The sequence below is a fragment of the Acinonyx jubatus genome, chromosome E4, assembly GCF_027475565.1.
Source record: "Acinonyx jubatus isolate Ajub_Pintada_27869175 chromosome E4, VMU_Ajub_asm_v1.0, whole genome shotgun sequence".
Taxonomy (NCBI): domain Eukaryota; kingdom Metazoa; phylum Chordata; class Mammalia; order Carnivora; family Felidae; genus Acinonyx; species Acinonyx jubatus.
This window is the reverse complement of record NC_069395.1, coordinates 51,339,557-51,404,978: the sequence shown is the minus strand read 5'-3', so window position 1 is coordinate 51,404,978 and position 65,422 is coordinate 51,339,557. Positions and strand designations below refer to the sequence as shown.

At 45.2% G+C, this 65,422-nt stretch overlaps 1 protein-coding gene across 3 annotated transcripts; it reads right to left on the bottom strand.

Moving 5' to 3' along the window:
- Positions 1 to 4,718: 4,718 nt before the first annotated feature.
- Positions 4,719 to 45,261, bottom strand: KIAA0040 (KIAA0040 ortholog). 3 transcript variants are annotated; one of them, XM_053209830.1, is made up of 4 exons: positions 45,144 to 45,261; positions 44,701 to 44,966; positions 15,468 to 15,625; positions 4,719 to 5,678 (listed from the first exon to the last, which is right to left on the bottom strand). In XM_053209830.1, exon 4 carries the CDS (start codon positions 5,543 to 5,545, stop codon positions 5,246 to 5,248), a length of 300 nt encoding a protein of 99 aa, XP_053065805.1. In that variant the 5' UTR covers positions 5,546 to 5,678; positions 15,468 to 15,625; positions 44,701 to 44,966; positions 45,144 to 45,261; the 3' UTR covers positions 4,719 to 5,245. The 3 variants fall into 3 exon arrangements, with proteins under 3 accessions (XP_053065805.1, XP_014920144.1, XP_053065806.1); XM_015064658.3 differs by lacking the exon at positions 45,144 to 45,261 and having other exon boundaries at positions 44,701 to 45,100; XM_053209831.1 differs by lacking the exons at positions 15,468 to 15,625; positions 45,144 to 45,261 and having other exon boundaries at positions 44,701 to 45,100.
- Between the last annotated feature and the right edge of the window lie 20,161 nt (positions 45,262 to 65,422).

The window sequence follows — 65,422 nt, the reverse complement described above, 5'->3', positions numbered from 1 at the left end:
AAAAAATTTTTTTAAATAAAAAAATAGAAAATGCACAGTATTTTCAATCCCTATCTCATTTGATCTGTCTGTATCATTTGACTCTATTGACTCTTCTTGAAAGTTTCTTCTCCTTTGGCTTCAAGGACACAACACTCTCATTATCTTCCTTCTACCCTTAATGACAACAACTAACATTTACTGAGCATGTACTATAAGCCAGGCCCGATGCTGAATGCTTTTTATGCTTTATCTCGTTACTGCTGTGTCCCTGTGAGACCAGGATGGTCATTAACTCTACCATACTGGTAAGTCTTTACGGAGATTAAGTCGTCGGCCTGAATTCTCTAACCAGTGGGTACTGGAGTTAGCATCGGAATCGGGAAGCCCTTAGCCCTGAGTCCTGACCTGTCACACTCATGGTGGCCTTCACCAGGCTGTCCTCTACATCACTGCTGCAGGCTGCACCCTCTGGGTGGAGGCAATACAAACGGGGTCCTCCTGTCCTTATTTATTCCCTTGTAAGTCTCTAGCTGGCTCCTGGGTGATCCCCCACAGGCTGACTGGATGCCAGCTTTGCAGCCCCTCTGGGACAACTCTGTGTTGCTGGCACCTAGTGTGCTTGGCAAATGGTAAAGAGTCAAAAATATTAATGGAATAAGTAGCCTCAAAGAGGGAGTTAGATGCATGCATGCAGGGCCATTCCTGAAGGAACGACCACAGGTATTTGAAAACATCCTTTTGAACCCATGACAGGGACAGACAGCCATGTCAAAGGGACTCTTTTTTCCCCCCCAGTTCTGTAATCCTGTGACTTTGAATTTGGGAAAGATACTAAAATCAAAGGGCAAGGAGCCAGCACAGAGTGTTGTGGTGACTTGAGAATGCGCATAGCACTGTCCAGGTCCACAGGCACACCGCCACGGGCAGGGCTGAGCCTGAGCAGGTGCAGCTGGTGGCTTTGGCTCTGGCACCCACCCCCCAACCAAGATGGGCAGCGGCTGCCCCTGCCTTTGGTTGCTAGACAACGGTCCCTGGTCGACACTGGAGAGTTTTGGAAGTCCTGGAAAGAACAGAGACCTGAATGAAGAGTCTCTTCTTGGGCTGTCATGGAGTGTGTGGCAATGGGGAAGGGAGCCCAGGAACCAACTAAGACTATAGAAATGTCAGCCTACCTTGGGGGAAACAAGACGAAGGGGGAGCGTGTGCCATAGGCCTGTCTTCCTAAGCCCTAGCTGAAATGGAGTCAACACGGTATTTTAGCAGCCTGTTTGACCACTTCCCCCATGAGCCTCTAGATCTGTGCTCTGCAGGATGGTAGCTGCTAGCCACGTGTAGCTACTGAGCACTTGAACTATGGCTGGTGTGACTCAGCTACTGCACCTTTAATTTTATTTAATTTTAATTAATTTAAATAGCTACATGTGGCTAATGGTACCATGTTAGATAGAGACATTTCCATCTTATCTACTCTATCGGAGAGCCCTGTTCTACAGGGCTTCTGCTTAACGGCCAGCTGAGCATCAAGGGAGGACTCTGGAGCATCTGAATCATTCCATTTCACAACAAATGCAAAGCTGTGGTCCACTTGAAAAGAAGATATGCGTTTTATACATACGTACTATACAGACATACGTGTGTGTGTGTGTGTGTGTCTTCCTATCTGGCTATCCATCTATGTATCTAATAATGTAAATACATATCTATGTATCCATGTATGTATCTAACAATGTGTGTATATACATGTATGTATGTATCTATGTGTGTGTGTGTGTGTGTGTGTGTATGTAAGTACCTACGTATTTAACAATGAATGTACCTAACTATGTATGTATCTATCCCCCCAGCAGCTACTATAGAGACTTCTGATCTCTCCCCTTCCCAATACTAGATTTAACTTAGAGGTCTATTTCTACTTAGTTTTTGCTATTTTTCCCTTTTTCTTTAAGAAGACATTGACTGACCTCATCGAAGGGAACGCTCTCTAAGAGTTGCCAAGGAGCGTCAGTGTTTTTCCTGCAGCCAGCACCTCTGAGGATGTCTAGTCTCTGAGGTGTCCTCTCTGGAGGCAGTGATGTGAGAGCCTGGTCCTGGTCCTTTGACCTATGACTCTGTCAGGGGGAAGACAGTGTCCAGGGACAGCTGGGCCTTTTGTGTCCTAGTGGGAGTCCATGCCTCTGTCATTTCTGAGTGATGTCTGGGAGAGGGAAATATTTACTGTCAAGAAAGTAACTGATGCCAGCAGGTAAGGAGGCCAGGCGCTGCTGTCTTCCAAATATTTTATTTAAATAAATTCTTCTTTTGCATGTGTTTGAATTTTCTAGAAAAAAAGTTCTGACAAACACTATACCGCTTGGACCATTTATACTCTTCTTGAGAAGGTGACTCCCCTTTCTCTACATTCCCCACTCCCCCCCCCCCCCAAGAAATAAAAAAGCCACCAGAATACATTGAGCAGCGGGGAGGAGGCCTTCTCTGGTGACGGTGGATGAGTTTGGCTGGAGTTGTTCAGATCTCGGCCCGGGGACTCCTCCCCAAGCCTGTGCTGGTTGGGGAGAAGGAGTAAAAGTGAAGAGGAATAAGGGGTGGACCCGGGGTGGGGGTGCTGGGAGAAGCAGAAATGAGAGGAGAAGGAAACATGGGAGAGGAAGATAAGGATGATGGGAGGAACAGGGAGTGACTCCAGTGACTTCACGGGGCTCCTTTCACGGACCCACTTACTCAACAGAAGTTTGGGGGCCTATGGCACCCTGGATGGTGTTGGGGGTACCCTGGTGAAGGCTATCAGGGAGGCGGCGGGGGTGGGGAAAACATAAGCCTCGTTCAGCATCTGGGTCTCCTAAGTCCTGGGCTATGGAAACAAGTGAGAAGAGAGCTTCTGGGTGTTTCGCGCCTGGAGGTAGTTCAAATCCATTTGATTAGGGGACAGTGGGGTGCTGCACCTGGAGACAGAGGCCTCGTCCCGGCAATGACAACTGACTGACTGCCGTCTTAATTCAAGCTAGCAGCCAGTTGCCATGGCAACCATGTTACTTGTGTGGTCCCGGATCCCAGCGATCCTTTCTCGTAAATCGCATCTGACACCCAGCCTCAGCCGTCAGCTCTGTGTCTCCCCAAGGTCATCCGTCTTAGGGGGGCAGGAAGGGTGTGGGGAGGCATGTGCATTTGGTGTGGGGCGATGAGCAATCGTCCTGTGATGGGAAGGGGACAGCCAGCTGCTCCATGATGAGCCGTCCGTGTACAAGGGGACAGCCAGCCAGAGAGTGCTTCTTTCTCTGCTAGAAGGGGCTTATGACTAGGGGGTCTGAGCAGCCAGGGCATTTGGGGCCACCTGGTGTGAGAAGGTGGATGCGACTGTTTTTAAAACACGGGAAGGCCTGAATTCTGCCTCACATGGTCGCCAGTTAGAAGACGGGTGCAGCAGTCACCGTGAGATGCCTGCCCCCACAGGCCCGGAGAATACCTGGAGGGCAGGTGAGTACCAGGCAGCGCAAGAGAGCAAACGGAGGACATTTTGCCATGAACACAATCCTGCAGAATTTAGCTTCTTGCTACTATAGATATCATAGTTTAGCTACATTGTTAATTAAATTGCAATTTTACTGCCTCCTAGAACAGCTTCTGTGGGAAAATATTTCAAGAGAGCTACCCAGCAGATTTGCAAGTGACCTTTCAGAGCACAACCCGCTTCCAATTTGGGAATTATCCATCTTTGTCATATAGTCACAATACAATCAAAATACCAACCATCTCCTCACGTATGTGGATTAACTCGGCCTCCCAACCTCAGCCTGGTGGGGAGACACTCGCCTCAACTCAGTCGTGGATCTCAGGGCGCACAGGCCAATCTGACTGTCGGTTCTGCGCATGCCTGTGAGGCACTCCAATACCCAACTTCCATCCGTTGGAGCAATTAGTGGGCTCAGAACAGAAGGTCACTCGGGGGGATTGGCGAGGTATTACACGTTGACCCTCAACATCATCACGTATCCAACAGCATCCACAGACAGTTCTGAGTACCTACTGTGTGCAAGGCACTTGCCTGAGCTTCAAGATAAATATTAATAAACCTCTATATAGCTTCGCTCTACTTTCATTTAAACTCTGTAACTTCTGTATCCCATCTGCAACATGCCACACATCCATTACAACCTTATGAAATTGTTTCCAGTGTGCCTTCCACGAGACTGTACCGGATATTGCCTCAATTCCTTCCCTGCTGAGAAGCTTTGGTCACATAGAAAATCCCTAGGTCAGGTGTCTGTCAGATGTAGCATCTCCTTCCCGTCTGTAAAACATTGCACAGGCTCACAACTGCAGTTCACAGAAGTGAATGGAGTATCCTTGGTTTCCAGAACATTCTAGAAGTCACCACCAAGAGCTGTTAGTTTGTGCTTGGAGAAGGGCACCTTGCTGAGTGGTTCTGGGGGTAGCGTCTCAAAAAGAGGTCTTAGACAGCATTCGGTACTGATCCGTGGTGATGGGGACCTTGTCATGAGTTGCAAGATACAGCTTTCAATGGATTTTGATCCACCTCACTTGAAACTTTTTCTCCCATGTGAGAAACACAGGAACTTGGTGTGTCTGTGTCGATGCACAACCTGATACAGTTGTATATTGCTGGAGTGCCCAAATATGAGGATTTCCAGTAAAAGGTTGTGTGGGGATAGGAATAGGAAAACACATATCTCTAACCTGAGTGGCGTATGGAGTAGACAGTGGACAGGTACCTTATCTGGGTATGTAATTGTGCACGTGTGCCCGAATCCGGCCAGGCCTTCCTATGAGAAATTTTTGGGAGAGAAGATGATGTACAAAGTAGGTCGTCAATGACCATTTGATGAACAGAATATATTTGCCCAGGTACCTGTTGCCTGAATTCACACGCGTGTGTACATGTGTGTGCGTGTGGGCACTATTGTGTGCATGGTGGGCATGTGTGTGCATTTGGGAGACGTGTCAAGATGTATGGACAAATGTTCCTTGTACTTTTACGGATGGAGCTTGCGGGATGCAGGTGGAAAAGATGCCTGAGTCTGTGGTAAAGAGCATTGTTATTGGACACATAGCTGCCAAGACAGTGCCCAAGAACTGTCCATATTCTTTCTGGGGTGTCCTCCATGGGGACGCTCAGCCTGAGGTTCGTCCCTTGGTTAGGGACTCTGTGGACACGAGTGCATCACTTTGGGCATTGCTGCTCTCTAGCCCGTGTGTGTTTGGAAGGTGGCTTAGTCCCCGAGGAAGGACGCCTCTGCTCCCTGCCTAACTAGACAGGCAGTGATGGCCTCTTTTCCATCTGGAGAAGCTTGGGCTGAGCAGAGATCCAGAGGTCTTCCTCGGCCTTCCTCTTCTTCTTTTTCTTCTTCCCTTTGTTTCGCTCCGGCTGTGGGCCACTCTTGCCTGGCCGGCTCCAGCAGCAGTGGCAACAGATGAAGATGAATGTCATGACCACTAGTAGTGGCAGCCCCAGCAGGATGCCCAGGCAGATGGTGTTAAAGAGGCCCTGTTGGTGTTTGGTCAAGATGGTGTCCCAAATGATGCTGAAGAAAGAGCTGATCTTCTCCATGGCGCCGGGCTAGGCTGGGGCCACAGGAAACTCGTAGCTCACTAGAAAGTCCTGGGCTCAAGCTGAGACAGCCTTGTCCACTTGCAATTTCTTCCTCTTCGAGCCCTGGGCTTGGGCATGCACCTGTTACCAGCTGAAGAGAGCAAAACAGACAATTCAAGAGAAACGCAATGGTAATGGTCTACAATTTTTAACAACGACGTATTTTTGAGGCTTAGGAAAAGGGACGGAATTGAAGATTTCCAGAGTTCGCTGAAATTGTATTGAAACCCAGTAAACAAAATAAAAGCACACATTTAAGTAAGTACTCACTATTCTTGTACACGCTCTATTGGGGATAAGAATTGATAGTGTATCAGACCTGGCTCATCGCGGGTGCTCAGCATTTGGTGGATACGTGAATCAACACGTGGATTCAGCGTTCTGGGTAGGGGTTGGTGCCTCTGTAAGAGTGGTTCTCCATCTTTTCTCCCTGCAGCTCATCTGATGGGCGTTGAACCCATACTCCTCACAGGACAGCTGTGTCTCAGTTTCTGTGAACACACGTGCCATTTTCCACACATACTGAAGCTTAAGCACAGGACGGAATATCTGAGTCTTGCCGCCTGTCACAGGGGCCTGGACCTTCCCCAGGCTATGAGGTCAGCAGTGCTTGTCCTGCCTCAGCCCTGACTTCTTTACTGCCCCTTCACGCTCTCTTCCCAGCTCCGTCTCCTCCCTCTTCACATCCCGCTCCTGTGCCCAAAGAGGACTCACCGAGCTTTGCGGTGGGGGACCATGTGCTGGTTCCCTCTGTTTCTCTCCTCGTCTCCCTCATCACTCTCATCTCTGCTTCCTGTCCCCCAGCTGAATATTCCCAAGACTCCTGCCCTGCCTGTGCCTGTTCTTGGCATTGGAAAAGGAGTCCCGCAGGCTGCTCAGCAATGGTGTTTAGAAACTGGGATGGGGGTCCATACTTCCACCCTCAGCTCAACTATAGCCGGGACTGTTCTGGTTGCTTATACAGAGTGGCCCTTCTTCCACCGGTACCCTCTCCACCTTTCCACGTATATCTTAGGCCTCAGCTCTCAAGTGTAAGGTCTTACAGGCTCCTTCAGTTCTGGAATCTACAGGTTCCTATGTCTAAACAAGACTTGGAGGGTAACATGGTTCAAGGAAATTCAAGAGGCCTTCTGGTACAAGACATTGTCTGGGACCCAAAGATCAAAGACCCGTTGATTTTCAGCTGGAGAACTTAGAGATCGCAACCAATGCTCTCACTGAAAGGTTAAGACTCTGAGGCCCAGAGTGGGGAAGGGACATGCCTAAGGCCACACAGAGGTGCCACAAACACCCAGAGTTGGGGATAATGGGTCAGTTTCTCTTCCAAGGCTCCTGGGAAATCAGAAAAACCAGGATGATGTTACTTTATATTTGTGTTTTACTTGATACTTTTCTAACCACTTTCACATGAGTTATGTTTTTAAAGAGAGAACAGGATGTTTATGGAGAAAACCGCTGGGGACCCAGGTTCACAATCATTATGAAGTCCAGGTTTCATTCTGTTGTATTTCACTGGGGCATAAATGTGTGGCCCTTCCTGGGGAGTGTGTTATACTCAGGGGTTGTCCACAGAAGTCTAATTCCTTGGATAGCACTCTGTAAGTTCCGCACATACCTGTGTGTTCACTCAAACTCCACCCGAACTCAGTCCTAGCCTGCTGGCATTTGGGCTCATGCCCTGAGTGTGTAATCTACACACTTTATGCAGTTGTATAAATGGGTGCCTACTGCTGAAATGCTTGGTCCTTGAAAGTGAAGTAATGCTATATAATGGCCCTGATATGCCGGTCACCATCCTGGGCACTCTACACCTATTGACCCATTTTGTTTCATTACAACCTTAGGAAGTAGGTACAGGTATTTTCCTCATCTTTACAGCTGGAGAGACAGAGGCAGAGGTCACACAGTGAGTGAGTGGCAGAGCTGACCTAACTGATTCTGGGGCGTTTGACTCCAGATCCCCAGGTTGCGAGCCCTTCATAGGTGTCGCTCTGAGCCTCCTATTCCTTTGTGTAGAATTAACCCATTTTGGCAAGTAGCCCAGGATTTATAGAATCTTACAATACTTGGCTATTCCCCAGATTGACTTAAAAACGTTTATCCCAATCTGTTGTGGAAGAAGACTGCACAGTGATTTATTACCCACTGTTAGATACTTCACAAATGCATGAAGATACATACAATAAAAATCCAGTCCTGCTCAAGGGGAGGTTTATAGAAAGCATATGACTGCCTGAATATAAACTCAACTCGCAACAAAGAAAAACATTATGAGAAGTCACACCCCTTTGCCAGAGGCTCCTCAGAAGCCCTGGAACATCATGTGCCATGGATATGCTCACACGCCATCAAGCCCACAGGCTCTTTGTCGAGAAAAAGCACCCTTGGGTATCCTCCCCGCCCCCTGCCATCAAGGCCAATCCACTGACTTGCTCCTTCTCACACACTTGGGTCTCTGGATTTCCCTTCTTACTTTGCCGTCACCTTTGCTTTTACTTCAGCCCTTGTTTGGCCCCATTTTTTTTTTTTTTTTTGGCCTATCTGGAGGGATTTCCATGCTCTCTTGAAGGAAGACTTTGGGGGCTTTTCACTAATTTGATCCACACATATATTTTCCTGGGACCAAATGCTCCTCATACCGTATTTCTAGGACTCAAATTAGATACCACCACCACATTTGTTGACAAACTACTCTGTGTCAGATGTCATGCTGGTCCCTGCAGGGAACATAAATGCATTAGGAGCCCACTTTTGGGTTCATCTAGAGAAAGAGAGGAAGGGCTTTGAGCCCTTGGAGAATATTAGGGCAGTTTTCATGAAGGTAGAGCCACCTGAGGAGGACCTTGAAAGATGAGCAGGACCTTGACAGGGAAACATGGGTAAAAGGATGTTCAAAGATTCTAGGCAGAGAAACTTCTAGAATATGGCAGGAGAACAGGCTGTCTTCTGGTGAGCCTGGGGTTCAGGGTGGGAGAGGGGAGGACTGTAGATTGTGGCCAAGGTAGAGAGGGCCTCCATAGGGTGTGTATTTATTTGTGCTCTTTATTTATTTTTATTAAAAAAAATTTTTTTTAATTTACATCCAGATTAGTTAGCATATAGTGCAACAATGATTTCAGGAGTAGATTCCTTAGTGCCCCTTACCCATTTAGCCCATACCCCCCTCCCACAACCCCTTCAGTAACCCTCTGTTTGTTCTCCATATTTAAGAGTCTCTTATGTTTTGTCCCTCTCCCTGTTTTTATATCATTTTTGCTTCCCTTCCCTTATGTTCATCTGTTCTGTGTCTTAAAGTCCTCATAGGAGTGAAGTCATGTGATATTTGTCTTTCTCTGACTAATTTCTCTTAGCATAATACCTTCTAGTTCCGTCCACATAGTTGCAAATGGCAAAATTTCATTCTTTTTGATTGTCGAGGAATACTCCATTGTATATATACACCACATCTTCTTTATCCATTCATCCATCAATGGACATTTGGGCTCTTTCCATACTTTGGCTATTGTTGATAGTGCCGCTATAAACATTGGGGTGCACGTGTCCCTTCAAAACAGCACACCTGTATCCCTTGGGTAAATGCCTAGTAGTGCAATTGCTGGGTCGTAGGGTAGTTCTATTTTTAATTTTTTGAGGAAACTCCAAACTGTTTTCCAGGGTGGCTGCACCAGCTTGCATTCCCACCAACAATGCAAAAGAGATCCTCTTCCTCTGCATCCTTGCCAACATCTGTTGTTTCCTGAGTTGTTAATTTTAACCATTCTGACAGGGGTGAGGTGGTATCTCATTGTGGTTTTGATTTGTATTTCCCTGATGATGAGTGATGTGGAGCATTTTTTCATGTGTCAGTTGGCCATCTGGATGTCTTCTTTGGAGAAGTGTCTATTCATGTCTTTTGCCCATTTCTTCACTGGATTATTTGTTTTTTGGGGTATTGAGTTTGATAAGTTCTTTATAGATTTTGGATACTAACCCTTTATCTGATATGTCGTTTGCAAATAGCTTCTCCCATTCTGTTGGTTGCCTTTTAGTTTTGTTGATTGTTTCCTTCACTGTGCAGGAACCTTTTGATGAGGTCCCAGTAGTTCATTTTTGCTTTTGTTTCCTTTGCCTCTGGAGACACGTTGAGTAAGAAGTTGCTGCGGCCAAGATCAAGGAGGTTTTGCCTGCTTTCTCCTCGAGGATTTTGATGGCTTCCTGTCTTACATTTAGGTCTTTCATCCACTTTGAGTTTATTTTTGTGTATGATGTAAGAAAGTGGTCAAGGTTAGTTTTTCTGCATGTGGCTGTCCAGTTTTCCCAGCAACACCTGCTGAAGAGATTGTCTTTATTCCATTGGATATTCTTTCCTACTTTGTGAAAGATTAGTTGGCCATACATCTGTGGGTCCATTTCTGGGTTCTCTATTCTGTTTCATTGATCTGAGTGTCTGTTTTGTGACAGTACCATACTGTCTTGATGATTACTGCTTTGTAGTGTAGCTTGAAGTCTGGGATTGTGATGCCTCCTCCTTTGGTTTTCTTTTTCAAGATCACTTTGGCTATTCGAGGTCTTTTCTGGTTCCATACAAATTTTAGGATTATTTGTTCTAGCTCTGTGAAGAATGCTGGTGTTGTTTTGATAGGGATTACACTGAATATGTAGATTGCTTTGGGTAGTATTGACATTTTAACAATATTTGTTCTTCCTATCCAGGAGCATAGAATCTTTTTTTCCATTTTTTTTTTTGTGTCTTCTTCAATTTCTTTCATTAGCTTTATATAGTTTTCAGTGTATATATTTTTCACCTCTTTGGTTAGATTGATTCCTAGGTATTTTATGGTTTTTGGTGCAATTGTAAATGGAATTGATTCCTTGATTTCTCTTTCTGTTGCTTCATTGTTGGTGTATAGGAATGCAACTGATTTCTATGTGTTGATTTTATATCCTGCGACTTTGCTGAATTAATGAATCCGTTCTAGCAGTTTTTTGGTGGAATATTTTAGGTTTTTATATAGAGTATCATGTCATCTGTGAAGAGTGAACGTTTGACCTCCTCCTAGCTGATTTGGATGCCTTTTATTTCTTTGTGTTGTCTGATTGAAGAGGCTAAGACTTCCAATATTATATTGAATAACAGTGGTGAGAGTGGACTTCCCTGTCTTGTTCCTGACCTTAGGGGGAAAGCTCTGTTTTTCTCCATTGAGGATGATATTAGCATTGAGTCTTTCCTATATGGCTTTTATGATCTTGAGGTATGATCTTTCTATCCCTACTTTCTTGAAGGTTTTTATCAAGAAAGGATGCTGTATTTTGTCAAATGCTTTCTCTGCATCTATCAAGAGATCATATGGTTCTTGTCCTTTCTTTTATTGATGTGATGAATCACATTGATTATTTTGCAGATATTGAACCAGCCCTGCATCCCAGGTATAAATCCCACTTGATCATGGTGAATAATTTTTTTAATGTATTGTTGGATCCAGTTCACTAATATCTTGTTGAGGATTTTTGCATCCGTGTTCATCAGGGAAATTGATCTGTAGTTCTTCTTTTTAGTAGGGTCTCTATCTGGTTTTGGAATCAAGGTAATAGTGGCTTCATAGAAAGAGTTTGGAAGTTTTCCTTCCACTTCTATTTTTTGGAACAGCTTCAAGAGAATAGGTGTTAACTCTTCCTTAAATGTTTGGAAGAATTCCCCTGGAAAGCCATCTGGCCCTGGACTCTGTTTTTTGGGAGATTTTTGATTACTAATTCAATTTCTTTACTGGTTATGGGTATGTTCAAATTTTCTATTTTTTCCTGTTTCAGTTTTGGTAGTATATATGTTTCTAGGAATTTGTCCATTTCTTCCAGATTGCCCATTTTATTGGCATATAATTGCTCATAATATTCTGTTATTATTGTTTTTATTTCTGCTGTGTTGGTTGTGATCTCTCCTCTTTCTTTCTTGATTTTATTTATTTGTGTCCTTTCCTTTTTCTTTTTGATCAAACTGGCTAGTGGTTTATCAATTTTGTTAATTCTTTCAAAGAACCAGCTTCTGGTTTCATTGATCTGTTCTACTGGTTTTTGTTTGTTTGTTTGTTTGTTTTGGTTTTGATAGCATTAATTTCTGCTCTAATCTTTGTTATTTCCTGTCTTCTGCTGGTTTTTGGTTTTATTTGCTGTTCTTTTTCCAGCTCTTTAAGGCATAAGGTTGGGTTGTATATCTGAGATCTTTCTTCCTTCTTTAGGAAGGCCTGGATTGCTATATACCTTCCTCTTATGACAGCCTTTGCTGCATCCCAGAGGTTTTGGGTTGTGGTGTTATCATTTTCATTGGCTTCCATGAACTTTTTAATTTCCTCTTTAACTCCTTGGTTAGCCTATTCATTCTTTAGTGGGATGTTCTTTAGTCTCTATTTGTTACCTTTCCAAATTTTTTCTTGTGGTTGATTTTGAGTTTCATAGCGTTGTGCTCTGAAAATATACACGGTATGATCTCAATCTTTTTGTACTTTCTGAAGGCTGATTTGTGTCCCGGTATGTGATCTATTCTGGAGAATGTTCCATGTACACTGGAGAAGAATGTATATTCCGCTGCTTTAGGATGAAATGTTCTGAAGATATCTGTTAAGTCCATCTGGTCCAGTGTGTCATTCAAAGCCATTCTTTCCTTGTTGATCTTTTGATTAGATGATCTGTCCATTGCTGTGAGTGGGGTGTTGAAGTCCCCTACTATTATGGTATTACTGTCAATGAGTTTCTTTATGTTTGTGATTAATTGATTTGTATATTTGGGTGCTTTCACATTTGGCACATAAATGTTTACCATTGCTATGTATTCTTGGTGGACAGACCCCTTAATTATGATATAGTGCCCTTCTTCATTTCTTGATACAGTCTTTAAAGTCTAGATGGTCTGATATAAGTATGGCTACTCTGGCTTTCTTTTGTAGACCATTAGCCTGATAGATGGTTCTCTATCCCCTTACTTTCAATCTGAAGGTGTCTTTAGGTCTAAAGTGGGTCTCTTGTAAACAGCATATAGATGGATCTTATTTTCTTATCCTTTCTGTTACCCTATGCCTTTTGATTGGAGCATTTAGTCCATTGACGTTTAGAGTGAGTACTGAAAGATATGAATTTATTGCCATTATGTTGTTTGTAGAGTTGGAATTTTGGGTGGTGTTCTCTCGTCCTTTCTAATCTTTGTTGCTTTTGTTGTTATAATTATTTATTTATTTATTTAATCTTTTCTCCCCTCAAAGAGTCCCCTTAAAATTTGTTGTAGGGCTGGTTTAGTGGTCACAGACTCCTTTAATTTTTGTTTGGCTGGGAAACTTTTAATCTCTCCTTCTATTTTGAATGACAGCCTTACTGGATAAAGAATTCTTGGCTGCATATTTTTCTGATTCAGCACATTGAATAAATATATCCTGCCACTCCTTTCTGGCCGGCCAAGTTTCTGTGGATAGGTCTGTTGCAAACCTGGTCTGTCTTCTCTTGTAGGTTAAGGGCTTTTTTCCCCTTGCTGCTTTCATCATTCTCTCCTTGCCTGAGTATTTTTGAATTTGACTATGAGATGCCTTGTTGATGGTCAGTTTTTGTTGACTCTAATGGGAGTCCTCTGTGCTTCTTGGATTTTGATGTCTTTGTCTTTCCCCAGGTTAGGAAAGTTTTCTGTTATGATTTGCTCACATAACCGTTCTACCCCTATTTCTCTCTCTTCCTCTTCTGGGACCCCTATGATTCTGATGTTGTTCCTTTTTAGTGAGTCACTGATTTCTCTAATTCTTTAATTTTTTTTTAAACATTTATTTATTTTTGAGACAGAGAGAGACAGAGCATGAACGGGGGAGGGTCAGAGAGAGAGGGAGACACAGAATCTGAAACAGGCTCCAGGCTCTGAGCGGTCAGCACAGAGCCCGACGCGGGGCTCGAACTCACGGACCGCGAGATCATGACCTGAGCCAAAGTCAGACGCTTAACCAACTGAGCCACCCAGGTGCCCCTCATTTCTCTAATTTTTAAATCGTGCTCTTTTGCCTTAATCTCCCCTTTTTTTCTGTTTCATTATTCTCCATAAGTTTGTCTTCTATATTGCTGATTCTCTTCTGCATCATCCATCCTTGCCACTGTGGCATCTATTCGAGATTGCAGCTCAGTTATAGCCTTTTTTGTTTCATCCTGACTAGTTTTTACTTCTTTTATCTCCACAGAAAGGGATTCCAATCTATTTTCGACTCCAGCTAGTATTCTTATTATCGTGATTCTAAATTCTGGTTCAGACATCTTGCTTGTATTTGTGTTGGTTAAGTCCCTGGCTGTCATTTCTTCCTGCTCTTTCTTTTGTGGTGAATTCCTTCACTTCGTCATTTTGAAGGGAGAAAAGGAATTAATGAGGTAAAAAAATTAAAATAAAAAATATTAAAACTAAAAAGGAAAAAAAAAAACTCAAACGCAAAAATAAAATCGAATAAATGATGCTAGATCCTAGGTGTGTTTTGGTCTCAGTGTTGAAAGTGGCTTGATGGATTAGAAAAAAAAGGGGAAAGAAAAGAAAAAAAAAGGAAATCATTAGAAAATTTGAAAAAATGAATACACTGAAGTAGACTAAAATGAAATGATAGAAGTAAAATAGAAATGAAAAATTTACACAAGAGTAAACAATAAGTAGAAAAAAATTAAAGAAAAATATTTTTAATAAAAATTGAAAATAAAAATGAATTTTTTCTTTTTCTGTATTAAAGAAAAAGAAGAGAAAAAAGAAAAAAGAAAAAGAAAGAAAACTGAATAGATGGACCAGCGAACAGACTGAAATAAGACTCAAATTACTTTGTTTTCCCCTAAAAGTCGAACTATGAAGCACCCTATAGTCCATAAAATAAGTAGGTGGAGAGCCGTGTTCCTGAAGAGCGAGATTGGCCCGGATGGGCGGGCCTTAGGGTAACGGCTCCGTTCTCCACTAGATGGAGCTGCTTAGCTTCCTGGGGTGGGTTGTTGTGGCGCTTGTAGGTGCGTATGCGCATGTGCGGGAATGGTGAAAATGGAGTCACCCAGCTACCCGGTCTCGTGTCGGAATCCTGCTCTCCCCGGTCGGCAATCACACACCCGTCCTTTGTCTTCGGCTTCTGTCTACTCCCCGCTTTTACACTGTCCGTGACCAAACGGCACCTCCCTCCTGAGTTTTGTCTCAGATGCGGCCATTTTTCCCAACCCGTTATTTCTGAGGGACTGTGGCTTTGATCCGTTCTGCCCGTCTGCGGGAGGGTCTCACTGAGCCACGTCTGGGTGCTGGCTGCACCCAGGAACGTTCGCGGGACCGTGCTGCTGCCGACGCCCAGAGACTGAGGCCGGGTGCCAGCCCACCCCAGAGAAAGTTCGCGAGCTAGTGTAGCAGCAGTGTTTCGGGGATTATGGAAAATCACAACATGCGTCTGGCACCAGGCTTCACCCTTAATGACATTGTTCCAGCACCAGCGAATGTGGTTGTTCTCCCGGGTCCACTAGGCGCCTTGCCTTTGGGGACCCACACAGCTTCTACCAGGTGTCCTCCCAGCAGGGGAACCGCCTCTCCCGTGTGGCCCGAAGACCCCCGGACTCCACTCTGCTCCTGGGGATTCGCCCTTCTCGCCTGAGCACCGCCAGGTATGGAGCTGTGGCATTTCAGCCTCTGCGCTCCCTCTGTTTACAGTCTTGATGGAATTTAAACCCTCTCCTCTCTCCTTTCTCCTTTTTGCCTTTTTAGTTCAGTCCCTGTGGCTGTTTCCACTTTTCCACTTTCTCTCCAGCTGCTTTTGGGGGGGGTGCTTTGCCTGTATCCCCCCGCCCCCGTCTCCGTCCTCTCTATGCACACAACAGCGGCCCCCTGCCCTCCGCAGGTTCTGTCTCCCCCAGTTCACCTTTCTGCACCACATACCTGCTGAGTTCTGTGGTTCAGGTTGTGCAGATTGTTGTGTTAATCCTCAGATCCGTTTTCTAGGTGTGCAGGACGGTTTAGTGTTGGTCTGGCTGTATTTCATGGACGTGAGACACACGAAAAACTTCCATGCTGTTCTGCCATCTTGGCTCCTCCTCCTTTTTAAAAAAGTATTTAAATGTTTATTTCTGAGAGAGAGAAAGAGCACAAGCGGGGGAGCAGCAGAGACAGAAAGAGGGAGATACAAAACCCAGAGCAGGCTCCAGACTCTGTGCTGTCAGAACAGAGCCTGATGTGGGGCTCAAACTCATGAACCATGAGATCATGACCTGAGAGGTCAGAAGCTTAACCGACTGAGCCACCCAGGCACCCTTGGTGTCTTTATAATAGTAGGATGCCCTTCAAGAAAAGATAAGGTCCTGAGAAGCGCTGGAAAATGTTTTAAGAGAGCTCTTCATCCATTTAACAAACATTTATTGAGCACCTAATACATGCCCCACACTGTGTTAGGTATTAGGATTCAGTGAGGAAAGCTAAAGACATGGTTTCTGGTAACATGGGGCCTTGTATATTCCAAGGAAGTTGTTATTATTGAGGGATCATGTCATAAAGGACAAATAAGCAAATTTCAACTTAGGTTGCTTAGTTGGCTGAAATAGAAGCATGCATTTGAATTATGTTTATCTCAATGTCTCAGGCCCTCCTACCCCTCCCAACCTTTGTCTCAAGCTCGTCCATCCTATGACACCTAAAATAGCCTTTGAATAAATAGATTTCTTTTCCAGTGAAAGCTAATTCGATAATTCACTTTTGGATTCCTGAAGGTACTTATTTGAGTCTACTCTCCATATAGCCAAAAAGAGTATTCATTAACATTTGGGAGCCAGTCTGGGGAAAATTCAATTAAAAAGGTATTCTTTATATTTTTTAATCTAAGAATTCTCTTCTAGGCCCCCCAGGTTACTTGCTGAGCTCTGCTAATCTATACTGTTTCATTAGTATTTATGAGCCTGTCATTGTTAGCATTTCCAGGAAACAATCAAATATCTCCTTGGTGGTATGAATTAAAAGTTTGAGCTTCCACAGAATGTTTTGTAAAAGGAGCCAGACTTCAGGCCTTAGAAATGCTCTCTGGGAGGCACCATTATTTTGTTGGATCTCAAGTATTGCTGACACTGTTTGAAAGATAATTCATCTATTCTTATAAAACCAACAACAGGCATTAACCAAACACGATTGTTTGATGATTGTTGTTATGAAGGTTGGTGAGAGGAAAAAGAAGGGGGGAAAGTTACTTTCAGTTTCCTTAAAACCAAAAATTATTCATCTTTATATCCTCCATAGTATCTCACTGGAGAGAGAGTCATTCATTCATTCATTCATTCTCCCAAGAAGCTTCGATCTGTCCATGTTGATGGCTAACAATGATCCCAGAGCCAGGAGACCTGGGTTTGAACCCTGGGTCAATGTGTGTAACCTTGGTGAGTTACCGAACCTTAGCTACAAAATGAAGCTAATAAGCTTCCCTCATAATGATGTGGTGAGGATTAAAAGAGTTCAATATATTTAATGCATTTTGTAAACTGTAAAATACTATAGAACATAATCTATGAAATAGTGAGTTATCTCCAGATAGCAACGGATTAATTCTAGCCTTGAGCTTTCCTTTTCCCTCCCTTACCTCCATACCCAATCCTCCTCATCAAAGAACCACAGGCCCCCACCCCATCCAGATGAAGAGAACTTCACAGGTAACCTTGCTGCTTATGGCGGTCAGCAGGTCTGCGGTCTAGACTCTGGCATCCATCAAGAGGGATGGAGAAGGGTTCTTTGAGGGAATCTGTTGGTGTCTAGAGGATTATTGATCTCATAAAGTAAGGCCTGGGGAAAATACCTAGCCCTCGGTGGGCCCAACCCCTCTCCCTGTCTTTGGAATCCCTGGAAGTGTACAGGGATGGGTCTTTCCACAGAAAGATCTGATCCATCCCTGAGAGCCAAGAGCCTGGTTTTCCTTCTGGAGCTCCCCAGCAGGGGGCAGAGCATGCTACTTTGCATTTAGTCTCTCTTTGTTCCTGATTGTTAGATGACATAATACATGTAAAGCTGTAGAATAGTGTCTGTGGGGTAGTAGATGCTTTCTAGAAATGTTAATGATAAAGATCATGATAGTACCCAGTTAAAATCCCTAAGAGCAACTCCACAGTGACCTCCAAATGGTCCAATTTTTTTGCCTCCTTTAAGGGGTAGGGTGAGGTGGGAGGTTCAGGTTTCTCTCAGAACCTTAAAAGATTCCTCTGCTCAGCTGCTGACTCCAGGGTGTGCATGGGGGTGGGGGGGTGCGTCTTATAATTGAAAGTTGGCAGCAAAGACCTCTCCTTGGCCTTTCCTCAAATGCTTCCATTGACTTTTCTACCTCATGCTGTGGATATCACTGTGTTGCTTTAACTCTTCACCCAAGGATGGACTTCTAGCCAGGCTGGCTGCTTAAGAGTCACCTAGGGCATTAGTTAAGTGCAGATTCCTGAGCCCTGCTCCTGGAGACACTGACGCAGTAGATCTAGGGTGAGCCCTGGAATTTATGCTTGTAACAAATAGCCCAACGGTTTCTGGACAATTGTCAGGTTTAAAAGCTGTTGTATAAGCAAGTTGTTGCATCAGCATAGGAGCCTTGTGTTGAATGAAGGAATGGGTCATGGGTGAGAGGAGGTGGAGGCAAGGTTTATGTTTGTGCACAGCAGCACGGTGGCCTGCTGTGGGGGGGCCTCTTTAGGCATTACCTCTTGCTCTCGTGTATTCAGAGCATCTGGGCCAAGACTGCTTTCCCAGAGGTCACAATTCAATGCGGTAAACATTCATTGAACACCCACTATGTCACCAGCCCTGAGCGCTTTCCAGTTGAGCAAAGAGGAGAGAGAAAAATAGCAGAAGTATAATGTGATGAGTCCTGTGGTCAAGTTCTGTGTAAAGGGACATGAAGACAGCCCAGGGGAAGGAGTAAACAATTTGGTCTAGAGAGGGTTACAGGAAAGAAATGAAAAGGAAATTATAATCAGGGCAGGTGTCTGCTCAGTGATTCCTTCAACGACTATGTATGGAGCACCTGTTTCATGCTGAGAACTGTGTTGGGTCCTGGGTGACCGGGAACAAGCGGACTGGGTCCCTGTTCGGGTGCTCAAAGTCTAGTGTGGGAAGCAAACACTCATCAGAAAACCCCACATACAGGTGTGAAAATAGCATACGGGAAGTGTGACAGAGGAGAAGCCCATGATGCTTTCAAGGAGGTGGGGCAGGCTCTGGGTGGGGAGGATTCAACCACGATCTGAGCAAAAACATGGTCAGTTACAAGAGCAACACATGGTCAGGGTGTCTATAAAGTCTTGAAACAGAGTAAACTCATTTAAAGCATCTTCAAGTAATATGCTTGATAGGTTTTTCTTCAACCCTCAGCTACCTTTGCAGGTGAAGTGTCTCTAAATTGGAAGCCATGAGTTCAGTTGCTAATGAGTTATAAAATGTCCCCCCAAAGTCTAGAAGTATGTGTATTTCTAGGGAAATATGTGTTTTGTGCCTTTTCTCAGTCAAACAGTTGGAGCCACTGCTTCTTCTGAAAAGGACGCAAAATGACAGTGTGGCTGAAGTCAGCAGCAGCGAGTGGGGGTGACAGTGGGGTGACGTGAGGCCCACGAGGCAGGCGGTCCCCACACCCACAGGGCTTGTAAGCCGTGTTAGTGGCTGGTGTATGCTGCAAGAGCCATGGGGGGCAAGCAAACGAGGGGACATAATCCATATGTGTTCTGCAAAGAAGAGTATTGCTGAGGTGAGAGCGGACAGGCTGGCAGGGACAAGAGTGGGAGGCAAGATTACAGTTGTTCAGGGAAAATGGCAGCAGGGATGAGGGCAAGGGTGGTGGCGGGGGGGGGGGGGAACAGGTGGCCTGACTGGGGCATTCTCCTATGGACGGTGGGAGAACTCTTGGGCAGAGGGGCATGAGGAGGTGTCCCAGGCCGAGCTCTGCTTTTCCATGCCCACCCCTAGTCCCTGGACAGGTCTCCGAGTCTGCCGTGTTTTATTTTTTTCAATATGGGAACCTCATCGGTCTCTGCCTGACTCCCTGCCATTTCTCCTGGAGGTTTAGAACATCTTATTAAGTCCCAGCCTCTCCAACCCTGCCTGCCCAAACCTTGCCCCTGCAGTTCTTGCAAAAGCCCTATGGTTACAATAATGTCACACACTTCAGAAACCAAGGTGTGCTGGCAGCGAGGGCACTGAGTAGAACCTCAGTCAGTAGTTATTAACTCTGCTGCTCTGGATACAGATTTTCTTGATGGTTCTCCCCGTGCTCACCTGGCATGCTCAGATGCCTTCTAATAGATTTAAGTACTGTTTTGTACAAAAATGGTCAGATCACAGCAATAATCTGCTAGTGGAGAATTGTGCTTATAACTTAAACGTGGTTCCAGGCATGATGAAACAGATATCTGTATTTTCCCCAGTGTAATTAATGGCTTCAAGTACCTAGTTCTGATGCAAAGCTGGAGGCTCTTTTCTTCCCCCAACGTATACATATATGGTATGTAACTAGATATTAAGTATTAGAAGAAAATAGATAGTATTTTTCCTCAGAATCAATGTTATAATTATGGGTGCAATTTTGAACAAGGGCACACATAGGTCATCAATATAAAAATGATTAAGGCACTATGATTATTAGAAATGATAAAATGATGCTTTATCATATAGACATTCTGAACTGAAAGAATCCAGATATGGGTCATTTGGTTGGGTATCCTCACTTTATTGGTAAGGCATGTGGGACCAAAAGGGGCTGTGATTTGCTGGAGGTCACACAGCTGACAACTGGTGGAATCAGGGCCCGATCAATGTCTTCTGACTCCCAGCATCACCTCCTGCCAAGGTCTCCCTTACAAAAGTCTTCACGAATAAGCATTAAGGCAGCTCTTGGCAACATGCCCACCATATCCTTGTCCTGGGCTGAGGCTAGACTACCCTTCTTAGCCCCCTTAAATAGTCGTGGGACCAGGTGACTGAGTTGTGGCCGAGGGAACATGGGCCTGGCTCCTGAAACCTGTCCCAACATCCTCCACATTCACTCTGCTTGTTCACTGGCTGGCTAGATGCAAAGGACCCAGCAGAGGACTCCAAGGCCGCTGGGATGGTACAGGAGAAGGTGTTTCGGAATGACCACGAGCAGAACACCCCTACTGACCACACTGAACAGTAGAGTAAGTGAGAAATAAACTTTGTTGGGTAAAGCCATTGATTTTGAGGATTATATTGGCTAAACCTGTTAGCCTATCCTGACTAATACGAGTGAAAAAAAGGTAGCGTTGGGGTAATGATTATAACAAATATGCAGTGAGGTCAACAACTCTCCTGGAGAGTTTGCAGCTTTGACCAGAAAGGAGTTTAGCCAAGCACTTCAGAGTGCTAGTTCTGGGACCAGATACCCTGTGTTCAGATCCTGGCTCTGCTACCCACTGACGGTGCCACACTGGGAAGGTTACTTTCTGGGCCTCAGTGTTCTCATCTGTCAAATGGAGTTCACAATAGTAGGTTGTTGTGAAATCTAAGTGAATCAGTAGAGGTAGATAGAGCCTCTCAGAACTGAGCCTGGTGATAAATGTGAGTCCTTATTTTTCGACCCCAAACCAAAGGCTGGCCAAAAGAAACATCTCTTAGCTCCTCAGCTAATAATGATTTTGTCTGCCTTTTTAGAATTGGGAACGGTTCTGAAGTTATGACTTTGACTATATAGGTCTCCTTTAAGAGGCATTTCTCTCCCCCTCTTTTCTCTAGTTTTCCTGTAGTAAAGAGATTTTTTTTAATGTTTATTTATTTTTGAAAGAGAGAGACAGAGCACAAGTGGGGGAGGGGTAGAGAGAGAGGGAGACACAGAATCTGAAGCAGGCTCCAGGCTCCAGCCCCAAAGTGGGGCTCAAACTCATGAACCACAAGATCATAACCTAAGCCAAAGTTGGACACTTAACTGACTGAGCCACCCAGGCGCCCTAAGATATTCTTTCTAACTTATTCCACTCATCCTTCTTTTTCAAAGCAACCATTTCAGAATTAAAATATGCACAGGCATCACTCAGAAGCAGCATCATAAGGACGTGGATACAGTCTATTCACTCTCTCTCCATGGATCCCACCTCATGGGGCAGAGTGGGATGCGAGCCTCCTTCCTCACCCCCACACCAAATCATCCTTCATCTCTTCCCTCTTTCTTTCCTTCTGCCAGTGTATTTAATGAGCTCCTAGCATATTCTAGTCCTAGGCACCATGTTCCTAGGCACTGTGGGTACAGTCATGAATAACTCAGATGTGGTCAAGCTATTTACTTTCCATGAGGAGAAGGGCAAAGTATGTTGTTAGTACTTTAAGGAAATAATTGGCCTGGTCTGTGTGGAGGTGACTTTGAATGGAGATCTGAAGAATGGCAAGGATCCAGTTGTGTGCAGAGCTTAGGAAAGGGCCTTCTGAGGGGCAGGACAGCAGGGTTAAGGCTCTGAAGGGGGAAGAGCTCGGCTGACCCCAGGAGAGGCGGAGGCTGGTGCCCGGGGGCCTGTGAGCACCCAAGGTGAGGCATGGATTAAGCTGGGCAGCCCTGGCAGTGAGTACAGAGGACAAAAGGTGGAGAAGAAAAGAAAGGGACCTGAAAAGTTCAGACGCCCTTTTCTTTGTCCCCATTGTTGTCACATTTGTCCAGTTTCTCCTTCCTCCAATTCATCTTTCCAAAGTCTGGAAGTGGTCATGTCCCCCTGCTTAGCCCCTCTTTGACTCTTCATTGCTTGCAGGAGAATCATAACTCCTTCGCCTCCTATCATCCCAGGCTCATCTCCTACCACCGCCCTTATTACTACATTTTCCAGAATTCTCCCCGACATTCCTGCTCCCTCCCATTGTTATGCTTCGGCACATGCTGTTCTGTCTGCCTGGAATGTCTTCTCACCTTCTTCCCTCTGTCCATTCACGGGAGAGCTCCTTGTCCCTCAAGCCTCCTCTGTGGGGGAGGGCCTTCTGGAACTATCAGCTCTCCACTCCCAAGCTTCCCCACAGCAATTTCTTTCTCTTCTGAGTTCTCACAGGGCCAATATCCTCCCATAGTTCTTATATTACTATATTATAATTATTTGGGGTTTTTTTTGAGAAAATTATAAGAATACAGAAAAGTACAAAAAGTCATATGTAATAATATTTTATATGCATATATTAATATATATGGTACTTGTTGACTCTTTTCTCTCACATTCACTGCAAGCTCCTGTATGGCAGGGATTCATACTCATCTGTGTAATCTCACACCGTCATTCAATGTCTATCACACAATAGGTGCTAATAAATATTTGGTGAATGAATGATGTCTTTCAATGCTCAGGCTAAGCAGGAGACTGACCGTATCCGTGGTTCTCCCAGGTAAGGGTGGAATTGTGTCGCCTTCCTCACGTTTTTACGTTGAAGTCCTTACCCCCAGTATCTCAGAATGTGACCTTAGTTGGACACAGCACTGTTGCAGATGTAATTAGTGAAGATGAGGTCAGGCTGGAGTGAAGTGGACCCAGAATCTAATGTGACTGGTGTCTTCCATAAAAAGGGGAAGTTTGGACATTGAGACAGACATGCACAGAGGAAAGACACCGGGAAGAGACAGAGAGAGAAGATGGCCATTTACAAGCCAAGGAAAGAGGCCTGCAACCCATCCTTCCGTCGTGGCCTTCAGAAAAATCTGACCTTGCCAACCTCTTGATTTCAGACTTCTTGCCTCCAGAACAACACGAGACAGATACATTTCTCCTGCGTAGGCCACCCAGCTTGTACGTTGCTATGGCAGCCCCAGGAGGTTAAGAGGTCCCTTTTGCTTCACCCCCCACTTCTTCATCAGCTGGTCCTATGATCTCTGTCTCCAAAATATGTGCCCAATCCAGTCACTTCTCCCCATTCCAAGACGAGGTCAACATCATCTCTCACCTGGATTACCGCGACAGCTGCCCAACCAGTGTCTGGTTCTCTGCTTCTGTCTCTACAGGCTGCTCTCTTCACACACGCCAGATGATATCACCCCCCAGCCTCACACCTCCACTCCCCGCCTGGCTTCCCAAGGCCTGCAGAGTAAAGTCTAAACCCTTAACATATCCCACAAGTGCCTCCTTCATCTGGCCCTGCCTCCTCTAATCTCATCTTGTACCCCCTTCACACTCACAGGTCCTGGATACACCTTACTTTAGGACTGTCCACTCCCCTCATGAACTTCTTTGCCCCTTTGGTACATTTGTTCTCAGATCTTGGTGTGATTGACCACTTCATAACACTCAGGGCTTACCTCAAATGCATTTCCAGTCAAGTGTAACCTCAGCAGGAGGCTTTTTTAACTAAGAAGCCCAACCCCCAATCAACCTCTACCACACCATCCTGTCTTACTGCCTTTGTAGTGTTTCCCACTCCTAAATTTCTCATTCAATATATGATGCTCTGGTCACTTTATTTACACATTTATTGACTGCCTTCCTGCATTAGAAATGAGCCTAATGAGAATAGGGCCCTTGCCTGTCTTATTCTGTTTGGATGCTCAGAGTCTGGCATGTGGTTGAATGAATGAATGAAGTCATGCCGGCTAACCCAAGTGTCCCAAAGGAAAAGAGATTTTGAACAAAATGTTAATCACTCAGCCCTGGTCATTAGGGAGAGAGACAAGGAGCAATGAAGAGCATAGAAACATGACCATCAGTCACATCTGTGGCCAGACTTTGATGACAATTACCCACCATTTAGCCCACAATCCAGCCACATTCTCCAGCCAACTAACTCATTTAAGGAGGAAATAATGATCAAGAAAATTTTATATCACTGAAAGCAGTTGGGAATGTGTGTGGGGGGGGTGTGCTTTATCAGCTCCTATATTATCACCTACTTTCCTTTTGCTTAGTTACAAAGAGCTCATTGTAGCTGGGACTTTCTGATAACAAGGGATCCTTTCCTAATTACTATATGCTCCATTTCAGGTTCAGCAGAAAAGACAATTAAAAAGCTCCATTTCACTCCAGGTTCAAATGAGTCAATCTTTCAATCAATCAAGTATTAATTAAGCGATGCCAGGAAATACAGGGTAGATAGAAGACATTCTCTCTCTACTCAAAGATGATACCAAGGAAATAATTAGAAAATAATTTAAGAACAATGAAAAGAGTTTAAAAAGGTTTTCATTTGGGCTTTCTCTGGCTTTCTGTTAGGGAATGCCTGGAATCTTTAGCCCCTTTATTCTCGTTTGCTCTTTCTCTTCCCTCTTTCCTTCTTTTTCTCTCTTCTCATGGCTAATTACACTGTCTCCAAAGGGTCCATGCTGTAGACCCCTAATGAGTCTTTTTCAGTCACCCCTTAGGATTAGATACCAGCAGTTCTGTCTCTCTGATTCTCTGAAAATTCCAACTGTGTTAAATGGATTGAATATCATATCTCCTGCCAGTTAGCAAGTCAACAAATTCCTACATATTCATGTCCTTGAGATCACAAGGGAATTTTCTGATTTTTATTCCCCTAAACTAGAAAGCAGACAGAGAAGGATTTTGCCCTCCTCTGTGAGGATTCCACTGGTGTGGAGTCTGGGCGGCATTCACTTAAGTTCTTTGATCTTGGTGTTCTGTAAACAGAGATGTTAGCACATTTCTCAGAGGGTTAGACATTTTTATTCACTGTGCTACATCATCTTACCTTCCATACCTAGCACAGTGCCTGGTAGACAGTGGGCTGGCAATAAGTATTTGTGGAATGGATGAGTGAATGAATGAATGAGTGAATGAGTGAATGAATGAATTGTTGGGAGCAATAAGATATCATGTGTGCAAAGCATGTAGCCCTAAGTACACTTCACACAGCAGGCACCTTAAATTGCCTTGAGAACCATGCAGCTCTGTATTTATGATACTATTTATATTGTGTGAAATGTGAAAAACATCTCTGTGTTAAAGACTTATTTTGGAGGTGCCTGGGTGGCTCAGTCGGTTAAGTGTCTGACTTCGGCTTAGGTCATGATCTTGTGGCTGGTGGGTTCAAGCCCTGCATCAGGCTCTGTGCCGACAGCCTGGAGCCTGGAGCCTGCTTTGGATTCTGTGTCTCCCTCTCTCTCTACCCCTCCCCCGCTTGCGTTCTCTCTCTCTCTCTCTTTCTTTCTCTCTTAAAAAAAAAAAGACTTATTTTGTTCTAACCAGAGGTTGGTCAATTTTTCCCTGAATGGATTTAAAAAGCGAGTTAGCTTTAGATTTAGTTAGATTTAGATTCCTGAAGAATTGGGGCAGACACATTCACCTTCTTCCTGCTTTCTTGAGAATTTGATTTCCATTCATTTCCAGCTGCATCTCCCGCTTTCAGCCTTTCTGACCTCCTGGATCTAGTTTCTTAGGGGTGCCTTGTTTTGTCCATCACTATCAACTTTCACCTGCTCATTCAGCTAGAATGCTCACTTGTTTTTCTTTAACTGGCCTCTTTTGACATAGATACTTTAGGAGGCCAAAGCTGCAAAACAGAGGGTTGGCAAAATGTCTTATCACCTTTCACAGAAACAGGGGGTGATCTGTTGTATCAAAAAGTCACCGTCTCTTATATTCTAAGTGCCGCGACTCTGGAGGTGGGTCTTTTCATCCTCAGGACACAGATGAAAAAACTGAGTCTATCAGGGATTAAGTAATTTGCCCAAGGCTACAGAGCTACTAAAGTCAGAAGAGGTTGGACTCTGGTCCTATCTGAGTGTGAGAGGATCCTGCACGTGACCACAAGGCTGTACGGCTGCCATCCTCAGGTGACGCCTTCCACCTCTGGACATTCTCTTCTCAGCCGAGGGGGTGTTTACCGAATCAGTCATCCATCAACTGTTTGAAATCCTGCCATGTGTGTCACACCCTATGGGTACACTCTTGACTGATTAAGGTGTCTTCTGGGTCTTCAAGGAGCTCACATTTTAATAGGACCCAAAATGTAAGAAAAGGAATACAGTGCGATATCACATACGACAGCGGGTACCCCAAAGGCATAAAACTCCTTTGAGTGCTCGCTGGCAGTCCAAGAGCTATAACCAACCCGTAGGCACTTTCATTATCATTTTATTTTTCCCCTCCTCTAACTTCATGTACAATTACCAATTTTTAGCTAGTCCCCAGATTTGGCCACCAACCTATCCTCCTGCGTAGCCACAACCTGCTGGGGCTTTAGAAGGGCCTGTGTGTCCTCCTTAACCCCCATCCCACAGCCTTCCCCACCCTGCCAGCCTCACCCAGTCCCGTCACTGCATTTAAAGCCTGCGGGTCCCAGACTACAAACTGCATCCGGAGTAGGGACTAGATTCCCTAGTCTTGCACGGTAGTCTACGTAGGGGAGAGTGAGGCAGGGGGCTTGAAAAGGAGAGGTGAGGACAAAAGGCAAAAGGCAAGCTGCCCTTTCCAGCTGAAACCACCATTTTGATCCACTGACCTTGGTCTTTGGCTAATCAGACAAATAATAAGGATGAGGGCTGTCTGCAAGAGGAGTTAATGCGTCTCAAAATGTTCCACGCACAATACAAAAGGCCGGCAGAGGGGTGCAGTGGAGAGAACATCAAGCTGGGAGCCAGAGGACCCAGTTTTAGTCCCGATTCAGTTGTCTTCCAACCCTCTGACCTTGAGTGAACCAGTCAGGCTTTCTGAGCCCTCTCCTCATCTGAGAAATGAGGCCAGGAGCTGTCCCAGATATCTCTCAAGATTGTCATGGAGAATAGCCAGGCATGTGAAAGAACACTGAGAAGGGAGGCTTGCAATTGAAATGCAAGGATCAGACTGGAAAGCTGAATTAAAGCTCAAGTGAGAACCCCTGAGCTTCCCTTCCTGAGGCAGCCCTCCACCCTCCCAACCCTGGCCCCATCCTTCCCGAATCAGTCATTAGGAGCTGTGTTTCCAGTTTGGAGAATGTACGGGCATACACACTGACAACACCCGAATTCATGTTTGCTGCCTGAATATATCTGATCTGACCACATCCTGGTATTAGTGCTAATAAAACCTGTAGCCATAGTTACTGTGAAATACCTGGCTTACTCAGCTCCCATTTTCACTTGCCAAAACTATTTGGTACACGATTTTGGAGCCAATCTTTGTGGGTGTGGTAAAGCACATAGGTACAGTTTTATTTTTGGAAAGTGTGAGCTTGGGGTCTGAGGTCATCTTCAAGTTCGGGGCCATTGAGGAGGGCGGTGCCTTCTCTGTCCTCCAGATGAAGGGAGCACTTTGTGGCTGACCCCGGCAACAGGCACTTAAGTCCTCAAACGTCACATCCTCTCCGGGGGAGAGGGTGTTTCTTGAAAAAGCAGGAAGACAATCCAGCACTTGTGTGAATCGGGGTCTCCCACACAGGTGGCAATCAAAAAATAGGCCCGAAAGCTACGTAATTCTCTTTAATATTAGAGAACTTAGAGTTCTCACACCTCGCAGCCATACCTGCATGACGGACTGATTCAGTTTTCTCGGTGGTGGGGCAAGAGAAGTTTATAGGCTAAAATAGTTGAAAACTAATGGGGTGGCAAAAATACACAGTGATGCAACTCAAAAGCAGTACGGATATGATTTTATTTTCCTTTCCATTTTCTCCTTTCATAGGATGTTGACAGAAGTTCAGGGCAATTAAAAGTCAAAAGCTACCTTACCATAATATTAAGGCTTAAAACATAAAGGCCGAGTCATAGAGGGAGTGAGCAGAAATAGTCTCATTCCAATCATAACTCACCCCTGCGGAATGCACACTGTGGAATATTTCAGACTCGCCAGGCTTTGGGCCCCAGGCTCCTGCCCGCAGGGCGGGGTGTACAGAGGCACTAACGCTCCTGGAGGGCCGACCTTCACTTCCTGTCTGCAGGGGCTTAAACCTGCATCCCCAATGTCACGGGGAGAATTGTTTTTTTGTTTTTTGTGTTTTTTTTGTACAGTTTTGCTAAATAATTCTTGGTGAATGCAGAGTATGTATGAGTTTCCTCATATATTTATGGAGCACACACTCAGGCAAGTAGCACCCTCTTCTTTTCATCCAGATGACATTTTCCAAGTCTCATCAAATGCGGCTTGGGTGCCTCTGTGCAAATAGATTGTCACTCCTAAACTCCCGTTACAGAGAAATTCTGGAACCGACGATGGCTTCACCCCACACCTAATCCTCTCAATTTGCCTGCCCTCACCCCCAAATGTCTTTCTCTCCGTCCCTGAAATGCCCTCCGTAAGGGAGGCTACAGGTGCTACAAACATGTCATTTGGGAGCGTGGATTTAAGACACTGGCTTAAGCTGCGATTGTTGGCGAGGGGTGGGGGGTGCCAGTAGATACTACGGCAAGCGCAAGCGCACATGCACACCCTTCCCTTGGCTCCACCGCCACCCTCCTCCCCATCTACCACCTCTGCTCCATCCTTGCCTGGAGACCTCAGAGCTTTACGGAAGACAGCGGGTCTCCCGGAGCGGAGGACTGGTGGGAGAGACCCTGGGACTCAGACCTTGTCTCTGATCTCTCCACCTGTGTCCTCAGGGCGGGGCGGCTTGCAGACTCCACACCAGCTTTTAGGCCTCATTTCCCATTAGCAGCCCAGAATACATTAAAAAAAAAAAAAAAAAATCAGACCAACTCTCAGAGTGTCAGGGTCTTGAAGAAATAGGCCATTGCGTGGAAACACTTTGATAGAGCAAAACGACCTGAATGTTTGGCCATGCCTCTGCTGGTGAGAAAGGAGGAGAGGGCCCCCCGGGATAGGAGCCGGCTCAGAGCAGCCAGAGAGGGGGGCAGGGGTCCTTGTAGAGGAGGCAGTTCTGCTCCTCAGTGGAGAGCCTGTGGGGCTCCAGTTCTGGCTTTGACTTTTAGGTGGTTTTATTTATTTATGCTCCTGTAGGTTTGCATATGAGCTGAATTCTTGGGAGGAAGACAGACTGAGAGTGTAGGGGAAGCTCCTAGATTGTGGTATGAGAAGTCAACTCACATTCTCACTTGTGACTTCGTGTGCATCCTTGAGAAGGTCATTCAGTTGTTTTGGGCCTAAGTTTCTTCATCTCTAAAATGGGGGCAAAATCTGACAAATACTCAAGAAAGTGATAATATGTGTTGCCTCTGTGGAAGGACATTGGGGGCAGAGCTGGGAGACTGGCTTTTGTCTCGTTCCTTTGGTACTATTCTGAAGGCTTGGTCACATGCACATACTTTCTGCAGGAAACGAGTAACTAGCAGTGGACAGCCACCTTGCAGGGTCCTGAGGTCAAAGCAGACAATGCATGTGAACATGACCCTAGGCTCTTAGGAACTGTACAAATATTTAGAGTCACAATTGCTATCATTCCAGGCAGATGTAGGGACATGGCAAAAAATGTCACACCTCAATTCTTCCAGGTAGCGAGTGGCTTGAAATTCTTGGGAAATTTGCTCCCATGCTGGGAAGTTTTCCTGCCCCCAACCCAGAGTGGATGGATGGATGGATACCACCCCTACCCCCCTTCTCCCCCGGGGGAGAGGGCTCTTTCACCTGGCTGTGCAGTGGTGCTGGGAGACCTGGATCCCCCGTGTGCCCAAATGACCCCTGCTTTTCAAGGGCTAGCCGAGCATGTCCACCCTGCCGAGCGAGTTCTGACAAGCACATTCCATCCTTTGCCAGGAGGCAGTGGGGCCTGGCTGCCTGGTGGGAGCTGCGGGAGTGGTACCTGCCTCTATGGCTGCCCTGTGACTGACCCCTGGCTGGGAGTGGGGGTGGGGAGGTTTATACAGAATGAGTGCCAGTCTCCCTTAGGCTGTTTACTGGGTCACCATAATAAAAACCATGCTGCAGGCATATCGTTCTTTGTATATGAAGAAGCTAATAGAACTAACAACAACGATTTTCATCAATAAAACCTGCCATTTGAATTACTTTTCCTGAAGTAGCGCGTGGGTTTCATTTCAAGAAACACTAGTTAAGGAACTACTATGTGGTCAACTTGGTGCTGAGGGGGAGCCCAGAAGTGTAAGAAGGTTCCTGTCCTGGGAGAGTTCATGGAACATCGAACGCTGTTAGGTCCTGCCAGACGACAGTGCGGGTCCCTGCCTCCCCGCGGCCAGACCACAGGTTCCTCCGTTCTAAGATGGGAAGGTAATAATCACACTGACATCATCACCCTCAGCCTTGCTGTGGAAGTCAGACAATATACAGGAGAGTTCTTTATAGACTGAAAATGCCCTTCCAAGTATAATTTTCAAAAATAATCATGGCAGTTAGAGGCTAAGGTAAATATCAGAAAATGCCAGAGTGCACACACGATCAGGAAGGAGAGGAATCAAAGTTGCCTCGGGACTTAAGTGAGAGGCTGCACGGCAGAGTCTGAGGTCAGATGGTCGGGTGGGAAAAGGGGAGCTGAGGTGAGCTGGATAGGATGGGAAGCCAGGGTGCAGGTCAGAGGCCAGCACATGCAGAGTTTGGGCCTGGGGTAGCAGTGAAGAAACTTCCCAAGGAAGAGTGAGGACCGAGGTAATACAGGCAGGGCTGGTGAGATTACACAGGGCTTGGAAGGCTGAACATTGGTTTGGTGTAACAGGTGCCAGCGAGGCCCTGAAAGCTGGCAAACAGAAGAGACATAGCAGCGTCACTGTTTCAGAGGCCACATACTCAACCTGATCCCTCTTGTAATTCCAAGTGTGCCTTGGCCTGAGCTGGCGGTTATACAGCAGCAAGCCCCCACCCCTGGGCTCGGGGCACTCTGCCCTAACCAGCCAGGCTCAGGAATCACAAACCTTACAACTAAAAACACAAATTTTATTAATAGCGCTCTTGCCTCCTTACACAAAATCTGATTATGAACTGAAATGAAGTATCATCAACCCAGTCAGAAAGAAACTACTATTTATCTCGTGATCCTTTGGGAATGCAGGCAGAGGCTAAAAACCCTGATGCAATCACTTCTCCAGTCTTAACAGATGCCCAGATGGGCTTGCTTTTACTTATGATTGGGGGATGTCTGATCGAAGACCTTGCCCTCATAACACATGTTAATGTTTTAAGGGCTTCTGCAAACATTTCTTTACTCAGTCCACCATAATGTAAGGAAGGGAGAAGTTTCTCACCCTATTTCACAGATGAATGACCTAAGGAGAAGAAATTTGTTCAAAATTTGTTTAAAATTGCAAAGCTCGTGGGCTACCTAGGTGGCTCAGTTGGTTAAGCATTCAATTCTTGGTCTCAGCTCAGACCATGATCTCACAGTTTTGTAAGTTTGAGCCTCACGTCGGGCTCTGTGCTGAGCCTGCTTGGGATTCTATCTCTTCTCCATCCCAGCTCATACTCTCTCTCTCTTAAATAAATAAACTTAAAAAATAAAATTGCAAAGCTGGTTAGTGGCCAAGGGTAGAGAGGGTTCTAGTCATCTGGTTCCCCAGTGCAATGTTGTCTTCACTACATTAACTTCTACAAAGCAACAAGAGAGGAGCTAATAATGGCAATTCGTCACTTCTGCGGTTTACTCTCTCAGACTCCCTGAGATTTGTGGTCCCTCTCTTGCTCTGGGGCCTCTACAAGCTTCTCTGTCTGGAACCCCCCAGCTCTCCCCTAATCCCAGTCCAAACGCTACCACCGAATCTCCTGACTTCTGTTCATTTACATCTCAGAGAAATGTGGGTCCCCTTGGGAAACCTTCCATGACCTCATTGATGTAAGAGCCCCTGCCCGGTACCCCTCACTGTCCTTACACTGCTACCATAGCCCATACCTGGTTGAGGCTAATTGTTTATTTAATCACCTTTCTTCCTTTCTAGACAGAATCTATTCCCATCCAGCATCCCCAGCATCTGGGACATGTTTGCTTTGGGAAAATACTTGCTGAATTAATAAATGGACATTTTTATAGATGAGGAATCAGGCCCACCGAAGTTAAACACCCAAGGGCTCACAGATGATCAAGAATGATGTGGTAATTCTTCTTCCCCTAAATATCCAGTGCTTGTTCCAGACTGCCATGCTGATTTCTGGGTTCACACACAGCACTGTGGTCAGATGGAAGAAGATGCTCTGAAGAAAATCCATCAACGGGATTTTCAATATTCTGGGTCTGGAGAACTCTTTCAACCTGAGCTCAGAGTGTACTTCCATGCCAGATACTCCTGGGCATTCCCGAGTATCGGCACACTCTGCTGGCCTCTTTTGGTAACTGGCTATTTCTGAACCTCCAGTTGGGCTGTAAGTGCCAAGAAACAGCGATGATAGCAGCGACAGCTTTCTTCCAAAGATCGTTGGCCTCAAATGGAGATTGCACTTGTTCTCACAGGGCACCATATTGAATGTCATGACCTGCCACCATGCTCTGGAAAAGCCTTGATTAGATGTCTTTCTGACACATCTTGGTGTTCATGAATTGATACCATTTGTTTGGTAATTTCTGGGTGCTGAGCCGACTGAGTAGAGTATGCGTGTGTGTAGCAACTCACTACATACATCACTGTTATTACTGCAAAGGTCTCTCCCTGTTTCTACCTAGAGGGAGGAACTCCCTTGGCTCGCTTTTTTCTTCCTTCCCTGAGCCTGGGTTGTTGCCACAATTGAGGCTGAGGGGGCCAAGAGCTGCCATCTCCAGTATCTGCAGTGGAGCAGCAGACGATCCAACTCAGTGCAAGTATGTTGAGTAACCACTGGGTGCCTGAAGCCCTTCTCTCCGTTCTAAGGCTTTCCCAGATAATGCTGCCTAGTAAGAAACAGAAACCTGCCAACTACCTGGGTAAGGAACTCCAAACTGAACTAAAGATGTAGACTGTGAACTCAAGGAATTTATTTTTTGTTGGGGGAAATGGAGGAGCATGAAAGAAGAACGATGAAGCATGACTAGTTAAGTGTCCAAAGGGAAATGCAAACACATGGTTATGGAAGCAGCCAGGAGGAAGCTGTTAATTCCAGTGAGAGATCTAGGCAAGGCTTCACAGAAGGGGTGATCAGGGTGGGCACCTACAGGGAGAACAGGATGATTAAAATGTAGGGAGAATGGGAGTAAAGGGATTCCAGCTGCTCTTGAAAGAATCTAATCAAGGTGGCCCAGATATGGAGCCTCCAACCCCCCCCATTACCACGGCAACACGCCAACAACTCATTCCAGCCCGCCCTCCCTTAGAGCTCTTCTGGGCCAGCCACTCCAAGCTCCAGTGGGTGCCATTCCAGCGAGCTGCCTGGCCCAAGGTGAGGGTTCCTCGGTGTTGCGGCCTGAGGAGGAGGGCTGCCTACTGGGAAACTTACTCTCCATCCCACACCTCCTCACCTATTATGGCTTGAATGCCCAAGGGCAACGCTGGGGGTGGCCGATGATGTGCTGGGCCCAAGGACCTCCAAGGGTTGTTTTCCAAGTTCAACCACGAAGGCAGATTGTTGTGTAAGAAAACTTGATGTGGCTTGTGGGTTTCGGCCTCCTTCCCTCTCCACTCCAGACTCTCCAGTCCAGACACAATTTATTCCTTTCCATATTCTTTAATTTGGTACTACTACTGATTTCAAATCTGGAGTCACAAGGTAACCAAAGCCAGTTCCAGCTGGCACAAGTTCAAAGGGATCTCTCTATCTCTCTCTCCCTACACACACACACACACACACACACACACACACACACACACTTAGTAGTTAGCCTACCCCTGTAGCAATTCTGCTAATGTTTAATTTTTTTTAATGTTTATTTTTGAGAGAGAGAGACAGACAGACGGAGTATGAGTGGGGAAGGGGCAGAGAGAGAGGAAGCCACAGAATCCGAAGCAGGCTCCAGGCTCTGAGCTGTCAGCACAGGGCCTGACACAGGGTTTGAACCCACAAACCGTGAGATCATGACCTGAGCCAGAGCCGGACACTTAACCGACTGAGCCACCCAGGCAACCCAATACTGCTAAACATTTATAGAAGAAGGTTTGTGGAAACCAAGTGGGATTTTTGCCCAAGCAGGCCAAACCCAAGCCACAGGCTGCAAACTGGAAGCCCGTGAGGTAGATGTGACCAGAGACCAGTGACTGGATTTCTAGTTTCACATCACATCCTCCCCCCACCCCCATGCCACCTGCGTTACTCTTTTGGGTAGACCCATCTGGATGGAAGCCTGCCCCTCCTCCATTCACTAGCTGTCTGACCTCAGAAAGTCCTCAGCAGTAAAAACAGGGTAAGAGTAGAATTGGGGTCATAGGTCCACTGTGGAAATAGGATGAGTTAAATAATCTGTATAACGTGTAAAACAGTGCCTGGCACAAAGTAAATGTTCAAGAAGTGTTAGCTTTGTCCACCAGGCCCTGGAGGCATTTGAGCTTGTAATCCCCGCAATGATTCAATGGTGGGGGGTTCAAGGGTGCGGAGGGACACGCAGACCACGGTGTAACATGGAAAAGCACCCCTTGCTATTTCTGGCAGAGCCAGTGAGGAACACTCTGGCCTGTTAAACTGTGCAAAGACTGACCTGTGTGTAGCCCCTGCGGGAGAGGGGTGACAGAAAGGAGGCTCTGGTGGCCTGGGGGCTTTTTCTGGAATCCTGGTTTATATAGAGATCTATATCTCTATGTCTTCCCCCCGCTGCTGCCTCACCTGCCTGACAACCAGTGGAGATGATCGTGTGCTCTGTACAGATGCTGTGCTACGTCTGCTTTCCCACATGACTGTATTTGAGCTCTCTACCTGAGAGCTTTTCTTCTAGGAGTCCCCACTGCTTAGTGTTAGCACATAGTAGGTGCTCAGCGTTTGTCGAATGGTTAACAAACTGACTGGTTATGATTTTGGAGGATGGAAAAGAACCAGAATTAAGAACGCCTGTGTGAAGGCTAAGGTGTTACCTCCTCTGGGCCCAGGCACCCACACTCATCACTGGCACTGGAGCCCTGGTATCCCTATGAGCTTTGCACAGGCCTCTGCAGGGCCAGGCCATCCAGGGGCATAGCAGGTGGGGCTACAGCAGGTTGAGGGGTCCAGGACTGGGGCCTGTGCGGAACAGGAAGGTCTTGCAGTGGGTGGAGCCCAAAGCAGTGGTTTCCGGCTTAGGCAAGTGGGTCAGAGCCTGGACAGCCAACCGGCCAGGGATGGAGGAGGTGGCAGAATGTTGAGAATGGTGCGGTCTGGGCGATGGGTGAAGAGCTGGTGGCCCTCAAGAGCAGAGATCCCAGGACAGACTCTAATCCCAGGGAAGAGGCTGTTTCTCCCAGGTCTGCATGAGAGGGGCAGGATTTGCTCGCAGGTGCTCACAGGTTCCTAGACGGAAGGTAGATCTGGACTTGCTGTTTTTTGGTTTTTTTTTTTTTAATTCCCTGTGGCCTCTAGTGTATATAGTGTCACGCACACACAGAGTTTTTGAGAAATGTGTACGGAAATGCAGCTAGACGCACACTGGGACTGTTTCTGCCTTCTAAATCGAGGCCTCCAAGCCTCCTAAGAGTTTTTTACAATTTTCCTTTTGCAAAGAGTAGCTGAAGGTGCCTGGTCAAAGGCAACTGAGGGCGGCCAAATCTCACTGAAGATCTCCAAGACAGAGGAGTGAGAATTACCAGCTGGGGGCCGGGGCGGGGGGGCGGGAGGGGGGGTGGGGAGGGGCGAGTCTAGATCTCTCCCCATGAAGCTGCTGTTTCTTGTACCTGCTGGCTGAGACCCAGCATGGCCATACGCTAGGAGTCTCTGAAGCAACAATACAATCTCAAGATGAATGGACAAATTTTGATTTTAGAAAGTGGCTTACCGGGTTCATTTAATTTCTTCTTTAGAATCCCATGCAACCCTAGGGCCTCCTCACCTGGGCATGCCAAGATCTCCTCATAATGCCCTTTGCATGACTTCCCGCCCCTCCCCCCACCCTTCCCGTCTTCTCATGTACATGGTGCCCACGCAGATATCACAGAGAACCACACAAGCCATTGTAGGCCTTTTCTCACCTTCTCTCCCTGATGCCCGGGCCATATCTGAATTGGGAAAGCCTATGAGTCGAAATGCAGGCCCTTTTTGGAGTCGTGTTAACAGGGTGACAGGAGCTGGATGTTCCAGCTGCAGAAGCACACGTTAATTAACCTGTGTTTGATGAGCAGCTACCATGTGCCAGCGACCGCGCAGTGGGAATTTAATGACCAAGTGGTGGTGCCCACGGGTGATGGTGGAGGGTCAGACCTTACCAAGGGTCACAAAAGTTTATACATAAAATAACACACTTCGATCTTATCTCTTCTGGGAAGTCTGTCACCTGAAGCTGGGCTAAGTGGTTTCCCTCTGGGTCCTGTGGGTCCCTGTTGTGACACCTCTCATAGCATTTCCTACACTGCGTCGTAATTGCCTCTTTATCTGTCCGTCTGCCAAAATAGACTGTGAGCTCCTGATTCATTATTGGTGACAGCCGCAGAGTTTCTTTGTAGGCTAGGCTAATGGATGACCTTCTGGAGCCAAGGGAAGAGCACTTAGCTTTCAGTAGAGACCTCAGTTTCCTCATCTGTAAAACAAGGAGAGTAAGTGCACTGTCCTGAACACTAAATGAGAGGAAGTAGATGAAGCATTTAATGCAATGCCCTGCACGATGCAGACTGTGCTCCATAAATGTTGCTGTTGTTATGTTAGTTACTTCCTACTCAGTCACACCAAGGAGAGTTTATCGTTTGTCCAAACAGTTTCTTTCTCAAGCAGACAAATAACCTCATCTCTAGGACAACAAGGAGCAGAGTTTGATATCCTTCATTAAAGCATAAGATCAAAGGTAACAAATAAGAGACTAGGGATAGGATAGTATGCTTACTTAATATGCGTATTATCATCAAGAAAGGATGTTGATCAAAATGTGGGAAAAGGCAAAACAAAATGATAAACATAAAATAACCATATAATTCAGCAATTATACTCCTAGGTGTGTACCCCAAACAACTGAAAACAGGCACTCAAACAAATCCTCGTACATGCACGTTCACAACACCAAAAGACAGAAACAACCCAAATGTCTATCAACAGACGAATAGAGGGGCACCTGGGTGGCTCAGTCAGTTAAGCGACCAACTCCTGATTTTGACTAAGGTCATGATCTCCCAGTTTGTGGGTTCGAGCTCTGATTCAGGCTGTGTTGACAGTGTGGAGTCTGCTTGGGATTCGCTCTCTTTCTCTCTCTCTCTCTGCCCCTCTCCCCCACTCTCTCTCTCTAAAGTGAAAATAAATAAATAAATAAATAAATAAATAAATAAATAAATAAAAATTAAAAAATAAAATAAAATGGTTAATTGTATGTCATGTGAATTTCACCTTCATAAAAACTTGGGGGGGAGGTAAAGCAAAATTTCTTGAAAGCTCATAGATGGTAAATGGAAAACAATGATATAGTTCCTATTATTAATTGTTTAAGATGTATAAAATGGCACTGATTCTTTTTTTAGTGTGTATTTATTCATTCATTACAATACCAAATGTTGAATGATCACATATTTCAATGGTGGAGATTCCTTATTGAAGGAATACTGTTGGTTTTTTTTTAAGTTTATTTATTCATTTTGAGAGAGGGAGAGAGAGACCGTGTGTGAGTGGGGGCAGGACAGAGAGAGACAGAGACAGAGAGAGAGAGAGAGAGAGAGAGAGAGAGAGAGAGAGAGAATCTGAAGCAGGCTCTAGGCTGTCAGCCCCAACGTGGGCTCAAACCCACAAACCATGAGATCATGACCTGAGCTGAAATCAAGAGTCAGATGCTTTACCAACTGAGCCATCCAGGAGCCCCAAGAATAATGTTTTTAAACCACTGAAGACTTATTCCTGGAAAATGTCAGTCAGGAACATCAGACCTCCTTCCCCATGTGGCACATGCTCTGTGACTGAGTCCCTGTCCCTTGTCCCAGACAGGGTGGAGGGGAGACTCAGTGCCTCTGTCTGGAAATGAGATATTCCTTCCATGGCCAGCTGTGAAAATCTGTGCCATTTGTCCATTGGAAACCCAGTAAAAATCATCTTTTCCTCAGAGGGGTCAATAATATCCTTGTGAAAACCTATGAAGAGCACGGTAGTTGGAAATCAGCAAAGTATCCTAAGGCACTCAGCACATCATTGTCTTTTTTCTGAATGAGGGAAGGCTCTGGGCCAAGCATCCCACAGGGCAGGAACTGAGTTTCTAATTCAGAAACCAGGAGAGCACTGGGCAGGTCATGTCTGGGTGCAAACGTATTCCCCTCTCCCAGAGGTTTCATTTTGGGACAGTGTGGGTCACACATGTGATGAGCCTGGAGGTTTTACTCTAGACCACCGCTGTGCTGTACTGGCAATTGCTACTCAGTAGATGGTGGGCCTTGGGCGGGAGGGAAAGTTTCAGGTCAGGAGTAGAAGGCAGAGAGAGAAGGGAGGGTGCGAGCCTCAGTCATTTATAAGAAAGGGGCTCCACGGATGGGGGAAGTCTGCAGGGCTGGCCTTAAGAGCGGTGTGTTCTCTTTCAGCTTTGCTACTTTTTGTCACATTGTGTTGAATAAACAATTGTGATGTGCTCATAAAACAACCTGCTGGGTGTGGGGGCGGGGGGGTGGGGGGGGGAAGGGGGAGTATAGCATGACAGTCAAATTGCATGCCTCAAATTCTTAGCACCACTGTTGAACAAATGGCTACTGAGAGCCTAGCATGCACACTAGAAATCTGAAGGAACCGACAAAGGTTGGATGAACGTGTTTTCTCCCAGTCCCGAATCATCGGGAAGGTTACTTTGTCCTATATGGTTCCTGGGTGATGTTAGGCCACTGGACACGAGTGGCCCGATGGAGCCTCCAGGCTATGGCCAGGGCTTTTACAGCAGAAGAGCTTCTGAGAGCCCACACTTTGTCCACTGGTGGAGCTGCAGAAGATTCTAAGATTAGAAACCAGGGCCAGAAGGGCAGACTCAGATCCTCACTCAGGTTGGAGAGGGAAAAACAGGTTCCTGACTTGCACTGAAGCATTCTCTTCTCTTTCCACGGGGGCCATGGCCGCATGCCATGTAGGCTAAGACATGTCCACTGTGCGCCATTCTGTTTCCATAACACAGCGGCTAAGACAACTTTGCATCCTCCATCGCTTCTTTCACTGACCTTAACCCCAGGTAAGGGGTTAACTTACTTAACCAGCTTCCGCACCATCTCTAAACTTGTGTACCTTCTCAGGATAACCTGAAGACTAAAAATACTATAGCATGCAACTACCCTTATTGCCGTTATATTTTTTCCCTGTCTTCTGCCACTTTTCTTTTGTGACTCGCTTGGGAAACTAAAGAAGTTGCTGATGCACTTTCCTGAAGCCTATCCAGCTTGAAATCAGGAGTGTATCTGAGGAGAATAAAAGTCAACTGAAAGACATCCTAACGGGAAGAAACTGTAGATGGTTAAGAGCAAAGGCAAGTTCACAAAGGTTTACAATCACAATCTTCAATTTTGACCAAGAACGACAGCGATGATTAGGATTTCTTTCATCTCTTAGCAACAAACTCCACGGAGCAGCTTGCTTACAGTCGTGGGAGCAAGTCTTTTGCCAGGGGCTGGGATTTGGTTTGGACACTGCTGTGGCCCCGTGGGAGTTGCCCCGAGAAAGAAATCTTGTGTTTGCGTGAGGTTCATTTTGGAACCAGGCTACGTTAAGGCCCACTCATGTCCCCAGGCGGTGCCCTGCTCGGATGGCGCAGGCCCATGTGGGGGGAAAAGTCAGAAACCTGAGCTGGTCTGTGGCCCTGGGGACTGCCCTTCAAAGAATTGGCTGTTGATTTTCCTCTTGCCGCATAAAGAGGGAAAAAAGTCTATCTGCCTCTGTTTTCTCTCTCTTACAGTGCCTGTGATGAGTCTCATGAGCTTTTGTTACTCACCCCGGAGCTTTTCTCATGGAACAGAAAGAGTAAATCAATATTGGATGTTTAGTGTTGACCTGTCCGATGGTCTTGAAACCATCCTCACGACAAGTTTAATGAAACACAAAAGGGGTTTCAGTCAATTTTGACACCCAGTGCGGTCCCCCTTTTTTGAGAGGTGTTTGGGAATTTTTGAGAAAACATTAAGGACTGAAGTTGAGCAAACAGAAGTGTTGGGTATGGTACGGAGATGCCTTAAAAGAGGAGACCTGCCCCCATCTCTGGAAGATCTGCTCCTGGTGGCTGGAGCCTGCTGGAGGCTGCTTGGGGAGGGCTTAGCCTTCCAGCCTCTTCATTCTGCATCTCTGCCAGTGTTTGGGTGCCTGAGTGTGAGGTCCAGAAGGTCCAGGTGACGGAAACCCTAGAGAGTGTCTGCTGTTCCTGAACAGAGAGAGACAGAGCTTGGGTTCTGGTCGCTCCCTTAATCAGCTGTTGAGCTGGGGACACACTTCGCCTCCCTGAACATCAGTTCGCTCACCTGTGAAGTAAGGGGCGGGGCTGGCTTATTTCAAAGTGTTTTTCCGTTTGAAGTTTTTGAGCCTGTGGTTATTTTTTTCTTTTGCTCATCAACAGCCATCCCTTCTCGGAAGTCTGTTTAGTTGAAAGTTTGGGTGTCGGCTTTACTGTGTTGGACGACGTTAGGGTTCCTTAGTCGGGACAGAAGAAAACCACAGATACACCTAAGCCATGAACCGATGCTCAGATTCAAGGTCAGTGCTGGTTTAACCAGCACCTTGGTGAGGATTGGAAAGAAAGCTTCCTTTCTGAGTGGGCCCAGTGCAAGCAGGGCAGGTCTGTGGTCCGGTAAGTAGAATACTGGCTGCTTTCAACCATGAGCTCCCAGGAATCCTTGTGCTGTGCACGACCTACATAAACATTCACTTCTTTGGGCTCTGGCCACTGTAGGTAAGGAGTAAAAGGAGAAGTAGCCAGAGTAGATGCATGCCATTCATATGACGGAAGGAGACATTTATAATTGCTGCCTTAAAATATTTCATACAGTTAAAAAGCTGCAAGTCTGGGCCGAAGATCCTCCCCAGATCTTACACCTACACAGTCCAGGGTAAGTTGGTAGCTTCAAGAGGGAAGATTAGTAATAATAATAAAACAACTTACATTTTTATAGAACCTTGCAATTTATGGAGCACATTAAATGTAACTTTCTTTTTCAATTTGATTCTGATTTCTGATTCAATTTGCCCTGGTGAGTAATAATTATTCCCATTTCAAATATAAGGGAAACGAAGCTGGGAAATTAAAAGACTTGTCCAAGGTCAGCTAATAAGTGGTCAAGACAAGAATTGAATCCATGTCTGTCTACTTCCAAGTTCAAGGTGTTTTTTTTTTTTTCCTTCCACACTGGGTCACATAATTTCCTGATCTGAGCCATGGCAGTCAGACCTCAAGTACTGTTCAATAAGGGTTTAAAATTTTCTCTGGCAAAGTCATCCTTCTTGTTTTAATGATGGTAGGACTCTCCCACACAGGTGTATTACTAAACTTGGGGTATGAGTTCTGGAGAGGTCTTGGCAGATCTCACAGTTGAACTAGAGTGTTCATTTTTCATATGATGAAGTGATTCCTAGGGATTCACTTGTTTGGTTAAATGCATCTGTGTGCCACTAATGCAGGGTTGTCTCCAACATTTTAGAATTTTAGATATCACCTGCAAGGCATCCTGGGAAGGCCTTAGAAATCTAGAGATTCACCAGCAAGTCACCATATGATATAAAAATAGTATCTCCAGGCCAATGAGTACTGGCCAAATCCAAGATTCTTCAGTGTCAACATGGTCTCACGGATAGTGTTATTACAGGCTCCTTTAGCCACCCTTCAACACTGCTTTTATGCAAGTCAGGGATAGTTAGTTTTTTTTTTTTTTTATGCTTATTTATTTATTTTGAGAGAGAGTGTGAGTGGGGGAGGGGCAGGGACAGAGGGAGGGAGAGAGAATCTTAAGCAGCCTCCACGCTGTCAGCACAGAGCCCGATGTGGGGCTTGAAGCACCAAGCTGCAAGATCATGACCTGAGCTGAAACCAAGAGTTGGACGCTTAATCTACTGAGCCACCCAGGCGCTCTGCTGCCTCCATCTCTCCCTGAGCCCCAGACCTGAATAGCCACTGCCTACCAGAAATCTCCTGGGCACCTCCTGGGCATCTCTTGGGTACATCCGTCCTAAATGTGTGTGAAGTGTTAATTGCCACAATCCATTTCTCAAGTCCACTGCTCCCTTAGTTCCTATGGTTTCCATTCTGGACATCACAGTGCACCCCCCCCCAACCCCAGCTCCACACCTTATAATCATCCTCTTTTCCGCTCATTCCTCCTCTACCCTGTTCACTTGGTCAGGATGTACTTTGACTCTAACTTTGTAAACATCACTAGCATCCATTCCCTTCCTTTAGTTCCTGCTGCCATGATCTTAGTTGAGGTCCTCCTTATCTCTGCCTCCTATCTCTCCAAGCTAGCTTGCATCTGGCCTTTAGTTCTCTTTCCAAACACAAATCTGACCACACCCTTTCTCTGCTTAAATACCAAAACCACGACTTCCTTAGTATAGTAGTGTAAGTCCCATTACTCACAGTTCCCCCAACATGCCCTTGACTTTGAATATACTCTTCCCGCTGCCTGAAATACCCTTTCCCTAATCACTCCTAATCATTTCCAACACCTTGCTCATCCATCACTTCTGCAGTGTTGACTTCCAGATAATTCCTAGGGGAGTTTATCACTCTCTCCTTTGGGTTATTTCAGTGTTTCAGTACTGTTACTGTAATGTGTATTATTCTGAACCATATTTGTTTCTGTGTCTCGTGGCATTTACTAGATTGTGGGTCCTCAAAAGCAGAAATTATCTCATTACCTTTGGATTCCAAGGTCCTGGAACACTGCCTATCACACAGTAGGTACAGAAACTGCTGCAGGAATGGGTGGGGAGGGGAATGGATGTTCACCCCTCTTTGATGAGGTCAGTAACTTAGCTTGCTGGGTGCCCATTATTCCCTTGAGTTAAGTATTCAGAGAAACGGGCAGAAATCATTCTGACTTTATTCTATAGGCTAGATATTGACAAAGCATGGAGGCTGGAGAAACATCTGTTCTGTCATGCATTCCTCTCCTCTATTGTATCTTGGGTGGGAATGGGGAGCCAGAATTTCAGAAGAAATGAAGGACTTGATCAGATTTTCCTGCACAGCTGGCCAGCACTGGGCAAAGGGAACGTGCATCAGACTAGGAGGTCGATGGTAAGACCCTTGCTGAACTCTTTGGGTGGAAGTTGACAAACCGTTTGTAAAAGGGTTAGGAACGAGATGCATCAGTGGTGCTTTTCAGACCTGTTCCTTAGAACTCAAGGCTCTCCCCATTACCAACCGGACTTCAAAATGAGGGCTCCTTCAAATTAGCTTCAGATTCTTCCAAACTTTAGCTGAGCGAATGAACTGCACCAGCTTTGAAGGAAGGTGCTGCTGACATGCTCAAGTGCATTTACCGGCACCACCCCCTGTCCCCCCTTCCCCTTCCTTATTGAACAGAATCCGAGAAGCAGTCCTGCAAGGTAGCTAGAATGCGGGCCGCCAGCATTCTTTGTGAAATTAGGGCAATTCTTGTCTGCTTCGGTTTCCCTTTCGGTTAGGCAGGACTGCTGTTCCCACCAGCAAAACATCTATAGTTTATTTAACTCAATCACTACACAATGTATTCCTGTGAAGCTCTTGGAAATACTAGGGAAACAGGTCTTTTTGTGTCCTTTACCTTCATGGGTGGTCTGGGGGGATGGGGTGCTGGGAGTAGGACCATTTAGAGACTCAAAGAAATTAGGAAGCAATCTGTGTCACAGTAAATCCCCTGGAGGCTTGGAGACTAGCAGCCAGGTTCCCACTCCACACCTGGCTCCATGCCATATTTTCGTTTTGGCCAGTTTCTTAGCCCCTTTGAAAATTTGGCTTCACTTAGCATAATTTAGAAACTAAGCCTCAGTGCGTTTTAGTGGGTTTCAGGCCTTGACTTTTTTTTCAGTAGCAAATAGAATGTCCCCCGGTCCCAAAGCTCCTACTGGCAGCTTTGTCAACTGGAGTAAGAGAACTCCACCCCAACCGCCACCCCCAACCCATGTGGACTCAGCCCAGAAGCAGATGTCAAGCTGCTGAGAATATTCCCAAGAAGGGAAACAAACTAGAACCGAAGTTGTGAAGGGCCAAGAGGCTATTTAGAAACGATCCTGGAATCTCACTGATCTCCGGGGCTGGTCTCCTCCTTGCAAAGAACGAAAGTGAGCGGGAAGTTCCCTTCCAAACAGAGGGCAACTTAAAACACACACACACACACACACACACACACACACACACACACACACACACACACAGTCTGACACACATACACAGTCTGGAGACTTACCTCGCAGTCCACCGGAGGGCTTCCTACAGGCGCGGTGGCGCGGGGGTCTGGCGCGGCCCGTCTGACAGCAGGGGTCCCGGCGGAGGTCAAGGTCCCTGTGCAGAAGCCCGCTCCCCTGCGGAGCCAGGTGCGGCGCGGAGGGGTAGGTGGGAGCCGGGCGCAGCGCGTACCTGCCCTCACCACGAGGAAAGCCCCCTGTGCGTTCTTTGCCCTCCTGAGGCTGGAGCCTCACATTTCTGAGGTTTCGCTCCAACTCCGTCCTGCCCCTGATGTCAGAGACACAACTTCCTGAATCAGACGCGCCCTCTCTCCCGCCGCCTGGGCTCGGCCCCAGCTCCCCGCCCGGGGCCCACAGACCGCTGGTGCCCTTGGACTCGGCGCCCCCGCCCCGACGCGCCCTCCCCCCGCGGCCCCCGCCCCGCCACTACGTGTGGGTGCCCCACCGGTTCCGGAACACGCCTCCTACGGGACGCGCCGCTCTCCTCCGGAGCCGGTCCCCAGTCCATTTCTCAGACGCACCAGGTTCCTGGTGACTTGAGAGGATTCAGGGATTCAGGGGGGGAACTTGGGCTGCTGTGAAGACAGCCCAGTGTTGCCTAAGGGAGCGGCCTTCTTGGAAGGGGGGGGTGGAAGGCATCTGGGAGGGAGGCCCTGGGACAGACTGGGTGAAGGCTCCCATGCCTTATCTGGACAAACAAAGCGACCGGCTGCCCTGATCAATCGCTGCGGGCTTGGTGGGAGAGGGTGTACACAGTCTTTGGGCCGCTCGCTGAAGGCGTTGAGGAAGACTGCACCATCACGAGTTGTCAGAGCAGAGATGGAGGGGGAAACTGCCTGCAGAAAATTCTCAGAGATTCCTCCCTCTCATCCTCAGTTGCCCTCCATCCAGTTTTTACTCTGATGTCCATGGGTCCGGTTTCGAGTACCTGGAACACTAGAAAATGAAAGGGCCTATGCCAATGTTGGGTGAGGGACTCGAGACTCGAAGCTTCTGGTGACCCGTGGTAGGGAGCTTGTTCAGTGTCTCCAAGGTTACTGGGGGGCAGGCAGGGGACAGGGGTGATGCCAGGACCTGGCCCTGGAGGGGCCCTCTCTGAGTCATCTGGGTGAGTTTTTCCATGACATGTGCCTCAGGTGCTGCCCTCTTGACTGTATTTGCAGGTGCTCAGGGACCAGGTGCCAGGTGCTGAGCTGGGTCTTGCCCTCTACCTACTGTGCTTGAGGGCTGGTGTTCATGTGGGCATTAAAATGACTGTTTTGCAGTTAACTATCTTTACTGAGGAACAAGAGATCCATTTGTGCGAGTACCGGAGAAACCAAATGGCTCTCAGTTGAAAGGCCAAAGAGAAAACCCTGCCCTTTAGTCAGAAATGCCAAGAATGATTAAGGAAAGAGGGGGGAAATGTTTTCTTCCAATGGAAGGAGATTAGATGAGACTCTTTTCCCAGAAATCCAGGTGGAGTGAACTCAGTGTAGGTTGGAACAGGAAGGGAGAAGACAGGTTCCAGAAGCAAGTGTGCTTAACAAGCAATTGGGTAGCATCAGCAGAAATGGGAAGATTGGGCTTGCAAGGTTGCTTGCAAGTGTCCAGACTCAGGGGCTTCCCTCAGTTGATGTGTTCCCCATGCTGTCAGAAGCTCCATCTGGAATCATACTTTGAGCCTGCAGATGCCTAAGTATGTAGAATTGATCCCTCCAACACTCCTGGAGCTTACAGCCAGGGTATAGAGTCCGAGGGTATTGAGGAAGACAGGAAGGGGTGGGGGGTGGGGCTGGTAGTGAGGCCTTGAATGCTGGCCAAAGGATTGGAGAATGGATATTTCCTTCCACCTGCAGGAAGGACACAGACACTGTGCCGGGAGGTTTGCACATATCATGGAATCTTTCACAACGCATTTAGGAGATGTAGTATTCTCCTCGTTTTACGGGGAAACAGGTTCAGAGAAGTTAAGTAACTTCCTCTGCATCACGTAACTAATAGATACTGGAGCCCAGATTTGAGTTCCAGTGTTTCCAAACTCCCAGTCTGTCCTCTTACTCTGTCATCCAGTAAAGGAGGAACTCGCCTTCTGGGAAGGAAATCCACGCTTGCACAAAGGTAATGTTCAGGCCAGGAATGAGGCCTTTGGAGGGAAGGCTACAGAAAAAGCTTTTCTGGATATCTAGAGCAATGTTACAGATTGGCTGTGGCCTGAGTGACGATTATTTAGGGTTGCCTTTAAGAAAAAAACAGGAAGAAACTAAACAAGAAAAATGGAGGCAACTGACTTGAGCTGAGGGCTTCACAGACATGGTTGCCAATGGGAGAAAGAAAATCAGGGGCCTATCCATTACGTGGTGTCTCTGTGATATTTCAGTTAAACAAGGAAAGCCAACAGCTTCTGTGGCAGAGAAATCAGTGACTCATAGGTGAGCAAGATGGTGGACTGACTCACATTTGGTTGCCAAGGCTGCCCGGTCCATTGAGGGACTGACTCTACTTGGAAGATGCAATCATGGCAGAAGAAAAGGAGTGGGCATCTGGCCAAATGTTCTCAGTCTGTGTGGATGATGTATCCCTTACTAAAAAGCAGGTTAGAGCATCCACATTCTATTTTATTCTCTTGGCAGTTAAATCCTAATTCTAATGAACTCATAAACGGCCCCAGGCAACCACAGTGCTGTTACCTCTTGCTTAATCCTCATTATTTCTTACGTTTTCCATAAAGATTTTTGAAGGTGGTCAAGGGGTTAGTGGGCTCTAAATGGAGTGAAACAGAACATTAACATCTAATTAAAAAAAAAAAAAAGAAGCCAAAATAAGCAGATTATGTGAAGTGAGACTGAAAATTTGAGTGATCGCCCCCTACTAAGTTTAGCACATCAGTATGTTGGGGACAAAAGACTTCCCTGTCTGTGCTGTGAAAATCACTGGGGCATTTAGTATATAGTATATTTAGTATATAGTATATATATAGTTTAGTATATAGTATATTTAGTATATAGCCATAGCCTGCTGTGAACATGAGGACTGACTACACTTGCTTTTCTTGCTTGGCAATGCTGTTTTAGACAGGTTGACTTGCACTATTGGCCAGCATCAATCCACTTTGAGCTGCCTGCGGACACTTTCCCATCGGTTTGCAAATGCCCTGAGTCTAGAAGACGTGTCGAATATAATACGTTTGTATATTTGGGCTACCCCCAATGGGCATGTTCTTCAGGTATGGAAAATATTAAATTAAGAATCTTATCTTGCTCTCCTCTCCAACTGTGGTGTATTCTTGCCTGTGACACTTGGCCGAGGATCTAGAATCATAAATGGGGCTATAGAAAGTTACTGAATGCCGGCCTGGATGCTCTGAGGGACTGACTAGAAATCAAAAGGTCTGTCGACAAGGCACAGGCTGTCAGGAGGGAATGATCTGCCTATAAATGGCGTGGGTAAGATGAGCACAGACTTGTTCATCAGATCCTGAAATGTAACAGCATCTTGGAATCACGAGAGAGGCAAGTTCAAGACAAGTCAGTGGAAATACTACACCACGCAGCAGGTAATGAATTTATGGACTGGATTATCTCCCAGAGGGGGCACAAGCTGGCAACATAGATGGATTCCAAAAAGGCTTGGACAGACGTGTGAATGGCAGAGCTGTAAAGGAGAACTTGAGGAAGCTAAGATCTGCTTCGTGTGGTTGGGATTTCAGGGTGGCCCTTACACTGTGAATATGCGGGGTCTTTGTGGACAACTGTCTTGGCCTTGATAGAGCTTGGATTTGAGCCAGTTGGCAATGCCAATGTTACCTGCCCAATTGTACAGTCTCTGTGGACTTTACCTCACGAAGGCAGCAAAACCTTGTTCTTTTAACCTCAGCCAAGTATTTTCTGCGGATACTGTCTATTATTTTTAGTCTCGTGCGTGTTCAGCTTAATTATAGCCATTCTAAGAAAGTATTTCCTCTGCTCCCCTTACAGCCCTTTTAAAAGGCGCTGCTTTTTCATTTTGGCTTTGGACTTCTAAACAGATTTAGAGAGCCTGTTTTCATACCAGTTATTATATTTACCTCTTGTGATTAGATTTCTGTTCAGACTTTCCCTTCTAAACTGTTGAATTCTGACATAAGTTAGTCTAATTATGAAAGCTCCTCTAAAAAGAGCAGTGACAATATACTTTTCTTGGGAACTCTTTTCAATGCAACACCCAAAATGTCTTCAGTGCTGCATCCGGGTTGCCAGGAAAAATGTTACTTTTACGGCTGTAGCTGCGAATCTTGGCACTGGGGAAAGTTTAGGAAATTCTTGGATGTCTCCCTTGATAATCCACATGTCTCCCCTTGCATACGTGTCCCAACACTGCATGCGCTTTGTGCTTTCTTCAGTGCTCCTGTAGATTCTAGAGCTACAGCACCTTGCCCAACCGCTTCCATTACTAGGGCTGATGTGGCTGGGGACAGGTGCTGGCTTGGAAAGCACTTTGTTTATACCTCTGGGGCATGAAGGGGTTCTGTTTTCGTTTTCTGTTTCTGGTGCACAGCCCCTCAGAATGTGTCTTGAAAGCTATTTTTATAGCACTGTCTCTGGCTGTTGCAAACTAGCCAGCACTACCGTTCAGTGCTCTTTCTGGGGATTCAGCATTGGCTTTGTTCAAGTGTAAGCAGCAGGCCTCTGGATTCCATTTTCCTGGCAGGGGTCTCAGGGCCAGAGCAGAGCCCCACAGAGTTCTCATTCTGCCTCTCTTTGTGGTTCCCCTTGTCCTCTGCTCTTCTCTTGGGGACAGGTTTACGTATCGATTTACTGAGTGAGCCCATTGTGTGGGTTTCATATAGATTTACATGCACTAGATAAAACATTTCTTGCCATTGTGTCAGCAAGACGTCTGGGAAACCCCAGCCTGCCCTGCCCAGCACATTCATTCTGGCAGAAGTTTTTGTGAAGGCTGAAATTGTTTATTCCTCTTGCCTGGAGGGCCCATAAAGTAACTGTGCCTTTGAAGTTTGCTTCCTTAAGTAGCTCAGTGACTCAGAATGTCAACTTTGCCACCAACAAACTTCCTCTCCCTAGGCTGACTTTTCCATAACAGGTAAAAGGAAGGGCTGACAGAAATATATAATAATGTGATAGTCTTCATTTACCAAGTTGCAGAAATACACTCATCCTTTCTATTTTTACTACCATTGACTTACTGCTTTCTTTGTGCTAAGTAGGATATGCACATTGCCTTCAAATTTTGCACAGCACTATGAGATACTATAATACCAATCTAATAGATGAAGAGACTGGGATTTGGAAAGTTAAAAAATTTTGTCAAAGATCAGGTAGGTGGTAAGTAGAGATTCCAGTAAACAGAAACACATTTATTGAGTACATACATGTTCCCAATACCTTGAGAAACATGAGATATACAAAAATGGATCAGTCCCTAGTGTGGTAGAGCTTAACCTAGAGTCAGACCTCAGCCCAGAACTTTCTGGATTCAGAGCTCCACTGCCCTCCACTTTAATCAACTGGACAGGTTGGGGAAACAGCTTCTGCATCTGTGGGACAAAAGCAAATGAACTGATTCTGGGATGATAGCAACAATAATAATACCTGGTTCTTATATGCACTTTTCAGTTTACAAAGACATTTCACATGTATTATTTAATTTCACCCAATTACTATTAGGAGGGCAGGGTGGATGAGAAGCTAAGGCTTGAAGAAGCCATCTATGGTTGCCCACCATAGTGCATAATGGGACAAGAACCAAGGTGTTCTGGCTCCTCAGTCAGTGGTGTCTACGTTGTTGTGTGTGGGATGAGTGATACATTCCAGGAACATTTCTTGGTGGAGTATAACCTACTGGTCATCTGAAAGTATCTAGAAGCAAAGCCTAACATGATGAACTCAAGCAGAATCTGGATATCTGCCTTGGAGGGAATTCCTGCCCTTGAAAAAGCATGGGCTACGGAGTGCTTCTCAAACTTTTCCACCAGGGTGTCCCTAAAGGGTAGGAAATTGTTGCTTTAGGAGGACATTAGTTAATATCTTGTGGCTTCATATATACTTGACACACTTTTCCTATACCTCCAGGGATGTGCTCCCACCACCCCACAGTTTGAGAAGGACAGGAAGAGGTGACTTATTAAGCTGTGCTCTAACCAACTGAGCTAATAAACACAACTTAGTAGCATTTCAGCCATCCATCCAGCCATGGGCAATTGTTTATGGAGAATGTATTGTGCTAGGTAGGCACTATGAAATGGTCCTTAAGGAATTTACAATCTACTGTAAAACTGACCCATGAAATGATTAGCAGATCTTAGAAAATTGCTTATAATGAAGTGCTAAGTTTTAACATTTGTATTTAAGGGAAGTAAGGGCTGGAGCATTCATGGAAACCTTTGTGTGATAGGGATGGGTTGGCCAGAATTTAGGAGATGCAGAAGAATCTGAAGACAGCAAAAGAGACTGAAAGTTTCTCTGTTGAACCCAACATGGACAAAGGTTTAGAGAAGGAATAACTTCTCTTTCTCTCTAATGCAGAAGTGTAGGGAAAGACTCAAAGTATGAAGGAGAAAAACAAAATATCATCTGTAAACCTGGTGACCAAAGATAACCAATGTTACATTTCGATATGGGTTCTTCTAGTCTTTTAGCAGAAGATCAGAATTTGTATGTTGGTAGTTGGGGTTAGTGCAGATTTGGAACAATGGACAAATCACTCACAAGTTAATCTGGTGGCCTTTTGTAGGATTTATTGCAGCGTAGAGAGACTGAGAGAAGGGAATCAGAAACTCCAGCCTGGTAGGAGGCCATTATATACTCTAGCTTCTGCCTTAGTAGCTAACTAACTAGCTAACTAGTTGCCTTGATCAGTGTACAGCTCTCTATCACTGGAACAATTCAAGTAGAGGCTGGGTGACCACCTGGCAGAAGTGCTGAGAAGGGGTTGCTATCTCTGGAGATGTAGTCCATATGATCTCTTCCAGCCCCAAGTTCTAGGGCTCAAGTCTTTTTTTGTTTTTGTTTTTAAATTTTTTAAATCTTTATTTATTTTGAGAGAGAGACAGAATGTGAGCAGGGGAGGAGCCGAGAAAGAGGGAGACACAGAATCTGAAGCAGGCTCCAGGCCCTGAGCTGTCCGCATAGAACCCGATGTGGGGCTTGACCTCACGAACCATGAGATCATGACCTGAGCCGAAGTTGGACGCTTAACCGACTGAGCCACCCAGGCGCCCTTACACTGTTAACTGTGGAAATCCATGTTCAAATAGACTGTGATACTCTTTCTTATGATTGGACAATTGCTTTGCTCAGTAATGTTGTTGGGTAACAAAGTAAATATTATTGGGAGGTAGAAATCAACTATCTTTGTGGTTCTTGTATATTTTAGCCTTGCTATATGTCTTGCCATATTATTTGAGAGCTACCTTTAGATGAGTGGCCTTTGAAGAGAGCTCCTTACCCCTACCCAATCTCTATTTGCCTGAGTCCCAGCTCAGCCACTGTCTCCTCTGAAAACATCTTGACTCTCCAAGACTGAGGAAGAAGTGGGTCTTTTGTATTCCTGAGGGACTCTGTGCTGACCCACGTAGAGCCTGCCCACAGTAATGAAATTACCTGTTTATTTGTTCCCCATTGCCAGTGAAGGAAGCTCCTCAGATGTAAGGCCACATCTGGGAGGCTGTAGAGGGGCTCCCCAGTCATGGAAGAGCATGGCACCCTTCCTTGCGAATTTTCCTCTTTGTGAGCGCCTGAAGTGTTGGCTTCTTTCCTTCCTCAGGACTGCAATTCTATCTCCTCACAAAGGGCTGAACATATAGCTGGGACTGTGCATGAAAAGGGACATGAGGGGAAAAAGAACATAATTAAAGGCGACATGGGGTCAAGGTATGGCCTGGCTAAAGAGATTAGCACAGGCAAAGAGACTTTCTTCTGAAATCAGATCAAGTGTATCCTTTTCCTAAAGCCTCTGTGACATTTATTATAAGAAAAGGACCTTTCTACTCCTCCTCTGTGGCAGCCTTGAAACTAACTTCCTTCTTACAACATCCATTCCTGTTCCAGGGAAACAGAAAGGAGGAACTACAGCTACTATCATTCTCCACCTTCCCCATTAGGCTTGTCCTTTGTCAAGTTCCCCATGCTGCCAGCTGTCAGAGAGAGCTGGGCAGGAGAAAACACTGCAGGCTCATCGAGAATTCTGGGCACAGTGGTTAAGCCTGGACCGTGCTGGAGCGGCGCTCCTATGAGACTTACACAGGTTCCAATGAGAACCTGAGTTAAGGCGAAAAGGTCTCTACTTACAATTGAGCTTACACTCCTCTGATGGAGTCACTAGGCAACAGTTTTCTGTGGCTCTAAAAACCCATGTGGGTAAAGGATTATTTATTTCTATATATGGCCAGAAAAGAGCCCAATCACAGGCTGGCTTCCTGGTTGACCCTCTTCACTTTTTCCAGACCTGCAGACTCCAGAGACTTCCAGGCTGGACATTGGTTTCTGTGTCCTGTGTGTAATTGGGCTCAGCAATGGAAAATTTGGCTCCCAGTGCGACTGCCCCCAGTTGTCCCCATCCCCTACCCCTCCACCCTTGCCTCCTCTCCCTCAGAATGCTGCAGCTAAAATGCAAATAATGAAGCTCTCACAGCTGCAGCCCTGCTAAAAATAGAAAGTTTGTTTATTTTTATGTTTGTGAAGCCCTTTTCCTGCTGTTGCTGTTGTTATGAGCATAACTCCCAGGCAGGAATGGGAAGGACTCTGTGTGCTGGTCACCAGCCAAATGAATTCTGTCCTGCGTTGGGGGCTCAAATCAAAGCCTATTCCGGGGCCAGAGGATTCGGGATCTGTCTTCTGTTTTGAGCTTCTCTCTTAGCTGACACCTGCTCTCCAGTATTTGGAGTGTGGGTATCTCGGTTTTTAGATGATCTGCATGAATGTACTTCCCTTTCAGAGACAGCCTCCCCTTTTGTTATGATCTACTCATGGGAGTGGTGTGGGCAGAGGAGAGGACACTGAGCTAAGAGGCAAGAGACCTGGGTGACCTTGGGCAAGTCACAACCTCTCTGACCCTCAGTTTTCTCATCTATAAAGTGGGGATAACAGAAAAGTTCAAGATATCTGCAAATGATTTGTTTTCTACTTTTGTTAAACAAACCCAGGCTTCTCAAGGGTGTCCAAGAGGTAGATATTCCCTTTGCCTCAAAGGGCTTTTGAGTGCCCCCTCCCAAAAGGAGTGAAGGGGGAACAAGAGAGCAGTACGTGCAGAGGTATGTTTGGATATTTCTTTTGAGATCTGAACAAAACAAACTCCCGCTGAAATACAGTTGATCTAGGCTAGAATAGAGAATCCTGGGTTAGGATTTGGCAGATGGAGGAAAGGGCTCTTCAACATTCTGTTAGCCTGCTGTGGGTTTTGGAGTAATGACTACCCTGCTGTGCTCTTATCTCCCTTCTGGTGGTGTGGAGCCGTTACTGATAGTCATCTCCCAGTGGGAAGGGATCTCTACTTGCTCAACCAGGATCACTTGGTTTATACCACACACGTGGAGCTTGTCACATGGTTTGTAGACAGTGTCCTGGGGTGTCATCATTGACACTTTCTCCTCAAAGATCCTAACAGCTGAGGGCACGGCTGTGCTGGGTGCATTTTTGACTCATCTGGAGCCACCGTGACTACTGTATTTGCTTGTGTTTTTTTGGTGGGGAATCCTGGCATACTCAGGGCTGGTCTGAGGGCCTGTGTCACCCTGGGCCCTATATTCTACAGGCTTCTCTGTTGTAAGCTTCTCTGTTGAAATAATAACTTTGGCTGAATGAAGTGAAAAAAGACTTTATTTAAATAAAATTTTAATTAAGTTTTAAAGTTAAGTTAAAATTAAATTAAATTTTATTTAAAATTTAGGGGCTCTGCCTGGGGCACCTGGGTGGCTCTGTCAGTTAGTTAAGTGCCTGACTTCACTCAGGTCATGATCTCATGGTCCGTGGGTTCGAGCCCTGCGTCGGGCTCTGTGCTGACAGCTTAGCTGGCTTCAGATTCTGTGTGTCTCTCTCTCTCTGCCCCTCACCCTCTCACACTCTGTATCTTTCTCTCTCAAAAATAAATAAACATTAAAAAAATTAAAAAAAATAAAATTTAGGGGCTCTGTAAATTGGATGAGTCACTTTTTTGGGTTAATCTTTCACTGAATTCAGCATTTCCTTAAGTTTTGAACCAGGTATATGTGAATTTATTACTGTTAGAAATCATAGATGTATATGTCCAAAAAAACTTTTTTTAACATTCTATTTTATTTTTTGAGAGACAGAGTACAAGCAGGGGAGGGGCAGAGAGAGGGGGAGATGCAGAATCCGAAGCAGGCTTCAGGCTCTGAGCTGTAAGCACAGAGCTCGAGAAAGGGCTCAAATCCATAAATGCAAGGTTATGACCTGAGCCGAAGTTGGATGCTCAACCGACTGAGCCACCCAGGCACCTCCCCCTTGCCCCCAAAATCATAGATATTTTTAAGTCAGTTTCAGTTATTACAGACATTTCAAAGTGTTGTTTATGCTCATTACTACTTCTGGGTAAGGGTGGTTTATTAGACCCTACCACTAGATTTATTTAATGTACTAATAAAAAAAGCACATATATTATGCTATCATATATTTGTTTTAAAAAATTTCTAACTATTTTTCAGTATTCTTGGTTATTATATTTTGTGCATTTAGAAACATTCTTCATGTGCTTCATAGGCTTTGCCAGCCCACCAAAGGGCAGTGTGGCACACAAAAGGTTAAGAAGTCCCTGACCTGAAGCTTGTTCACTAGCTCACAGCAGGATTGGCTTTCTTGCAGGGCCCTGCACGAAACAAAAATATGAGGCCTTTTAGTCAAAATTTTGAGAATTGGAAGATGGACAGCAGAACATTAAACCAAGCACAGTCCATGCTGAGCCTGGGCCCCTGTGCGACTACACAGGTTGCTGACCTGTGAACTGGGCCCTGGTCCTAGAATTTCCAGGAAGGTCAATGGGTTAGACTCAGGGGCTGTTCAGCCAGGGGAAATATCCAAATTGTGCTGGAGAACTGGTCTGCTCCTGCTGAGCACAGATAGTTGTCCCCATGCCACACCAACAGTAAATGCTGGAAACTGCCCTTGGGTCTGTCGTAAACTGGATGGAGCTGTCTGCATTGCCAGAAGGGATTCTGTGTGAGTTCTCCTTTTTCATATGATTTGTTTCCAATTTAAGTCTGGACTGGATGTATATTACTGGTGGAGCCTAGTTCATGGTCATCCCTCCGGTTGCTGGGAGGTTAGTAAGCAAATATCTATCATTGCTCACCTCCATAGACCAGCTCTGCCTCACAGGGAGAAGGACTTCCCAAAAATAGAAGGGGTTCAGATGCTAAGTGGCCAAAAAGCATGAGAATGACCTTGATAATGCCCAGATTATCAAGGGTAATCTGACTGCTGGGTACTGAAGGAAGATCATGGGCTGGCAAGAACATGTGGCTACCTCTAGGTATATGAGGCTATCTGGGAGAGAATACATACTGAAACATTTTAAATTTCTGAGACATTCGAATGGTTGCTAGGTTAATAAGGCAGAGTATTTGGAATAGAGATTATTTAAGAAATGTACGACCTATGGGGGTAGAACATAAAAGCTTGGGACTGTCACCAATCTTCTCTATCTGCGAGACCAGACAAGACTGCCTTCCTGCAATGCCAGGAAGAATGGAGGGGCTCTACACTGTCACACAAAGCAAGGTCTAGTTAATTTAAGAGTTTCTTGGAAATAAGAGACAGCCAACATGGATATACTTAAAGTTGAGTCAAGACAAGCGGAGTGAGGGTTGCTCTAGAAATGAGCCTCCCTGTGATGTAGCATGATAACATTCTGTGGGGCAGGGGCTGGGCCCCCAAGCCTCAGCTTGTGGATCCTTGTTTCCCTTCTCACTCTTACCAAAAAGCAACTCACTAAGTAAGCGATAGGATGTTCTGTTTCCCTATCCCCACTGAGTGATGGGTGGGCTGTTCTTTAGAAAGTAGTGCAAGGACAGAGCTACTCCTAGAGGGCCCGACGGGAGCCTAGCAGAGGACAAGCTGCTCTCTAGAAGGGTGATGGAGGGAGAGACTATAGCTTGATGTCTAGGTGCTAAGCCATCTGGCAGGTCCTCCAGAGGCCAGCGACGTAGGGAGCCCTACTTGCCAACACGGAGGAGCCCTCCTTCCACCCAGAGGGACCACCTGTAACAATTTCCCTGAGGGATGACAGGCACTGCCTGTGGGGATGTCCTGAGAAGGAGTAAAGGGAAATAAATGCCCCCTCCCCAACTCCTGACCCGCGTCAAGTGCTCTACATCCATTTTGTCCTTTATTCCCAACATGTTACCTAGAGGGGAAAGGAGTTAGTCAACCATCTTTGGTTGATTTCTAGTAAAAAGCTGGAGATTTTTGTCTTTTAAATATACTTTTTACTGGGGAGAGAGAATAATAATCTCTAATCTTCCCACTCATCAAACAAAAGCTCCTCAGCAAAGAAATCTTGACTTACTATTATTATTATTATTATTATTATTATTATTATTATTTTGCTACTTCAAAAATAAAGTTTTGAATAAACTCTGGAATAATTTTAGATTTACAGAAACGTTGAAAAGATAAATACCTTTCACTCAGTTTTCCCCTAATGTTAATATCTGATGTAATTATGGTGCATTTGTCAAAACTAAGAAATTAGCATTGATATTACACTATTAACTGATCTAAGGAAACTTTGTGCCGTTTTTTAAAATTAAAAAAAAAATATTGTTCAGAGAGAGAGAGAGAGAGAACGAGCAGGGGAGGGGGAGAGAAAGACGCAGAATCAGAAACAGGCTCCAGGCTCCAGGCTCCAAGTTGTCAGCACAGTGCCCGACGTTGGGTGTGAATTCATAGTCTGCAAGATCATGACCTGAGCAGAAGTTGGACGCTTAACTGACTGAGCCATCCAGACATACCTGATCTAAAGAATCTTTGGATTTTACCAGTTTATTCTCCGATGTCCATTTTTGTTTGTTTGTTTTAGGATCCAATTTAGGATACCATGTTGTTTTGGGGAAACTTGAATTTGAAGAGAAATTTTAGAGTGCCCATGGAGGGTTTGACCCAGGATAGAAATGGTTATATTTGTATTTTCCCTCATTTTTCTTACCCATGTGCTATAAACATTAAGTGTTATTTTTGTAAGTTTTTAAAAAGTTTTTTTAAAAACTGATTATTTATTTTTGAGAGAGAGAGAGAGAGAGGGAGAGAGAGAGAGAGAGAGAGAGAGAGAGAGAGAGAGAGAGAGAGAATGTGAGTGGGGGAGGTGCAGAGAGAGAGAGGAAGACACAGAATTGGAAGCAGACTCCAGGCTCCGAGCTGTTAGCGCAGAGGCCGACGTGGGGCTCGAACTCACGAACTGTGAGATCATGACTTGAGCCGAGGTCGGACACTTAATCGACTGAGCCACCCAGGCACCCTGAACGTTAAGTGTTCTTTAAAGTTTTGTGACTTCATTGAACCCATAGGTGCTTCCCTTGGATGTTAATGCCAGACAAGCTGAAGCAGTGTGAGGATTTTGGAATGAAGATGCTGTTAGGATGTAAAATATTGTGGTCTTTGGAAATTTGGCATATCCAAGCCTGTTTCTTTCCCCAGGTTCTAAGTACTGAAACACAGTTGCTTTCCACATGGACTTCTACCTCATATCGTCCAGTCCCCTGAAGTTGTACAAGTTTGGGCTCAGAGTCTTGCTTTGTGCTAAGGGGAAAAGAGACTGAGACTGAACGTAGGTGGGGTATTGTGGGAACTGACTGAATTGTGCAACTGGCTTCCCCGGGTTAGGCTATCCTTTGTTCATAGCACCAGGCTTGTGCTGGTGGCCATTTCAAGTCATGGAGCGTTTTATGATATTTGGGCTTCTGCTTATTGATTAGGCATCCTTGCTAATGTAGTGTTTTCTTCTGAAATGGAACTAAAAATGACATTATAGTTAGGTATTCTTCAGTCTATGACAGATCCCTGTTTGTAGTCTACTGGTCTGGGCTCATGGTGCTTTTGGAAATCTGTAAAGTTTCAGGAGGGGGCAGAGTCCCTGACATGGTTACATGGAACTGAAATCCCACAGAATATTGTGGGTATTAGAGTGATTTATGAGGTTTCATGGGATAGATTTGGCATAATCGTAAGTGCTCAACTGATAATTTAGCCCCCCATTCCCAATTCTATTCCACCATAATATAAAAAAAATGTTTAAGTTTATTTATTTATTTTGAGAGAGAGAGAGAGAGAGAAACGGAGCACATGAGAGAGGAAGGGGCAGAAAGAGAGACTCCCAAGGAGGCTCCGTGCTGTCACTATAGAGCCTGATGTGGCGCTTGAACTTGGCGCTTGAACTTACGAACTGTGAGATCATGACCTGAGCTGAAGTCAAGAGCTCGATGCTTAACCAACTGAGCCACCCAGGCGCCCCTATCCACCATAATATAAAAATGTGGGTATATTACACAACCATAACTATAACTCTATCTATCTGCCCTTATAGCCCACCTAACTCTTAGAGCTTATTTTTGAAATAGTGATAATTGCTAATATTTGTTGAGTATTTACTATATTGGGAAGTCTGCCGTACCTTTTACATGTTTTCATTTTGTGTAATAATCCACAACTCTATGCAGTAAGTGCCATTATTTTGTCCATGTTTTGGATGAGGAAAATTAATTTAAGAAACTTAATTTCATCCAAAGTCACATGGCTAGGAAGTAGTGAAGCCAGGGCTTGACTCAGAGCTGTCTAAGTCTGAATCCAGTATTTTCTTAGCCACCTTGCTGCACTGAGCCAGGAGATATGGATAGTTGGTAAATAAATACACATATGCTTTCCCAGTCAATGACTCCATACTCCCCCCTTTAAGCAAAGATTACTCAGGTTCCAGAAATCATTAATCCACATCATTTATTGAATTTTTCCTGCATGCAGAGCTCTATGCTTGGTGCCAAAAGGAATGGAGAGATAAAAGAAAATTAACAAAGTACTGGGGTGGAGAAAGCCCAGGAGAATGGAATTCTCAACCCAGTGCTATCACTGATTGGTTTGGTCACATTATTCAACCTCTTTGGGCATCAGATAATTTCTCTGGAAAGTGAACAGGTGGGATTAGATAAACTCAAAGATCCCCACCTGTTCTTTGATTTTGTCCCTCCATCTTTGTGCCAGACATGGCATAGGATAATGCCAGATGTCATCCCAGCTCTCAAGGATCATGGAACAAAACCTTCAAACACATGACATGATTGGAGAACAGCAGAGTGGTGAATTGTCTACATAGGCTATAAGCAATTGCTGGACATGTACTTACTTGAATCTCTTATGTACTCAGCAGTTTTAGGAATAAAAGACATATGTCATAATCTCTGCCCTTAATAAGGGTACCAATTAGTTGGAAAAACAGCACATAAGCACTTGGAACAATGACTAATACAAGACATTAAATAATTCAGTGCTAATCTGTGTTGTGCAGTCATTGTGCGAGGATGGTAAAATGATAGCAATGAATATTTACTGAATTTGTAGGCATGTGCAAGATTTAAGGGATGGCAAAAAAGAAAACCCAATCATGAAGATAATAATATATTAATGCAATAATTTTTTAAATTAAAAAATGCAAGAAATTCATAATAAACTGTCAAGATTTTAAATGAAGAGAAGTTCAGTAGTGTTGACTTTTCCTTCTGTCTCAAGCTCAAGTATGGCTCAGCAAAACACTGCATACTAGCTGCTACATCTTATTGCTTTATATTCATTGTCTTAATAATCCTCACAATGACCCTTATTATTAGGTTCCATTATTAGCATCATTTGATGGATACGGAAGCTGAGGCTTGGATAGCTCAAGTCTCAGAGGTATTAAGGGGCAGAGACAGAACTTGAACCTGGATCTCTGGCTTTATGATTCATGCTTTTAAACACTCCCTTATACACCTTTACAAATATAGCTCTCTGCTCCAATGGAAGGCTATACCCCAGTGGTGCTGAGCTGGGGGCAGGCTCTGCCTACGGTGACTCTGTGGTCCTCCTGGAGGGATGCTCAGTGCACCTGTTACCTCCTGGCTGGAACCCTTGGGGGCCTGTTCTCTCCCTACCCAGTGAATTCTACGAGATTGGGAACCACTGCCAAGGGGGGTGGGAGCTTCACCTAATGCCAAACTTCCAGGGTATGCTGCACACTCATTTCATCCATAAGTGGGAAATCCAAGGCAAAGTTCATCCAAATTGTGCTTTCTGTCTGACCTCACACACAAAAAAGCTCTGTAGTATTTACCAGTATGTCACAGCAAAGGAAACCGTGCTGAACGCAGAACCTGTCTTAGAAACATTTGTCATCTTAGGCCTCATCTGTGACACCGAGCTCCGTTTCCGGGCAGGAAATGAAACCACAGTGCTCAAGGTGAATCTTGAGTTTCAAGTTACCAGTTTGGGAGCAGCCGTCATTATCTTGCAGCTTTACATCTAGCACATATTTGCCCCAGGTGGGGGGCAAAGACTCTGACCAGATGTGCCCATGGGGGCATTTCAACTGAACTGTGCTTTTTGGGCCACGAATCCCCCCATGTGCCTTCCTTCGGGGGCTGGGGGTAGATTTCTGCTGCCTGAGACAATTGGTTGTTAGTACAGATAGAGGCTTAGGATAATTAGATGTGGGGAAAACACAAAGTCAGAATTACAAACTGTCAGAATGGGAACGGATTTGGAGGTTTTCTGGTCTCGGTCTTCATTTTGCAGGACAGGAATTAGAAGCCCAGAGAAATTATGTGACCTTAGGAAAGGTCACATAACCATTTTTCTGGCAGGCATGAGACATGAAATTGGGTAGATGACATTTTGAAGTGGCAATTTTAATGTAACCATAGGGCCATTTCGATGATGCCTAAAATGCACTATTTTCAATAGGACAACGAATATTTCCATTTTATTCTTTGACCTCATGTTATCCCCTTATCTCAGGTTCAGTGGGAAAACATCCTGAGATCATTTCATGATTCCTGCACTGGAGGCCCGTGTGCAACACTATTGGCTGTTTCTGTTGCACAGAAATTTAGGGCATCACGGGTCTGGCCATAAATTGGCATATCTTCTGTTTTTATTTTATTTTATTTTATTTTATTTTATTTTATTTTATTTTATTTTATTTTTTCATTTTATTGTTTTTATTTTTTTATCATGATGAAAGTTTTTCTACTTTCATACTGTGGAATAAAGAACCGATGGCTTAGGTTTCATAATGTACATCGTTGGCACATTTGCTACTCATAGTCCTATCATATTTCTGACCATTCCGAAATATTTATTTCTCCAGGATGTTGGGTTATTTTGTTGGATCACTGAGATGCGCACACTGGGAAGTTGTGTCCCTTTATCCTTCAGTCTCCTTCCTTCCCAGGACCTTAATGATTGTGGGTGGCTGGTCTAGTAAAAATTCAAGAACCTATGAGGAGCAAGGCATCAATTAATAAGGACCATTACTAAAGACCTAAAACCAAGAACAAGTACAGATATTCAACTTAAAAATATTAGGTGGACCTGATGAGTTCATGGAATAGGGAATGTATTGTCTCTACATGAACAAAATTGGAATAATTATTTACTGCTAATTTCACGAAGATAGTAAGATATCTTATACGTGTAAAATATTATTTATACATACATTATGTATGACTTGTTAGTGTCCCAGTTCTTGTGCAACTACCCTCAGTTTCCTGATTTCACCCCTTGATTTGGACCTTGAGCTTTTGTCCAAGGGATTCCCCTGCCTGGACTGCCTTTACCTTCTGTTGGCATGGCAAACATCTTTTCCTTTAGGGTCCAGCTTAGTTGTTATTACCTCTGAGAAATATTTCCTTAATACTTCAGGTCAAATGGACCACTCTTTTCTTAGTGCCACTATATGTCCTTGGATATACTTCAGGTATAGCCAGTCACTCTTTACTTGAAATTATTTATTTATATGTCTACCTCTCTTCTTGAGGACAGGAATCATAATCCATCTGTCTTGATGTTGCTGAACCCAGCAGGGTACCTGGCCCATAATAAAGCTCAATAAATATTTGTTAGGTAAACTATGTCTTCTGGGTGATGACCTTCTAGAAAGTTCTTTTTAAATTAAAAAAAATGTTGTATTTATTTTTCATTGAGAGAGAGACAGAGGACGAGCAGGGGAGGGACAGAGACAGAGGGAGACACAGAATCTGAAGCAGGCTCCAGGCTCTGAGCAGTCAGCACAGAGCCCAACACAGGGCTTGAACTCGTGAACCACGAGATCATGACCTGAGCTGAAGTTGGACGCTTAACCGACTAAGCCACCCAGGTGCCCCATGTTCTAGAAAGTTCTAGAAGGTGCTTCAGTCACAGGTATGTAGGACAACTGGTTGTCCTGCTCCTTGGGTCATGTGGAAAGATATGGCAACAGATGGCAACAGATGTCATGAGTACATATGCCCCTTCATACCTGGAACATTTTGCTTCCAATTTTGCCAATAAGATGCCAGCTTTTGGGTACTGTGTCTCTAGTTGTTCATATAAACTTATGGCTGTAAAAGAAAACCTGATTTTTTTTTCAAATGATTTCCAGTTTCCTTTACTATTGCTTTTAAAAAATAAAATACTTATTGAAGTATAGTCATTATCCTGTGCTGATCCAAATTACCTTTTTATGCTGTTACCTCTTTCCATCTCTGTGATTTTATGCTCTGACAATACATTTGTCAGTCAATAAGTATTTATTGAGAGCCCTGCAGGGTATCCAACATTTTTAACACACATCATACTTTCCTTAAGTATTCTCCTGGCGTTATAACTTTGACATCTAATACAGTCTAAATGAGAAAAATATTTCACTTGAAGGTGTTTTGAAGTTCATAATCTTGAGATTGGTGCTTCTGATGGGGAAAGAGACAGTCATAATTTATTGGCCTACTATGTGCCAGGAATTATGCTCCACAGTTTACATACCTTATCTTATTTGATCCTCACACCTGTCCCATGTGTAGGTGGTCTGATACCGCATTTTACAGCTAAGGAGATAGACTCAGAAAGAGCAGCCTGCTGTAATTGGCAGGGGGTCAGTCCAGAGCTTGAATTCAAGCCCGAGGCTAATGCCCACACTGTTCCCTATGCAATATTTTCTTATTTCATTAAACTACCCTAAAGGTGAATGTTTGGAATGATTACAGCTGAAAACAGATTATAAATTCCTCAGGTCTGGGACTGCACATAAATCTGAAGTGTGCCTTTTGATGATTTTGACATGTCTTTGTGTTTCTTCTTTCCCTATACATGAAAAATGGGACTCAAACTTGGTATTCGTCAATAAGCAGTTAGAAATGATGTGATAATTTCTCACCCTCCCTCCTTCCATCAGTTCCAGAGAACAATTCACAGGACCTAACCCCAGACTCAAAAGCAGCATGGTGATGCTCATGATTCCAACCACATATTCATTCTTTTTTGTTTGGGCTCTTTATACGATTTTCATGTATCTTTCTGGTCTTCTCCCCCCCCCCCCCCCCCCCCCCGTAAAACATCCTGGAGCAAAGTAAAAAACAAAACCCCAAAAAACCCTACATTGTATAATTTACATGGTATTTCAAGGTCATTCATTCACTTGTTCATTCAATTGAACAGTTTGTTTACCAATCAATTTTGAGCTCTTTGATATGTCTAAAGTGTGTCTGAAAAATCCCCATCCTTGAGTGACTCTTAGGTGAACACCCACACAGCTGACAAGTATATTGATTCCATATTAGTCCTGTGAACAAAGTCTAAAGGACTTCAGAAGAATAAGAAATGAATTTTATTGGGGGAAGGATGAGAAAAAGGGAGAACAAGGAAATCAATAGAATGAAGGAGTCGTGTGAACTGGGTATTCAGCCATTTGTTCCATAAACATGTATTTGATCATCTCCTGTGTGTCAGGCACTATTTGAGGCACTGAAAATGCAAAGGTGGGTATCCTCAAGGTGTTCACAGACTAGAAGAGAGAAAAAGACATGTAAGCAACTGAGAGTTAGAAACCAAGACAGAAGTACAAATTATAGTGTGACTGCAGAGAGAGGGCAAATTCTCTCTGGTCTGGACTCTTAAGGGAGGAGCAGGCAAGAATTCCTAGAGGAGGTAAATTTAGATGAATCTGGAAGGATATAAAATATCGAGCTTTGAAAGCTATAAAAGTGTTTGGCGGGGGCAGAGTGAGCAAAAAAACATGGAACAGGAGCACCTGGGTGGCTTAGTTGGTTGAGCGTCTTAGTTGGGTGACTTTGGCTCAGGTCATGATCTTGTGGTTCACAAGTTCAAGCCCTGCGTCTGGCTCTCTGCTGTCAGCACAGTGCTCTCTTTGGACCCTCTTTCCCCCCCTCTCTCTGCACCATCCCCACTCATGCTCTCTCTCTCTCTCAAAAATAAATAAACATTTAAAAACTCCCACAAAACAGCAAGGAACATTCAGGAACTTCAAGCAGGCAAGATTTAGAGAGGGGTAGGTGGGCTGGTGGGCAGCAGAGGAAGATGAGTCCAGGTTGATGGGCAAGGGCTGATGGAACAAAAATGGCCTTGAATGCCAAGCCAAGGATCTTACCTGATAGGCCTTGGAAAGCCATGGAAAGATTTTTATTTTATTTTATTTATTTATTTATAGCGCAAGTGGGGGAGAAGCAGAGAGAGGAGGACAGAGGATCAGAAGTGGGCTCTGCACTGATAGCAATGA

Excerpts from the sequence above, each read along its gene's own strand:
- KIAA0040 (XM_053209830.1), bottom strand. The coding sequence starts at position 5,545 with ATGGAGAAGATCAGCTCTTTCTTCAGCATCATTTGGGACACCATCTTG.